This window comes from Salmo salar, chromosome 02 (assembly GCF_965601325.2).
Source record: "Salmo salar chromosome 02, fSalSal1, whole genome shotgun sequence".
NCBI lineage: Eukaryota > Metazoa > Chordata > Actinopteri > Salmoniformes > Salmonidae > Salmo > Salmo salar.
Genome location: NC_138292.1, coordinates 5,523,542 through 5,595,345, shown reverse-complemented (window position 1 = coordinate 5,595,345; position 71,804 = coordinate 5,523,542). Strand labels below are relative to the sequence as shown.

The 71,804-nt window shown below is 44.3% G+C and overlaps 4 protein-coding genes and 1 long non-coding RNA gene across 25 annotated transcripts in view; 1 reads left to right on the top strand and 4 right to left on the bottom strand.

Moving 5' to 3' along the window:
• The window catches only part of LOC106597885 (autotaxin), a 55,498-nt gene extending 53,873 nt beyond the window's left edge, over window positions 1-1,625 (top strand). The window contains exons 23-24 of the mRNA XM_082968538.1: window positions 171-337; window positions 777-1,625. Coding sequence (XP_082824664.1) covers window positions 171-337; window positions 777-947 — 338 coding nt within the window. The 3' untranslated portion in view covers window positions 948-1,625. The remainder of the gene's footprint in view (window positions 1-170; window positions 338-776) is intronic.
• Window positions 1,626-4,048: 2,423 nt separating this feature from the next.
• LOC106573058 (CCN family member 3-like) lies at window positions 4,049-13,426 on the bottom strand. The gene is made up of 5 exons (XM_082959237.1): window positions 13,281-13,426; window positions 12,927-13,155; window positions 12,311-12,565; window positions 11,334-11,554; window positions 4,049-6,533 (listed from the first exon to the last, which is right to left on the bottom strand). The coding sequence occupies exons 1-5, from the start codon at window positions 13,329-13,331 to the stop codon at window positions 6,240-6,242; spliced, it is 1,050 nt and encodes a 349-aa protein (XP_082815363.1). The 5' UTR covers window positions 13,332-13,426; the 3' UTR covers window positions 4,049-6,239.
• Window positions 13,427-40,549: 27,123 nt separating this feature from the next.
• mal2 (mal, T cell differentiation protein 2) lies at window positions 40,550-55,122 on the bottom strand. Its single transcript, NM_001140988.1, is given in 4 exon segments — window positions 40,550-41,209; window positions 47,215-47,403; window positions 52,274-52,444; window positions 54,977-55,122. Coding segments are annotated over 4 exon segments (549 nt in total). The 5' UTR covers window positions 55,094-55,122; the 3' UTR covers window positions 40,550-41,137.
• LOC145859540 (uncharacterized) lies at window positions 41,216-46,672 on the bottom strand. Of its 20 annotated transcripts, none has more exons than XR_014379770.1 (4): window positions 46,049-46,672; window positions 45,175-45,770; window positions 41,958-44,839; window positions 41,216-41,899 (listed from the first exon to the last, which is right to left on the bottom strand). It is a non-coding gene; the product is annotated as an uncharacterized LOC145859540 (long non-coding RNA). The 20 variants fall into 20 exon arrangements; XR_014379765.1 differs by having other exon boundaries at window positions 41,216-42,009; window positions 42,068-44,839; XR_014379787.1 differs by having other exon boundaries at window positions 41,216-42,171; window positions 42,224-44,839.
• A 973-nt stretch (window positions 55,123-56,095) lies between the features above and the next one.
• LOC145850453 (collectin-10) lies at window positions 56,096-71,418 on the bottom strand. 2 transcript variants are annotated; one of them, XM_082959210.1, is made up of 7 exons: window positions 71,274-71,418; window positions 69,151-69,222; window positions 64,721-64,792; window positions 58,483-58,536; window positions 57,904-57,999; window positions 57,348-57,668; window positions 56,096-56,891 (listed from the first exon to the last, which is right to left on the bottom strand). In XM_082959210.1, exons 1-7 carry the CDS (start codon window positions 71,386-71,388, stop codon window positions 56,803-56,805), a joined length of 819 nt encoding a protein of 272 aa, XP_082815336.1. In that variant the 5' UTR covers window positions 71,389-71,418; the 3' UTR covers window positions 56,096-56,802. The 2 variants fall into 2 exon arrangements, with proteins under 2 accessions (XP_082815336.1, XP_082815334.1); XM_082959208.1 differs by having other exon boundaries at window positions 57,358-57,668.
• Window positions 71,419-71,804: the final 386 nt, after the last annotated feature.

Here is a 71,804-nt window from a genome sequence, read left to right as displayed (position 1 = left end):
ATTCAATCGTCACCGTCATAATGTCACTGAACCTCACATTGAGCCTTTATGTGATAGAATGTGTGTTCTCTGTCTGTGGGACTATGCTGTCTCATAGTTACTGACTGTCCTCTGGCTACATACAGTCTACCATGAACAAATATTCAACCTCCTTTGGTGATCTTCACATGTATTTGTCTACAGGTATGGAAGTGGTTCAGGGCCCATCCCAACCCACTACTACTGTGTGATAACCAGTTGTCTGGACTTCACCCAGGCTGAGGATATCTGTTCTGGACCTCTTAGCAGCTCTGCCTTCATCCTACCACACCGCTCAGACAACGACGAGAGCTGCAATGTGAGTCCCTGGTTACGTCCAAAATGGCGCCCTAACACCGATATAGTGTACTACATAGGGCTCTGATCAAAGGTAGTGTATTGTGTAGGGAATAGGGTGCTATTGCCTCACACACACACACAGAGAGAGAAAGAAATTGTGAGAGAGAGAGACAAGAAAAGGGCAACCAGTGAAGAATAAACACCATTGTAAATACAACCCATATTTATGTTGATTTATTTGCACATTGTTACACTGTATATAGACATATGACATTTGAAACGTGTCTATTCCTTTGAAACTTGTAATGTTTACTGTTCATTTCACTTATCTATTTCACTTGCTTTGGCAATGTAAACATATGTTTCCCATGCCAATAAAGCCCATTGAATTGAGATCTCAGAGCATCATGAAATGTGCAGGTAGCTGACGTTGTGTGATGTTGTCTTCGTCCCCCCAGAGCTCTGAGGAGGAGTCTAAGTGGGTGGAGGATCTGATGAAGCTGCACACGGCCCGGGTCCGAGACGTAGAGATCCTCACGGGCCTGGACTTCTACCGCCGGACTAGCCGGAGTTACCCTGAAATCCTCTCACTGAAGACTCACATGCACACGTATGAGAGTGAGATCTAAACCACTGTCTACCTACCCTCTCCTGTCTGTCTACCCTCTCCTGTCTGTCTACCCTCTCCTGTCTGTCTACCCTCTCCTGTCTGCCTACCCTCTCCTGTCTGCCTACCCTCTCCTGTCTGCCTACCCTCTCCTGTCTGCCTACCCTCTCCTGTCTGCCTACCCTCTCCTGTCTGTCTACCCTCTCCTGTCTGTCTACCCTCTCCTGTCTGTCTACCCTCTCCTGTCTGTCTACCCTCTCCTGTCTGTCTACCCTCTCCTGTCTGTCTACCCTCTCCTGTCTGTCTACCCTCTCCTGTGTCCACCACAGCTCCGATGGTCTAGTGTATATTTTTGAATATGTCGTGTTTTGTTTTTTCACGTGTTATTCTAAATGTTTATTCATGGCTGTTCTGTTCCTCTGTAATGTAACACATTTCCTGTCCCTTTCTTTTGATGATTAACAAGCATGAATTGAATTTCCTTATTTGTTGTTACTTGTATTGATAATGTGGTGTGTGTGTGTGTGTGGTGTTTGTGATGAATGTCTTGCTGGTGATGGCTGAGAGTACTGTGTTAATAATAATAAGCTCTGTCTGTACTGTGAACAATATAATGATATCCTTTTAAATATGTACCGGACAGCTGTGTGATCAACTTATTTATGCCTAATGTTTTAATCCAATAAACCTTTTTGTACTACCTCGTCTGTCATCGCGGTGTAACGGGGAAGTTGGCAGCAAGGTCAGAGGTCATTGCTGCTCAGCATTGTAGGTTTGATTTAACGCCAACAAAATGAGTCAATCAATAGAGCCTGTTCCTGTCGTTGGGAGATTTCATTTCAGTAAGAAATGGGTTTAAATGGGTTTAGTGACGGGCTCTAATGTTCCTGTCGTTGGGAGATTTCATTTCAGTAAGAAATGTGTTTAAATGGGTTTAGTGATGGGCTCTAATGTTCCTGTCGTTGGGAGATTTCATTTCAGTAAGAAATGTGTTTAAATGGGTTTAGTGATGGGCTGTAATGTTCCTGTCGTTGGGAGATTTCATTTCAGTAAGAAATGTGTTTAAATGGGTTTAGTGACGGGCTCTAATGTTCCTGTCGTTGGGAGATTTCATTTCAGTAAGAAATGGGTTTAGTGATGGGCTCTAATGTTCCTGTCGTTGGGAGATTTCATTTCAGTAAGAAATGTGTTTAAATGGGTTTAGTGATGGGCTGTAATGTTCCTGTCGTTGGGAGATTTCATTTCAGTAAGAAATGTGTTTAAATGGGTTTAGTGATGGGCTCTAATGTTCCTGTCGTTGGGAGATTTCATTTCAGTAAGAAATGTGTTTAAATGGGTTTAGTGACAGGCTCTAATGTTCCTGTCGTTGGGAGATTTCATTTCAGTAAGAAATGTGTTTAAATGGGTTTAGTGACGGGCTCTAATGTGTCATTACAGAAACCCTGGTTAGAATCCAGGCTTTATGTATTACAACCGGCCGTGATTGTAAATAAGAATTTGCTATTAACTGCCTTGCCTAGTTAAATAAAGGTTACTTTTTTTTAATTTTAATGGCAAGAGATACTGACAGGCTTTTAACTTGTAGTCTACACACTACAGAAATGCCTACCTACAACATTCTTCCAAGGATGAAATCTAGGAAGTGCATCTGGTCTGACTCAAACCTGCTAAGCTCAGTGGACGTACAATAAAGGTTTGAATCGAGGCACATCTGATTACACTGCAAACACCAGTCTGTCTCAACACTACAGTGATGATATACTGTAGTTTTCTCACTAATTTATCTCAGTGCGAGAGACAAGAGAAAATGTATTTTACCAGCTGGCTGCCTGTAAATGACTGGACACCCTGTGTACTGTACGTCCTGAATGGTAATATATTCTCTACATAGGCTGCGTTTACACAGGCAGCTCAATTCTGATATTTTTCCCCCACTATTTGGTCTTTAAAACAATCACATCAGATCTTTTTCAGAGGTGTTCTGATTGATCAAAATTCAGAATTAGGCTGCCTGTGTAAACGCAGCCATGGTGCATACTTTTGACCAGGGCCCATAGGGATTATATAGGGAATAAGACCCGATTTGTCTTTGTTTATGAACGGTCACTCATACTAATGGTCCTGCTACACTATAGCCATTGGGCGTCCAGCATTGCAATCAGCCATTGGGGAAATGCTTCCTTTGAAATGAAAGCTGTTTCACTGCCCGTGTTGCGGGCAATGGCAGCGTCCAATTATTGATGGTTGACGCGCATGTTAATTCTATCTTGTGAATTGAAATAAAGTTAATTTTGGTTGCATTTGGCCTCGGCTATACAACACTGGTTATTTTACTAAGATTTATGAAGTCAAGAAGCGACTACTGTTAGTTAACTAGCTACACTGACTACCTATGTTCACAATGTAAACAAAAGCAACGTGTGTAATTTGAGTATCATTTAGAACAACACTAGCAACAATTTAATGAGTACATGCGGAAAACTGGGCTAACAGCTATTGTACTTACGAATAATAGATGAATATGGTACAGTGCAGTAGGGGAAACTAGAATAAAGACGCTCTTCCCCTCTGCTATTCTCCGCTCCCAAATCAACGTGCTGTGTGTAGCAGGTAGAACGTCACATTGACACGACGCGGACGGCAACGCGACGCTTCTATTGGAGCTGAAGTGTGACGTGCTGTACTTTTCCAGTTAGCGCGACAGACCACCAAGAGAGGACAGTGTGCCGACCAGGGACTCTGCAGTTATGGTCATGGCTAACTTTTACTCTGGATAAGAATAACAATACAGGTCATGGTTCCTTTTTCTTTCCTGCACTTGTTAAATATCCCACAAGGTGTCGCTGTTTGCTGTATCGTGGTTTTATGCACCAGTTCTGGGAGAGTTTTGAGCGTTCAGTAACTTCACTGACTAGTAAAAGAAGCGAGTGTTGGAAGTTAGAACGCACCATAGTCTCTAATAGTCATAAAGCATGTTATGTCGCATTCATTCGACGGGTTGTCACTAAACTATGCATTAACCTTATATGAAAGGTGGTCAATTTAATGTACATCAACTGTTGTCCATCAATCTATCTACACAGTATATCATGATGGTTGGAATAAAGAGAAACAAATCAGAAGTTATAGAAAATATACATATTTAATGTCAAATCATGAGTAAGTACAGTATTATTATAATGACCGAAAAGGCTGGGCAAAACACAACCAGAGTAGACGTACAGACACTATATAGAATTCATATTTACATTTGGTTTATAAAGACATACAGACACAATATAGAATTCATATTTACATTAGGTTTACAAAGACATACAGACACTATATAGAATTCATATTTACATTTGGTTTACAAAGACATACAGACACTATATAGAATTCATATTTACATTTGGTTTACAAAGACATACAGACACTATATAGAATTCATATTTACATTTGGTTTACAAAGACATACAGACACTATATAGAATTCATATTTACATTAGGTTTACAAAGACATACAGACACTGTGTATTTAATACACGCTCGTGCCAACTATACAGTAAAGTATTTACATAACTTGTATCTTTCTACAAGAGACGACTGGATACAAGCCTTTGGAAGAGACCGTAGAGGAGTAGAAAATTAACATCCTGTTTTAGGAGAATCTACATTGCATTGCAGTCAATGACAGTATACCAGAACTGGGTGACATATATATGCCAAAGACTTTGGAGTTGCACTTGACTTAGCTTGCCCTGTACAATGGAACCAATGGAATAGTCTCATAAACTGCCAACTCAACCCACAGCCTGCACACTGGTCAAGTTAAATCATCTCAAGTATTTGACACATGTATTTGACCCAGGTCTGAAGTGTACGGGGCGGGGCTAGAGGTCCAAGAGCGGAGACTTACAGGCTGGCTGTAGAAAGCGGCAGTACATTATGAGAACAACCTTTGACCTGGCTGTCGACATGACTGTTGTGTGGGCCAAGACCAGGTTGACTGGAGAGCCTGGGAGAGGGCAAGAGTCTGCAAACATCTAAAAGGTCAAAGGTCAGTGGAATGAGGGGAATAGAAACACAGGTTTTCACCAGAACAAATACAACAGTGAGCAGGTGTTGCTTTCATGAGACATTTGTTTGTGACGTGCAGCTGGAAAACTGTTGGACGTGCATACATTGCACTTGAAACGATTGTAGGTAGCCTAACCGCTATTTCGGAAATACCTCTGGGACAGTCAGAGGCTGTCTAAAACTGACCCAGGAGCTGTGTATGATCACTGAGACCGTTTGAGTCAGAGGCTGTCTAAAACTGACCCAGGAGCTGTGTATGATCACTGAGGCCGTTTGAGTCAGAGGCTGTCTAAAACTGACCCAGGAGCTGTGTATGATCACTGAGACCGTTTGAGTCAGAGGCTGTCTAAAACTGACCCAGGAGCTGTGTATGATCACTGAGACCGTTTGAGTCAGAGGCTGTCTAAAACTGACCCAGGAGCTGTGTATGATCACTGAGGCCGTTTGAGTCAGAGGCTGTCTAAAACTGACCCAGGAGCTGTGTATGATCACTGAGACCGTTTGCAGTAAGCAGAAAAGGAAAACTCTGTTGTTGTGATACACTAAAGCACAACGTTTCCCGTTATATCAGATGCAGAATGCATGCTCATCCATTCTGTAAAGGTAGCTAAGTGCTGACTGTGAGAATCTCAATTACATACTCCTCGCGTCCTCTTTCCTCTCTCCTCACGCCCTCTCTCCTCGCGCCCTCTCTCCTCGCCTCCTTCTCAAAACCCATTGGAAAAGAATGTCAGAAGGGAGGGACATCTGGCTTTCTCATGAAATGGGTTTTGAGAAGGAGGTGAGGAGAGAGGACGCGATAAGTATGCAATTGAGATTCTGCCTCCTGAGACCAACCATACACCTTCAGGGATATGTTGTCAAGAACATTTAGAGTCATGAACGTGTAGAGTCACCTGACTACAGCGTTGTCCCTGGGACAGTGTTATAACCTGTAACCGCTGTAGACCAGGTCTGATGGCTGATACACAGCATTGTCCCTGGGACAGTGTTATAACCTGTAACCGCTGTAGACCAGGTCTGATGGCTGATACACAGCGTTGTCTCTGGGACAGTGTTATAACCTGTAACCGCTGTAGACCAGGTCTGATGGCTGATACACAGCGTTGTCTCTGGGACAGTGTTATAACCTGTAACCGCTGTAGACCAGGTCTGACGGCTGATACACAGCGTTGTCTCTGGGACAGTGTTATAACCTGTAACCGCTGTAGACCAGGTCTGATGGCTGATACACAGCGTTGTCTCTGGGACAGTGTTATAACCTGTAACCGCTGTAGACCAGGTCTGATGGCTGATACACAGCGTTGTCTCTGGGACAGTGGTAGTGGCAGGCGCAGGTGTTGATGAACATCACGGCTTTCTTGATGGCTTTACCCCGAGCACACTGGAAGTCCACCTGCACTGTCTCGGTGCTGTGGGGGGTGCAGCAGCGCCCGTCCGTACACACACCACAGTACCGGGGCTTGTAGGTCAGGACGCTGGTGCAGTTCTTATAGCTGAACCGGATGGGTTTCACCGCCTTCTTCATCCTCAGGCACTTGCTTCCTCTCTGAGGATTTAGAGGGGGAAATGATTGTCAGTTGGTGAAACACTGAAATACTTCTTTCATGTATTTTGTCAGAGCTCTTGTGAGTTTTGTTAGTCGAAAGATTTGCAATGCATTTAGTCCGAATGGCGAAAAAAAACAACATATTGAACTTGAACTTCTATTCTTGAACTTCTATTCTAGCCTACCTTAGCAACATCCTTCTGCTGAAGCTGATGGGATTAGTACAGTGACAGTGGGTTGAGTAGCCTACCTTAGCAACATCCTTCTGCTGAAGCTGATGGTATTAGTACAGTGACAGTGGGTTGAGTAGCCTACCTTAGCAACATCCTTCTGCTGAAGCTGATGGTATTAGTACAGTGACAGTGGGTTGAGTAGCCTACCTTAGCAACATCCTTCTGCTGAAGCTGATGGTATTAGTACAGTGACAGTGGGTTGAGTAGCCTACCTTAGCAACATCCTTCTGCTGAAGCTGATGGTATTAGTACAGTGACAGTGGGTTGAGTAGCCTACCTTAGCAACATCCTTCTGCTGAAGCTGATGGGATTAGTACAGTGACAGTGGGTTGAGTAGCCTACCTTAGCAACATCCTTCTGCTGAAGCTGATGGTATTAGTACAGTGACAGTGGGTTGAGTAGCCTACCTTAGCAACATCCTTCTGCTGAAGCTGATGGGATTAGTACAGTGACAGTGGGTTGAGTAGCCTACCTTAGCAACATCCTTCTGCTGAAGCTGATGGGATTAGTACAGTGACAGTGGGTTGAGTAGCCTACCTTAGCAACATCCTTCTGCTGAAGCTGATGGTATTAGTACAGTGACAGTGGGTTGAGTAGCCTACCTTAGCAACATCCTTCTGCTGAAGCTGATGGTATTAGTACAGTGACAGTGGGTTGAGTAGCCTACCTTAGCAACATCCTTCTGCTGAAGCTGATGGTATTAGTACAGTGACAGTGGGTTGAGTAGCCTACCTTAGCAACATCCTTCTGCTGAAGCTGATGGGATTAGTACAGTGACAGTGGGTTGAGTAGCCTACCTTAGCAACATCCATCTGCTGAAGCTGATGGTATTAGTACAGTGACAGTGGGTTGAGTAGCCTACCTTAGCAACATCCTTCTGCTGAAGCTGATGGTATTAGTACAGTGACAGTGGGTTGAGTAGCCTACCTTAGCAACATCCTTCTGCTGAAGCTGATGGTATTAGTACAGTGACAGTGGGTTGAGTAGCCTACCTTAGCAACATCCTTCTGCTGAAGCTGATGGTATTAGTACAGTGACAGTGGGTTGAGTAGCCTACCTTAGCAACATCCTTCTGCTGAAGCTGATGGTATTAGTACAGTGACAGTGGGTTGAGTAGCCTACCTTAGCAACATCCTTCTGCTGAAGCTGATGGTATTAGTACAGTGACAGTGGGTTGAGTAGCCTACCTTAGCAACATCCTTCTGCTGAAGCTGATGGTATTAGTACAGTGACAGTGGGTTGAGTAGCCTACCTTAGCAACATCCTTCTGCTGAAGCTGATGGTATTAGTACAGTGACAGTGGGTTGAGTAGCCTACCTTAGCAACATCCTTCTGCTGAAGCTGATGGGATTAGTACAGTGACAGTGGGTTGAGTAGCCTACCTTAGCAACATCCTTCTGCTGAAGCTGATGGGATTAGTACAGTGACAGTGGGTTGAGTAGCCTACCTTAGCAACATCCTTCTGCTGAAGCTGATGGTATTAGTACAGTGACAGTGGGTTGAGTAGCCTACCTTAGCAACATCCTTCTGCTGAAGCTGATGGTATTAGTACAGTGACAGTGGGTTGAGTAGCCTACCTTAGCAACATCCTTCTGCTGAAGCTGATGGTATTAGTACAGTGACAGTGGGTTGAGTAGCCTACCTTAGCAACATCCTTCTGCTGAAGCTGATGGTATTAGTACAGTGACAGTGGGTTGAGTAGCCTACCTTAGCAACATCCTTCTGCTGAAGCTGATGGTATTAGTACAGTGACAGTGGGTTGAGTAGCCTACCTTAGCAACATCCTTCTGCTGAAGCTGATGGTATTAGTACAGTGACAGTGGGTTGAGTAGCCTACCTTAGCAACATCCTTCTGCTGAAGCTGATGGTATTAGTACAGTGACAGTGGGTTGAGTAGCCTACCTTAGCAACATCCTTCTGCTGAAGCTGATGGTATTAGTACAGTGACAGTGGGTTGAGTAGCCTACCTTAGCAACATCCTTCTGCTGAAGCTGATGGGATTAGTACAGTGACAGTGGGTTGAGTAGCCTACCTTAGCAACATCCTTCTGCTGAAGCTGATGGTATTAGTACAGTGACAGTGGGTTGAGTAGCCTACCTTAGCAACATCCTTCTGCTGAAGCTGATGGTATTAGTACAGTGACAGTGGGTTGAGTAGCCTACCTTAGCAACATCCTTCTGCTGAAGCTGATGGTATTAGTACAGTGACAGTGGGTTGAGTAGCCTACCTTAGCAACATCCTTCTGCTGAAGCTGATGGTATTAGTACAGTGACAGTGGGTTGAGTAGCCTACCTTAGCAACATCCTTCTGCTGAAGCTGATGGTATTAGTACAGTGACAGTGGGTTGAGTAGCCTACCTTAGCAACATCCTTCTGCTGAAGCTGATGGTATTAGTACAGTGACAGTGGGTTGAGTAGCCTACCTTAGCAACATCCTTCTGCTGAAGCTGATGGTATTAGTACAGTGACAGTGGGTTGAGTAGCCTACCTTAGCAACATCCTTCTGCTGAAGCTGATGGTATTAGTACAGTGACAGTGGGTTGAGTAGCCTACCTTAGCAACATCCTTCTGCTGAAGCTGATGGGATTAGTACAGTGACAGTGGGTTGAGTAGCCTACCTTAGCAACATCCTTCTGCTGAAGCTGATGGTATTAGTACAGTGACAGTGGGTTGAGTAGCCTACCTTAGCAACATCCTTCTGCTGAAGCTGATGGTATTAGTACAGTGACAGTGGGTTGAGTAGCCTACCTTAGCAACATCCTTCTGCTGAAGCTGATGGTATTAGTACAGTGACAGTGGGTTGAGCAGCCTACCTTAGCAACATCCTTCTGCTGAAGCTGATGGTATTAGTACAGTGACAGTGGGTTGAGTAGCCTACCTTAGCAACATCCTTCTGCTGAAGCTGATGGTATTAGTACAGTGACAGTGGGTTGAGTAGCCTACCTTAGCAACATCCTTCTGCTGAAGCTGATGGGATTAGTACAGTGACAGTGGGTTGAGTAGCCTACCTTAGCAACATCCTTCTGCTGAAGCTGATGGTATTAGTACAGTGACAGTGGGTTGAGTAGCCTACCTTAGCAACATCCTTCTGCTGAAGCTGATGGTATTAGTACAGTGACAGTGGGTTGAGTAGCCTACCTTAGCAACATCCATCTGCTGAAGCTGATGGTATTAGTACAGTGACAGTGGGTTGAGTAGCCTACCTTAGCAACATCCTTCTGCTGAAGCTGATGGTATTAGTACAGTGACAGTGGGTTGAGTAGCCTACCTTAGCGACATCCTTCTGCTGAAGCTGATGGTATTAGTACAGTGACAGTGGGTTGAGTAGCCTACCTTAGCGACATCCTTCTGCTGAAGCTGATGGTATTAGTACAGTGACAGTGGGTTGAGTAGCCTACCTTAGCAACATCCTTCTGCTGAAGCTGATGGTATTAGTACAGTGACAGTGGGTTGAGTAGCCTACCTTAGCAACATCCTTCTGCTGAAGCTGATGGTATTAGTACAGTGACAGTGGGTTGAGTAGCCTACCTTAGCAACATCCTTCTGCTGAAGCTGATGGTATTAGTACAGTGACAGTGGGTTGAGTAGCCTACCTTAGCAACATCCTTCTGCTGAAGCTGATGGGATTAGTACAGTGACAGTGGGTTGAGTAGCCTACCTTAGCAACATCCATCTGCTGAAGCTGATGGTATTAGTACAGTGACAGTGGGTTGAGTAGCCTACCTTAGCAACATCCTTCTGCTGAAGCTGATGGTATTAGTACAGTGACAGTGGGTTGAGTAGTCTACCTTAGCAACATCCTTCTGCTGAAGCTGATGGTATTAGTACAGTGACAGTGGGTTGAGCAGCCTACCTTAGCAACATCCTTCTGCTGAAGCTGATGGTATTAGTACAGTGACAGTGGGTTGAGTAGCCTACCTTAGGAACATCCATCTGCTGAAGCTGATGGTATTAGTACAGTGACAGTGGGTTGAGTAGCCTACCTTAGCAACATCCTTCTGCTGAAGCTGATGGTATTAGTACAGTGACAGTGGGTTGAGTAGCCTACCTTAGCAACATCCTTCTGCTGAAGCTGATGGTATTAGTACAGTGACAGTGGGTTGAGTAGCCTACCTTAGCAACATCCTTCTGCTGAAGCTGATGGTATTAGTACAGTGACAGTGGGTTGAGTAGCCTACCTTAGCAACATCCTTCTGCTGAAGCTGATGGTATTAGTACAGTGACAGTGGGTTGAGTAGCCTACCTTAGCAACATCCTTCTGCTGAAGCTGATGGTATTACTACAGTGACAGTGGGTTGAGTAGCCTACCTTAGCAACATCCTTCTGCTGAAGCTGATGGGATTAGTACAGTGACAGTGGGTTGAGTAGCCTACCTTAGCAACATCCTTCTGCTGAAGCTGATGGTATTAGTACAGTGACAGTGGGTTGAGTAGCCTACCTTAGCAACATCCTTCTGCTGAAGCTGATGGGATTAGTACAGTGACAGTGGGTTGAGTAGCCTACCTTAGCAACATCCTTCTGCTGAAGCTGATGGTATTAGTACAGTGACAGTGGGTTGAGTAGCCTACCTTAGCAACATCCTTCTGCTGCTGCTGCTGTTTGTCGCAGGGCCTGACGATGCACAGACGCGTCTGCTTGACCATCTCACAGCGGGGGTTCTTGTTGGTGACCCGGGTGGAGATGCCCATGCCACAGGTCCGAGAGCAGGCGCCCCACTCCGTAGTCTGCTCTATGCAGTTAGTACTGGGGTCCCACGAGTCAATCCCCACTGTCTCCTCCTGTCTGTAGGCTGTACGGAAGGACAGGGAGGGACACACCGGATGAGACAGATGTTGTGACATGGGAAATACAGATGCACGCTAGATTGATTGATGAACATAAGAATTACTGGGCAAAAGTGCATAAGAGGAGACTTATGTTAGGCTGGTATTGGGATCTGTGTGGTTTGCATAATTGATTCCCCTACATTGGTGTATAATCGGTATACAGGTAATCCAATTCACAGTTCTATCGGAATCAATTTCTTTATGTGCCTAAAGTCCATTAATCACAGATTAAGAACGATCCAAGGTACATCACATTCCAGAGAACACGAAATGGAATGTTTTGGCTACAGAGGTCTACACAGAGGCTTCCTGGGATAAGTCAACTTGCTCTGTGAGTCTCTCTCTGTACTCTGAGGCAATTCGGCATTTCCCTTCACACAGAGCCAGCCAGGTCAACCTAGAGGCATGCAAGAATCTGTCTCTTGACTTTGTGGCTTGCACCAGAGTACCAGTCACGTCAGAAGTAGAGAGAAGTAGAGAGAGAAACTGCGTCCCACATGGAACCCTATGCCCTATGTAGTACACTAGAGAATTATTTGTTATTTAATTGTTATTTTTTACTTATCTATTTTTTTTACTTAACCAACAATGAAGTTTTAAGAAAAATAAGTGTTAAGGGCTTGTAAGTAAGCATCTCACTGTAAGGTCTACCTTCACCTGTTGTATTCAGCGCATGTGACAAATAAAATGTTATTTGAGTTGAGAGACTGAGTTCTTACCAGCCATGGCGAAGCTGCCCAGGGCACTGGCCTCTGGTTGGGGCTCACATACCCACTTCTCACAGCACTCCCCTGGGACCGCCACCTTCCTGGGTAGAGGGCAGTCAGGGCCCGGCAGCATCACATCCAGGTTACAGCGCGGCACGCAGGCGATCTGACCGTCCCTGCAGGTGCACTGGTACTTGCAGCTGGGGAAGAAGGTCTCCCCGTTCTGGTACACTGAACCGTCCAACAGGCAGATGTCTCCCTCGTGAGCTGTGGAAGAGAGGAGGACACAAGAAAAGCACAAATCATTATTTAACATTTTTAATTTCCAATACTCATATCTGGATAAAATCCAAAATGTCAGATGTTTAAGTGTTTGTGTCTTCAAATGAATGTAAATTGTTATCATCATCATCATCATCATCATCATCAATAGCTCTTAGATAGGGGCGGGTCCCCGCTGCCACACTTCGATTACCTTTGACCTTTTTCAAAAGGAGGCGAGAGAGTACAGAGGAGAGATGTACGCAGGAGTTGAGCAAATCCAATTGAGACAAGGCCAGGGAATCTACCCTGCTCTGACACCTACACTAGGACATCACTTGTTCAATATAATTAACAAATGACTCACCGACACAGACACCTGTCCTCTGGTGAACATCGGCCGTGTAGTCGCAGTTCAGACCCCTGTGTGTATCACAGGGATTTATTTCCGAGCACACCTCTCCTTTCTGCCTGGCACAGACCAGACAGCATGCGCAGTCATCCAGAATCAACTGGACCCTGGGGGCGCACATCGGAGGCTCCTGCGGACATAGGCACCTTGTCGGACACACCTGCGCCAAGATCTGGGAGCAAATCTGGGGAAAAAAGGGAAAACTGTGTTCAAATGTGATTTTTCAAAGTTGTTGCTCCTTGCTTTCATATTCTTCACATAATGTAGTTTGGATGAGCCTACTCTGTAACGTTAACTGAATTTATTTACCTGTGTTGAAATGTAGAAAATGAAAAGGGTTCTCTCTGCAAGCTTAGACATCCTGATTCAGTGAAAGGTAGTTTTCTCTTCGTAGAATTTTCCCTCCTTTGTGTCTTGCTGAAGCTCTGTAAATCCCTTTGGCGTGCTTCAGAAGTGTGTGCAGAGCCATTTATAACGGTCCTGTCTACGACGCGGTGACGCGTGAAGGAGGAATGGAGGAGGGGAAGGAGGAGGGATGGAGGAAGGGGATGATGGAGGGATCACCCCCCTGGCCCTGGTAGAGTCTGGGAATTCTGACATCTGATTGGATCAGGATGAGACTCACATTTTCCTGTTAGATCCTGAGTTCTTCGCACACAGAGGAAGGCTACGTTACTAGTATTTAGGACACATAAGCTCATTTGACAGTTTTATTGCTGCTATTCATATCAATAATAAACATTTTTCATGATCATTCAAATGAACCTACTTCAAACTAGTTCCTCTGTTCCCTGATTTTCATTATTGTGCTCATTACATCTCTGGAATTAAAATAGATCTAGTTTGACTGCAGAATTGATATCACACTGGTCGATCTAGTTTGACTGCAGAATTTATATCACACTGGTCGATCTAGTTTGACTGCAGAATTGATATCACACTGGTCGATCTAGTTTGACTGCAGAATTGATATCACACTGGTCGATCTAGTTTGACTGCAGAATTGATATCACACTGGTCGATCTAGTTTGGCTGCAGAATTGATATCACACTGGTCGATCTAGTTTGACTGCAGAATTGATATCACACTGGTCGATCTAGTTTGACTGCAGAATTGATATCACACTGGTCGATCTAGTTTGACTGCAGAATTGATATCACACTGGTCGATCTAGTTTGACTGCAGAATTGATATCACACTGGTCGATCTAGTTTGACTGCAGAATTGATATCACACTGGTCGATCTAGTTTGACTGCAGAATTGATATCACACTGGTCGATCTAGTTTGGCTGCAGAATTGATATCACACTGGTCGATCTAGTTTGACTGCAGAATTGATATCACACTGGTCGATCTAGTTTGACTGCAGAATTGATATCACACTGGTCGATCTAGTTTGACTGCAGAATTGATATCACACTGGTCGATCTAGTTTGGCTGCAGAATTGATATCACACTGGTCGATCTAGTTTGGCTGCAGAATTGATATCACACTGGTCGATCTAGTTTGGCTGCAGAATTGATATCACACTGGTCGATCTAGTTTGACTGCAGAATAGATATCACACTGGTCGATCTAGTTTGGCTGCAGAATTGATATCACACTGGTCGATCTAGTTTGACTGCAGAATTGATATCACACTGGTCGATCTAGTTTGACTGCAGAATTGATATCACACTGGTCGATCTAGTTTGGCTGCAGAATAGATATCACACTGGTCGATCTAGTTTGTCTGCGGAATAGATATCACACTGGTCGATCTAGTTTGGCTGCAGAATAGATATCACACTGCTGGATCTAGTTTGGCTGCAGAATAGATATCACACTGGTCGATCTAGTTTGACTGCAGAATAGATATCACACTGGTCGATCTAGTTTGACTGCAGAATTGATATCACACTGGTCGATCTAGTTTGACTGCAGAATTGATATCACACTGGTCGATCTAGTTTGGCTGCAGAATAGATATCACACTGGTCGATCTAGTTTGTCTGCGGAATAGATATCACACTGGTCGATCTAGTTTGGCTGCAGAATTGATAGCACACTGGTCGATCTAGTTTGGCTGCAGAATTGATATCACACTGGTCGATCTAGTTTGGCTGCAGAATTGATATCACACTGGTCGATCTAGTTTGGCTGCAGAATTGATATCACACTGGTCGATCTAGTTTGGCTGCAGAATTGATATCACACTGGTCGATCTAGTTTGGCTGCAGAATAGATATCACACTGGTCAATCTAGTTTGTCTGCGGAATAGATAAACCAGTAAAGCCCCTCTTCCACGATGGTGGTCCCTTAGATGTCAGTCAGCAGTCAGTGGGCAAGAGGTTTCTCTTTGGAACGTTTGCTGGCTGCATAATTACAAATCTAGGGGGAAACTTAGATGGCTACTCCATCTGGGTTTTATCTAACAAGTTATGGTGTGGTGGGGGCCTCTGCCTGAAGTAGGACAAATGAGGCATCTGGCTGAATCAGCCCACATGTGTGACATCACCACTGTGTTTGCCAGTGTTTTAAAATACCATGTCTGAGTCTCAAACAGCACCCCAGTGTCTTCTAGTGTTGTTAAGCCTGGGCATGTTCTTTAGACGCCCCTCTGTCTGACACATAGACTGTTGGGATTTGTGTCAGGGATTTTGGCCAGTTGGAGATGGGGATTTGGCCAGTTGGAGATGGGGATTTGGTCAGTTGGAGATGGGGATTTGGCCAGTTGGAGATGGGGATTTGGCCAGTTGGAGATGGGGATTTGGCCAGTTGGAGATGGTGACTTGGCCAGTTGGAGATGGGGATTTGGCCAGTTGGAGATGGGGATTTGGCCAGTTGGAGATGGGGATTTGGCCAGTTGGAGATGGGGATTTGGCCAGTTGGAGATGGGGATTTGGCCAGTTGGAGATGGTGATTTGGCCAGTTGGAGATGGGGATTTGGCCAGTTGGAGATGGGGATTTGGCCAGTTGGAGATGGGGATTTGGCCAGTTGGAGATTGGGATTTGGCCAGTTGGAGATGGTGATTTGGCCAGTTGGAGATGGTGATTTGGCCAGTTGGAGATGGTGATTTGGCCAGTTGGAGATGGTGATTTGGCCAGTTGGAGATGGGGATTTGGGCAGTTGGAGATGGTGATTTGGCCAGTTGGAGATGGGGATTTGGCCAGTTGGAGATGGGGATTTGGGCAGTTGGAGATGGGGATTTGGCCAGTTGGAGATGGTGACTTGGCCAGTTGGAGATGGGGATTTGGCCAGTTGGAGATGGGGATTTGGCCAGTTGGAGATGGTGATTTGGCCAGTTGGAGATGGTGACTTGGCCAGTTGTGAAAGTATTGGTCTGTGTAGTGTGGACGTCACTGAGGACCTTGGTAGTGTAATGTAAGACTCAGGGGAGTTCATTAGCAATTCCTGTGTCCCAAATGGCACCCTATTCCCTATATAGTGCACTACTTTTGGAACTATAGGCCCTATGGGCCTTGGTCAAAAAGTAGTGAACTATGTAGCAAATAGGGTGACATTTGGGACACTATGTGTGCCTATAAGTCAGCATGATGAGCGTACTTTGAATGGTGGCTGTGCAGTGTGCTTTGTAGTGGCCGACCAATATGTTTTATGGGGTCTGATTCTGATCTTTGAAGGAACAAAACTTACTGGTAGCGATATACAGGTATCTGCCGACATACTGTTTTACAGTTGGGGAAATGAAAAAGTGAAACATTTTCCACACTGAGTTCTCGGAAATTGCTGTCGAAAAGAGCCAATTGTCCAAGAAATACGCTTCAAAGGTTGATTTCTTCTTTTATGGCAATAATAACAATAATAACAAGAACACATCATGAGAATGACCCAGTGTTCAGACCACCATGAGATTCCCTTTTGTCATCCAATTTAGTGAACAAAATCAAATCAAATCAAAATGTATTTGTCATGTGCGCCGAATACGTCGGTTATCGCTGGAATTATTGATATATATTGATATACACTACACGAACGATCATTTGGGTGAAACGACACATCATTCGGGCTCTAGTGCTTTGTATTCATAATTCAGATATGTCGATATGTAAACTGTTGATTTTCCACGTATCCATTTTGACCCTTTAATACAGGGCTAGATTTGATAGGCTAAGTCACAGCAGCTGCAGATAACACTAAGGTTTGATTCAATTCCTATTTTGGAGTCCAGCTGTGCATTCCACCCATTCTTTCCATGAAACACTGTTTCCATTCTCCATTTATCACCGGTCATAATAATCAATGAAATATCCCGGCTACCTCCCCTACACCTAAAACAATGCATGCTGCATCCAATCCTTCTATCTCTAGGTTACGTCCCAAACGGCACCCTATTCCCTACATAGTGCACATATATATATATATATTATATATATATATATATATGGAATAGGGTGCCATTTGGGACGCAGATCTCCCTATTCATGCTCCCGCCAGAAAGAGCAGCTGCTGGAAAAGCATCTTATTAATGACCTGAGATTCAGAGCAGCTCTCTCTGCTGCTGCCAGTGACATGATTCACTGCTGGTCAAATAGTGTTCGCTCTGGACGTTGAGAAATGTCAGACTTCACAGTTGTGTGCTTGCTGACTGGGTCTGGTGCATTCCTCTGGAGCGAGACCGTGACAACTCTACGTCAAAGCCATCCATACCGGGAGACAAACTTGGAGAAATGTCAAATATTATTGTATTGTAATTGAGAATGTAAATAGAATAGAAAATACATTTTCTAGCCCTCTGTATGTTGATGCCCTGACCTAGTCCGAATTGTATGTTGATGCCCTGACCTAGCCCTCTGTATGTTGAGGCCCTGACCTAGTCCGAATTGTATGTTGATGCCCTGACCTAGCCCTCTGTATGTTGATGCCCTGACCTAGTCCGAATTGTATGTTGATGCCATGAATTAGCAATATGTATGTTGATGCCCTGACCTAGCCCTCTGTATGTTGATGCCCTGACCTAGCCCTCTGTATGTTGATGCCCTGACCTAAGCCCTTCTGTATGTTGATGCCCTGACTAAAGCCCTTCTGTATTTTGATGCCCTGACCTAAGTCCTTCTGTATGTTGATGCCCTGACCTAGTCCTTCTGTATTTTGATGCCCTGACTTAAGCCCTTCTGTATTTTGATGCCCTGACCTAAGTCCTTCTGTATTTTGATGCCCTGACCTAGTCCTCTGTATGTTGATGCCCTGACCTAGTCCTTCTGTATGTTGATGCCCTGACCTAGTCCTTCTGTATGTTGATGCCCTGACCTAAGTCCTTCTGTATGTTGATGCCCTGACCTAAGTCCTTCTGTATGTTGATGCCCTGACCTAGTCCTTCTGTATGTTGATGCCCTGACCTAAGTCCTTCTGTATGTTGATGCCCTGACCTAAGTCCTTCTGTATTTTGATGCCCTGACCTAAGTCCTTCTGTATTTTGATGCCCTGACCTAAGTCCTTCTGTATTTTGATGCCCTGGCCTTTCTGTATTTTTTGTGATGTAATACAGAAAAATGTATTAGCAAAACAACAGAGCGATTATTATTATTTATTTTTTATGTACTCCTTGACTTGGATAATTAACCTTGAATTATTAACAAAATAGCCTAGTGAAATAGATGATGATTTGTTTAGGGTTGCTATCTCAGGCCTATGTATTTAGGTGAGCTACTGTATTTCCTACTGTAATAAGCTACAATTACAGTACCAGAAAAACCCAGAGCCAAATCAGTTTGCTCTCATTATATCAAAACTAGTGGATTTGTGTATCAGTCACATACAACATTATATCCTGTGGTCTCCAGAAATCAAACTCAGTGACAGCCCTTCCAACCAAATCCCTTTTTGAATGTTTGTCTCCCCAATCGCACTCAGGCAAGAAAATAAAGATTATGCATCCGAATTCAGAGCATAATTCGAGAGAGTGTGATAGGAAGTCTAACCTACGCACATAGTGTAACATGTGAAATATTTCTGCCGTCTGCTAAGCACCTCTGAAGGCCCAGCAGACGGACAGGGCAGACAGGGCAGACAGGGAAGACAGGGAAGACAGGGCAGACAGGGCAGACAGGGCAGACAGGGAAGACAGGGCAGACAGGGCAGACAGGGCAGACAGGGAAGACAGGGAAGACAGGGCAGACAGGGCAGACAGGGCAGACAGGGAAGACAGGGCAGACAGGGAAGACAGGGCAGACAGGGCAGACAGGGCAGACAGGGCAGACAGGGCAGACAGGGAAGACAGGGCAGACAGGGCAGACAGGGCAGACAGGGCAGACAGGGAAGACAGGGAAGACAGGGCAGACAGGGCAGACAGGGCAGACAGGGAAGACAGGGCAGACAGGGCAGACAGGGCAGACAGGGAAGACAGGGCAGACAGGGCAGACAGGGAAGACAGGGCAGACAGGGCAGACAGGGCAGACAGGGCAGACAGGGCAGACAGGGCAGACAGGGAAGACAGGGCAGACAGGGAAGACAGGGAAGACAGGGAAGACAGGGCAGACAGGGCAGACAGGGCAGACAGGGAAGACAGGGAAGACAGGGCAGACAGGGCAGACAGGGCAGACAGGGAAGACAGGGCAGACAGGGCAGACAGGGCAGACAGGGAAGACAGGGAAGACAGGGCAGACAGGGCAGACAGGGCAGACAGGGCAGACAGGGAAGACAGGGCAGACAGGGCAGACAGGGCAGACAGGGCAGACAGGGAAGACAGGGCAGACAGGGCAGACAGGGCAGACAGGGCAGACAGGGAAGACAGGGAAGACAGGGCAGACAGGGCAGACAGGGAAGACAGGGCAGACAGGGCAGACAGGGCAGACAGGGAAGACAGGGCAGACAGGGCAGACAGGGCAGACAGGGCAGACAGGGAAGACAGGGAAGACAGGGCAGACAGGGCAGACAGGGCAGACAGGGCAGACAGGGAAGACAGGGAAGACAGGGAAGACAGGGCAGACAGGGCAGACAGGGCAGACAGGGAAGACAGGGCAGACAGGGCAGACAGGGCAGACAGGGCAGACAGGGCAGACAGGGAAGACAGGGCAGACAGGGCAGACAGGGCAGACAGGGAAGACAGGGCAGACAGGGCAGACAGGGAAGACAGGGCAGACAGGGAAGACAGGGAAGGTACTGTGACTAATGGCCATCCAGGCCGTCCACTAGCGCTACATCAGAAATGGCACCCTATTTCCTACATAGTGCACTACTTTTGACCAGGGCCCTATTGTACATAGTGCACTTTATAGGGAATAGGGTGCCATTTTGGACACAGCCTAGGGCTAACCCGGTCCTGTCTGGGAGGTGCTAGTGTTGGAGGCTGTTCTGTACCCTCTCTGCTCTCTGCGAGGGAGATGACATCACATCGATCCAACTGGGCACCCACTGGTTGAATCAACGTTGTTTCCATGTCATTTCAATGAAGTTACATTAAACCGACGTGGAATAGACGTTGAATTGATGTCTGTGCCCAGTGGGATAGGATAGATGGCTGATTTCATAACCCCTCTAGGAGTGTCTGTCTGCATGTCTGTCGGTCTGTATGTCTCTGTTGCCTGTGTGTCACTGTGTGTAAAATGAAACTTTGTGTGTGTGTGTGTGTGTGTGTGTGTGTGTGTGTGTGTGTGTGTGTGTGTGTGTGTGTGTGTGTGTGTGTGTGTGTGTGTGTGTGTGTGTGTGTGTGTGTGTGTGTGTGTTCACTTCCTGCCTTTTGACTACACCAACCAATGTCTGAGAGCTGAACAGACTCCTAACCTATTTCACAGCCTGTATGATGCGATCTGAAAACATGCGTTTCAGAGTTAGTCATAACTGGGATAACGTTATAGTGCTAATGATGTGGGTTTGACAGAACACTGGCCACGGTCTCTGTGACATTTGGGCCTGCTCACTTATTGGCCTGCAAGGCTGAGGTCAATACAACTTCTGAAGCTCAGTGCAGCCTCATTGCCAAACTCGATGGTTTGAATTCTAACAGCAGTTTAATAAGGATAAAGAGGTCAATAGTGCTGTTATTAAAACTGTTTTGCTTCATTCAGCCTCCATTTCCTCATGTTCAATTGACAGTGTTTTCCCAAATCTGAATGGCTTCTGGAGAGGGACCAGTTGATACCTGCTACTCCCTACATGGGACATAGTGGAGCTCCACTGGTTTCTCCAACACAGAACAGATGTAGTTGGAGGAATAATTCAAGGGACAAGTTTGAAAGGAAACACTCAGATCATTGAAGTTTTTGAGGTTCTCAGGACTTCAATACTTCCCATTGCCACTAATCAATCTTTCATCTCACATAGCTACCTGTCAAGGGACTTAAACCCATAACCTTCTGTATGTCAGTCCAACCTCTTGATGTACGTGCTGGTGTTGTACAAGGACTTGTCAATCTTAAAACAGGGCCTGTACAGCCTCTGTTCTGTCATCAGAGTAGTCATCTGGTTCCCAGACACTACTGCTCAAATGCGCGAAGAGTCTGGTGGACCAACACCTTCGTTAGCCAATAGAAAGACCACGAGAAACCTGTGCATAGGCATCGGCTTAATTGGCTTAATCTACCACTCATTTCCAACAACACCTTCCCCCTAACCCTCCCGGCTCTTGTCTTCGATACGTGTCTTGCCTCAGTTTGGAGCTATGCCTTGCAGTTGTGTGATTCGCAAAATATAATGATGACAAATCCAGTGCATTCGGAAAGTATTCAGACCCCTTCACTTTTTACACATCTTGTTACGTTACAGCCTTATTCTAAAATTGATTGAATAAAAACACATTTCTCATCAATCTACACACAATACCCCATAATGAAAAAGGGAATGCAGCGTTGAAGGTCCCCAAGAACACAGTGGCCTCCATCATTCTTAAATGGAAGAAGATTGGAACCACCAAGACTCTTCCTAGAGCTGTCCGCCCGGCCAAACTGAGCAATGGGGGGAGAGGGGCCTTGGTCAGGGAGATGACCAAGAACGCGATGGTTACTTTGACAGACCTCCAGAGCGCTCTGGAGCAGGTTTTCATCAAGGATCTCTCTGTACTTTGCTCCGTTCATCTTTCCCTCGATCCTGACTAGTCTCCCAGTCTTTGCCTCTGAAAAATGGTTTCAGTTCTAACTTAAAGGGATAGTTCACCCAAATTACAAAATGACACATTGGTTTTTTTACCCTGTAAACAGTCTATGTACAAGGTATGACAGGAATCTGACACCACCTCTATACCAGGCGGTGTCCGAGCAAGGACGAGCTCCCTGCCATCCAGGACCTCTATACCAGGCGGTGTCAGAGGAAGTCCGAGCTAACTGCCATCCAGGACCTCTATACCAGGCGGTGTCAGAGGAAGCCTGAGCTCCCTGCCATCCTGGACCTATATACCAGGCGATGTCAGAGGAAGCCTGAGCTCCCTGCCATCCCGGACCTATATACCAGGCGGTGTCAGAGGAAGCCTGAGCTCCCTGCCATCCCGGACCTATATACCAGGCGGTGTCAGAGGAAGGCCTGAACATTTTTCAAAGGCTCCAGCCACCCAAGTCATAGATACTTTAATGTATAGATTCCCCCCCCCCCATCCTTACTCAAATGATAACCAGAAACTCAGTTATTCCATTTCTCATATTATCGGTTTGTGAAGGGTCAAGCTGTCTGCTGTTTTCATGGGAACCATTTGCAAGAAAACCACTTGGAATAGCAGCTGATGGTGCCTGTCAAAGGAAGTAAGTCCAGTTGAATCACTTGAATAATTTGAATGAATAGGTTTATGGTGGAACTGTTTCTCTTGTGAACATATCAGTTATTTCTGATGTTTAACTAACAACTCAGCTTCTAGACTTTTGACATAACCCCAATGGCACTTATCCCTGTTACATTGCCTGCGTCCCAAATCGCACCATATTCCCTATATTGAGCACTACTTTTGACCAGGGCCCATATCGACTCTGGTCAAAAGCAGTGCACTATATAGGGAATAGGGTGCTATTTGGGACATGCAATTGGTTTCCATTATGTGTCCAGTAAGGAATTTTAATCACTGTTGAACCCTTCTGCAAGATACACAATAGACACATCTCAGCTTTTATGGGCCAGCTAAAGTATAGCAGATGTTTCAATAGGGCATGGATATTTTGGACAGTTCTCTGTCCAGTTCATGTCAGGCGATGGTCTGGGTTCACATGAAGTTTAAAGGTCCCAGAAAATAGCTTCTTGTGGTCGAGGCTGATGCCCCCCGTATATCGCCAGGAGGACCACTGAGTGTCTGTACTGTGTGTGTGTGTGTGTGTGTGTGTGTGTGTGTGTGTGTGTGTGTGTGTGTGTGTGTGTGTGTGTGTGTGTGTGTGTGTGTGTGTGTGTGTGTGTGTTTTCTGTGTCTACGTGTGTGACTGTGCCTGTGTGGGTTTGTGTGTGTGTGTGTGTGTGTGTGTGTGTGTGTGTGTGTGTGTGTGTGTGTGTGTGTGTGTGTGTGTGTGTGTGTGTGTGTGTGTGTGTGTGTTCTGTGTCTACGTGTGTGACTGTGCCTGTGTGGGTTTGTGTGTGTGTGTGTGTGTGTGTGTGTGTGTGTGTGTGTGTGTGTGTGTGTGTGTGTGTGTGTGTGTGTGTGTGTGTGTGTGTGTGTGTGTGTGTGTGTGTGTTCTGTGTCTACGTGTGTGACTGTGCCTGTGTGGGTTTGTGTGTGTGTGTGTGTGTGTGTGTGTGTGTGTGTGTGTGTGTGTGTGTGTGTGTGTGTGTGTGTGAGTGTGTGTGTGTGTGTGTGTGTGTGTGTGTGTGTGTGTGTGTGTGTGTGTGTGTGTGTGTGTGTGTGTGTGTGTGTGTGTGTGTGTGTGTGTGTGTGTGTGTGTTCTGTGTCTACGTGTGTGACTGTGCCTGTGTGGATTTGTGTGTGTGTGTGCGCGTGCGCGTGTGAATCCTTTAGTTTTTAGTAATCAAGTTCTCTGCTTTGCGAATTCATTTCAGACAACTATTGGGTTCACATGGAGTTCAAAGGTGGTAGAAAAGAGCTCCTTGTGGAGGATGCTGCTGCCTCCTCACCAAAACCATGGAGCCATACTCAACCATACACAACCTGCCTCTGTTCCTCCTCCCTTCCCCTGGACCTTCAGACGGTGCCCTAGTCAAAAGTAGTGCACTATAAAGGGAATAGGGTTTCATTTGGGACTAGGACTGGGCCAGTCCAGTGGGTGTTTGTGTCTTCAGTCCAGTCCAGTGGGTGGTTGTGTCTTCAGTCCAGTGGGTGGTTGTGTCTTCAGTCCAGTCCAGTGGGTGGTTGTGTCTTCAGTCCAGTGGGTGGTTGTGTCTTCAGTCCAGTGGGTGGTTGTGTCTTCAGTCCAGTCCAGTGGGTGGTGTGTCTTCAGTCCAGTCCAGTGGGTGGTTGTGTCTTCAGTCCAGTCCAGTGGGTGGTTGTGTCTTCAGTCCAGTGGGTGGTGTGTCTTCAGTCTAGTGGGTGGTTGTGTCTTCAGTCCAGTGGGTGGTTGTGTCTTCAGTCCAGTGGGTGGTTGTGTCTTCAGTCCAGTGGGTGGTTGTGTCTTCAGTCCAGTCCAGTGGGTGGTTGTGTCTTCAGTCTAGTGGGTGGTGTGTCTTCAGTCAGGTCCAGTGGGTGGTTGTGTCTTCAGTCTAGTGGGTGGTTGTGTCTTCAGTCCAGTGGGTGGTTGTGTCTTCAGTCCAGTCCAGTGGGTGGTTGTGTCTTCAGTCCAGTGGGTGGTTGTGTCTTCAGTCTAGTGGGTGGTTGTGTCTTCAGTCCAGTCCAGTGGGTGGTTGTGTCTTCAGTCTAGTGGGTGGTTGTGTCTTCAGTCCAGTCCAGTGGGTGGTTGTGTCTTCAGTCTAGTGGGTGGTGTGTCTTCAGTCCAGTGGGTGGTTGTGTCTTCAGTCCAGTGGGTGTTGTGTCTTCAGTCCAGTCCAGTGGGTGGTTGTGTCTTCAGTCCAGTGGGTGGTGTGTCTTCAGTCCAGTCCAGTGGGTGGTTGTGTCTTCAGTCCAGTGGGTGGTTGTGTCTTCAGTCCAGTGGGTGGTTGTGTCTTCAGTCTAGTGGGTGGTTGTGTCTTCAGTCCAGTGGGTGGTTGTGTCTTCAGTCCAGTGGGTGGTTGTGTCTTCAGTCCAGTCCAGTGGGTGGTTGTGTCTTCCGTCTAGTGGGTGGTTGTACAGTAAACAGCTGCTGCTTCCAGTCTTCCATACTTCTTCATACTTTCAACAAGTAGAGAAACATCTCAGTGGAGTCGATCTATAAGCTAGCAGCATCCGGTTGTTGTAAGAGGCTACATTTCTCTGATCTAAGAAGGACAGAGAGATCAACAGAATTGGTCAAAGGCCTATCTAATTGGTTGGCTATCTAACCAGGCTGTAGGCTACGAATAATTGGAATAATCATTGTTTCATTCAGAAATCTTCCCATTTTTAGCTTGTCTGAACAAAATAAAATCCCCAAATGGCACCTGGCACCTATGTAGTGCACTACTTTTAACTAGAGCCCTATGGACCCTATTCCCTATATAGTGCACTATTTTTGACCAGAGCCCTAGCTCCACTATATAGGTAACAGGGTACTATTTGGGACACCGAACACCACGCTGTTTTCTCTCAGCGTGCGACAGGTTTATGGAAAATGGGACAGGCTGTCATGCATTGAAGTTTTGTTTTTAGTAGGGCCTGTGGTGTAGTGTGGTGTTTAACACATGGATGGCTTGCAATTGCCTGAGATTTTCCATGATAACAAAACCAAGATAATTTAGGATTTAAGATTTACAGATTATTATTTTTTGCCACTTGCCTGAGTTTAAAACAAACAGAACAGACCGAGGAAGGAAGGAGGAATAGAATGGACAGAAAAAAAGGAGAGCAGACAAATAATTCTTCCAGAAAAGAAGAATCAAAGAGCAAGCCAGCTTTCAGCTGGGTCTGTTAGGGAGTCAGCCTGCGTCCTCTCACATGCCAGAGCAGCCAGCTCTCAGCTGGGTCTGTTAGGGAGTGGGGCTGTATCTTCTCCCCTACCAGAGCAGCCAGCTCTCAGCTGGGTCTGTTAGGGAGTCAGCCTGCGTCCTCTCACCTACCAGAGCAGCCAGCTCTCAGCTGGGTCTGTTAGGGAGTGGGGCTGTATCTTCTCCCCTACCAGAGCAGCCAGCTCTCAGCTGGGTCTGTTAGGGAGTCAGCCTGCGTCCTCTCACCTACCAGAGCAGCCAGCTCTCAGCTGGGTCTGTTAGGGAGTCAGCCTGCGTCCTCTCCCCTACCAGAGCAGCCAGCTCTCAGCTGGGTCTGTTAGGGAGTCAGCCTGCATCCTCTCCTCTACCAGAGCAGCCAGCTCTCAGCTGGGTCTGTTAGGGAGTCAGCCTGCATCCTCTCCCCTACCAGAGCAGCCAGCTCTCAGCTGGGTCTGTTAGGGAGTCAGGCTGCATCTTCTCCCCTACCAGAGCAGCCAGCTCTCAGCTGGGTCTGTTAGGGAATCAGGCTGCATCCTCTCCCCTACCAGAGCAGCCAGCTCTCAACTGGGTCTGTTAGGGAGTCAGGCTGCATCCTCTCCCCTACCAGAGCAGCCAGCTCTCAGCTGTGTCTGTTAGGGAGTCAGGGTGCATCCCAAATGGCAACTCTATTAGGTCCTGGTTAAAAGTAGTGCACTATAATAGGGAGGGAATAGGATGCCTTTTGGGACGCAGATACTGTATGGATGAGACTTCAAATAGAAGGGGAATTGGCTTATATTGAAAGACCAACAGATGTCTTTGTGAGCCCTTTGTGACTGTTTTCACTGGCTCGCTGCTGATTATTGGAAACCACAGATCTTCTTCATAAAAACATTTGGTTATAGAGAAATGAATTGAACCCAGCTTCATATATTTTTTTTTGACAGTTTATGTGATGATATTTTGTATCTTTGCAGATTTGTATAAGAGACTCGTCTAGATGAAAGAGAATACATGTACCAGCTGTCCCGCCAGTCCACAAACTTTGGTCTTCCATGAAGGATGTTTTCCCTGAGGGAGCTAGTTAACTCACCACAAAGGTGTTTGTCTGCAACCCAATTCCCAAATTGCACCATAATCCCTACATAGTAGACTACTTTTGACCAGAGCCCTTATAGGTCAAAAATAGTGCACTATACAGGGAATAGGGTGCCATTTAGGATGCAGTCAAACACCTCTGTGGTGTGTGTTAGCTAGCTCCCTCAGTGTGTTCTCATTCCCGTTCTTGACTTGTTGACGTCCTAGTTACTTCCATCTGAGGCTTTGCGCCAGTTATTCCTGTTGGGGTTTTAGGCTGTGTGGGGCTTCAGGGCAGTCTCATCCAGCAGTTTGAACTGTGAACAGCAGCCACTTGTTCTCTGAGCTGGCAGAGAGAGAGAGAGAGAGAGAGAGAGAGAGAGACAGAGAGAGACAGAGAGAGAGAGAGAGGAATTGGTGTCTTCTGGTTCCAAGGAGACAGACAGGTGGTTTCCTGGCACTGTGAGGTGAGTTGACTCCTTGAGGAGAAGACTCCCTGCATCCCAAATGGCACCAGGGCCCATAGGTATCTGGTCAAACGTAGTGCACTACATAGGGAATAAATAGGGTGCACTGCCAGTTGGGAGGCTATCCTCTGTGTGGAGACAGATGGCTAAGGCCATGAGTTGTCTTCTCTACAGGTGTCTGCTCTATCCGTATTGATGAAAGGCTTCCATCAGACCACCTCATCTAGGTCAGCTCAGAGGGGATGTGTCGTTAAATAACTACGTGGAACACTTTTTAAATGATAGGATCTTTATGTGGATTGTTGTGTATATGGAGCTGGTTATGATGGGTTTGGTCTCCTTTTAGAGAGGTCTAGAAACTGCTGCTGATGGGAGGAGAAATCTGCAAATCTGATTGATTGATTGATTGATTGATGCAGATACATAATGAGACCGTTAACAATAACCACCTCACACTAAATGAGGTGATGTTTTAGTGGGCGTACTATGTGTTATTGAATCCAACCTGCTGATACTGGAGAAGCGTCTGGATCATTGTGTTTTTATTATGGTTTGTTTTTAGCTGCCTGGAGAAAAAGCAGATCATTCCTATCATTTTTCCATGTATTGGAAGACAGGGTGGAAAAAAGATGACTGTAAACATGACTTTTCCAATGCACCTTTGTAAATGAACTTTGACATGTAATGCTAAATTGCTACTTACTCTTCCATGAAATTCCCTCTGAAGTCTCCAATGAAGTTGGAAGGTTATAGGTCTAGTATTTTTAACTACACAGAGGACATTGTTCTAAAGCAGTGTCCTAAGAACCTGTGTGGTTAGTATAACCCTTTTCATAATGTAATGTCGGACTATTTCTAATTGACGTTTCTATGTGACGCCACCCACCACCCATCCTAAAATCCTTAAACGGGGACCTTCTAAGAAACCAATCCTCAAAGACTGGTCGATTCTTTTCCTTTTTGTCCATTTTTGTATAATAACGGAAGGATCTATAGAATGTGGTATCTTTACAATGGAAGAGTCTATAGAATGTGGTATCTTTACAATGGAAGAGTATAGAATGTGGTATCTTTACAATGGAAGAGTCTATAGAATGTGGTATCTTTACAATGGAAGAGTCTATAGAATGTTGTGTCTTTACAATGGAAGAGTATAGAATGTGGTATCTTTACAATGGAAGAGTCTATAGAATGTGGTATCTTTACAATGGAAGAGTCTATAGAATGTTGTGTCTTTACAATGGAAGAGTCTATAGAATGTTGTATCTTTACAATGGAAGAGTCTATAGAATGTGGTATCTTTACAATGGAAGAGTCTATAGAATGTTGTATCTTTACAATGGAAGAGTCTATAGAATGTGGTATCTTTACAATGGAAGAGTCTATAGAATGTGGTATCTTTACAATGGAGCAAGAGTGGCTACTGAGAGATGTGTGTATCTTTACAATGGAAGAGTCTATAGAATGTTGTATCTTTACAATGGAAGAGTCTAGTGGGACCGGAAGGTGTGGGTATCTTTACAATGGAAGAGTCTATAGAATGTTGGTCACTGGGCTTGTGGGACACATGGAAGAGTCTATAGAATGTGGTCACTGGGGGGGCTTTACAATGGAAGAGTCATAGAATGTGGTATCTTTACAATGGAAGAGTATAGAATGTGGTATCTTTACAATGGAAGAGTCTATAGAATGTGCGGGGTATGGGGCTTTACAATGGAAGAGTCTATAGAATGTTGTATCTTTACAATGGAAGAGTCTATAGAATGTGGTATCTTTACAATGGAAGAGTCTATAGAATGTTGTGTCTTTACAATGGAAGAGTATAGAATGTGGTATCTTTACAATGGAAGAGTCTATAGAATGTGGTATCTTTACAATGGAAGAGTCTATAGAATGTTGTATTTTTACAATGAAAGAGTCTATAGAATGTTGTATCTTTACAATGGAAGAGTCTATAGAATGTGGTATCTTTACAATGGAAGAGTCTATAGAATGTGGTATCTTTACAATGGAAGAGTCTATAGAATGTGGTATCTTTACAATGGAAGAGTCTATAGAATGTGGTATCTTTACAATGGAAGAGTATAGAATGTGGTATCTTTACAATGGAAGAGTCTATAGAATGTGGTATCTTTACAATGGAAGAGTCTATAGAATGTGGTATCTTTACAATGGAAGAGTCTATAGAATGTGGTATCTTTACAATGGAAGAGTCTATAGAATGTGGTATCTTTACAATGGAAGAGTCTATAGAATGTGGTATCTTTACAATGGAAGAGTATAGAATGTGGTATCTTTACAATGGAAGAGTCTATAGAATGTGGTATCTTTACAATATAAGATAGTCTGTAGAATGAGTCTGTAGAATGTGGTATCTGACGTTAGCCTACAGGTCCTGTGAACTAAATTCTACTCTTTGGCTAATGGCTGTACGTTGACTCTTTGGGAATGCTTGGCTCTCTGAGGAGAAGGCCAATAACGCTTACAGCCACTACCTTTATTTGCTGTTTACTCAGCATCCACTAAGTTATGGCAGCAGGGAAGAATGGAGGTGGGGGGAAAAGAGAGGATTTATTGGTCTGTTGTCTGCGCCGGGAAGAGTCTGGTGCCACTGCCTCTATAAATTACCTCAATACAGGGTGGCGTCAAGAATAGCACCCTATTCCCTGTGTAGTGCATAGGGCTCTCATAGGGCCCTGGTCAAAAGTAGTGCACTATATAGGGAATAGGGAGTCATTTGGGACGTAGGCAGAGAACTGCCACTGATGTTTTTGGCCTTGCAGTGGTTCCGGAAGGAAACATACACAGAGCCTGTCTAACAGTGGTCTAGTCTTAACAGACACAGAGTGTGTCTAACAGTGGTCTAGTCTTAACACAGAGCCTGTCTAACAGTGGTCTAGTCTTAACACAGAGCCTGTCTAACAGTGGTCTAGTCTTAACACAGAGCCTGTCTAACAGTGGTCTAGTCTTACATTTACATTTTAGTCATTTAGCAGACACTCTTATCCAGAGTGACTTACAGTAGTGAATGCATACATTTCTTTTTTTTTTTCTCCGTAATGGTCCCCCGTGGGAATCAAACCCATAACCCTGGCGTTGCAAACACCATGCTCTACCAACTGAGCCACACGGGACTGAGACTTCCCTGTAGGGGGATTGGAACAGTACCAATAAGGCAGAAGTCTAGAGGAAGCCAAAATAATCCTCACATACAATGTTGTCAGAGTCATTTCAGGGGCTGGGCCAGACTCAGCATTGAATTGAGTATTGTGCTTTTTTGTGCAAGAGAAACTGAAGCGCTTTTGAGTCATTGGTGGATGAATGTTTGGGAAGGTGGTAATGAAATGTGGAAGTGGCTGAATAGGCCTAATTGAATTTGGGCTTGGTTTCCATGGCTGAGATGTGATTAGTAGCAAGAGAGACATTATTCAAGAGCAGGGAGCAGAGCTACTCTTGAGGAAAAGTGAAATGCAGCAAAAAGAACAGCCCGAGGACAGAGAGAAAAAGAGCAGCCTGAGGACAGAGAGAAAAAGAGCAGCCCGAGGACAGAGAGAAAAAGAGCAGCCTGAGGACAGAGAGAAAAAGAGCAGCCTGAGGACAGAGAGAAAAAGAGCAGCCTGAGGACAGAGAGAAAAAGAGCAGCCCGAGGACAGAGAGAAAAAGAGCAGCCTGAGGAAGAGCAGCCTGAGGACAGAGAGAAAAAGAGCAGCCTGAGGACAGAGAGAAAAAGAGCAGCCCGAGGACAGAGAGAAAAAGAGCAGCCTGAGGACAGAGAGAAAAAGAGCAGCCCGAGGACAGAGAGAAAAAGAGCAGCCCGAGGACAGAGAGAAAAAGAGCAGCCTGAGGACAGAGAGAAAAAGAGCAGCCCGAGGACAGAGAGAAAAAGAGCAGCCCGAGGACAGAGAGAAAAAGAGCAGCCTGAGGACAGAGAGAAAAAGAGCAGCCTGAGGACAGAGAGAAAAAGAGCAGCCCGAGGACAGAGAGAAAAAGAGCAGCCTGAGGACAGAGAGAAAAAGAGCAGCCTGAGGACAGAGAGAAAAAGAGCAGCCTGAGGACAGAGAGAAAAAGAGCAGCCTGAGGACAGAGAGAAAAAGAGCAGCCTGAGGACAGAGAGAAAAAGAGCAGCCTGAGGACAGAGAGAAAAAGAGCAGCCTGAGGACAGAGAGAAAAAGAGCAGCCCGAGGACAGAGAGAAAAAGAGCAGCCTGAGGACAGAGAGAAAAAGAGCAGCCTGAGGACAGAGAGAAAAAGAGCAGCCTGAGGACAGAGAGAAAAAGAGCAGCCTGAGGACAGAGAGAAAAAGAGCAGCCTGAGGACAGAGAGAAAAAGAGCAGCCTGAGGACAGAGAGAAAAAGAGCAAGTGGGGGTTGTGACAGGGCAGTTTCACAGTCATTCTGTCAGCAGCAGCCAAGCACAGCTACTGTAGGGCTCTGCTTTTACTGTTTCACATTCAATTACTGAGTCCGGAAGGCTCATAAAAAGAGTATGGTCTCCCCGATCTTATTCTGTGACCACGTCACCATGGTTACATTGGATTGAGAGAAGTTGATCTTTTCCGAGATGCATTACACATCTGCCATTGTCAACTAGAGACGGTTACATTTGGTTACAGAAAAACATCTCATCAAGTCCCTGAGAACAGTAGGACGTCATCGCTGTGTTCATCTTCTGCACAAAGGACAGTTATGTTACTTTCCCACAACACAGAGCCTGTCTAACAGTGGTCTAGTCTTAACACAGAGCCTGTCTAACAGTGGTCTAGTCTTAACACAGAGCCTGTCTAACAGTGGTATAGTCTTAACAGACACAGAGCCTGTCTAACAGTGGTCTAGTCTTAACACAGAGCCTGTCTAACAGTGGTCTAGTCTTAACACAGAGCCTGTCTAACAGTGGTCTAGTCTTAACACAGAGCCTGTCTAACAGTGGTCTAGTCTTAACACAGAGCCTGTCTAACAGTGGTCTAGTCTTAACAGACACAGAGCCTGTCTAACAGTGGTCTAGTCTTAACACAGAGCCTGTCTAACAGTGGTCTAGTCTTAACACAGAGCCTGTCTAACAGTGGTCTAGTCTTAACACAGAGCCTGTCTAACAGTGGTATAGTCTTAACAGACACAGAGCCTGTCTAACAGTGGTCTAGTCTTAACACAGAGCCTGTCTAACAGTGGTCTAGTCTTAACACAGAGCCTGTCTAACAGTGGTCTAGTCTTAACAGACACAGAGCCTGTCTAACAGTGGTCTAGTCTTAACAGAGCCTGTCTAACAGTGGTCTAGTCTTAACATAGAGCCTGTCTAACAGTGGTCTAGTCTTAACATAGAGCCTGTCTAACAGTGGTCTAGTCTTAACATAGAGCCTGTCTAACAGTGGTCTAGTCTTAACATAGAGCCTGTCTAACAGTGGTCTAGTCTTAACACAGAGCCTGTCTAACAGTGGTCTAGTCTTAACATAGAGCCTGTCTAACAGTGGTCTAGTCTTAACACAGAGCCTGTCTAACAGTGGTCTAGTCTTAACACAGAGCCTGTCTAACAGTGGACTAGTCTTTGCTGTGATGTCATGTGTTGGAATGGGGAGGCTGCCCTCTCCAAAACCAATGTTCAGGATCATTTTGGAGTACAAGTGATCATGTCAAGTCAAGGCTGACTGACTGAGGGGAATACAGAGGCTGCGTACAAAATGACATTCTTTTCACTACCTACCCCAGAGGGTTTCTGCCTGGTCAAAAATAATGCACTAGATGGGGACTAGGTTGCCATTTCAGACATAAACAGAGTGAGTGGACAACGTAAGACTTGAAGGAACATGAAACATGCTGTTTCCATGGTGGAGTGATGTGATGGGTCAGTGGCCAGCTATGTGTCCTCTTCCTGCTGTCCATGAGGTGCCAGGGTTTTTAAGGGACAACACAGACAGACAGTTGAGTGTGTCTACAGATAGACAGTTGAGTGTGTCTACAGTGACGCACTGGTCGCGTCCTAAATGGCACACTATTCCCTATGTAGTGCACTACTTTTGACCAGGGCCCATATATGACGCCCCTATATGCCCTAGTCAAAAGTAATGTACTAGATAGGGACTAGGGTGCCATTTGGGATTCATATATTTCAGTTCCCCATCCAGAGCTTCCGACGACAGTTCCCCGTCCAGTGCTCCTACAGTCCGGAACCAAGAGAGACGGCCTACAGTCCGGAACCGAGAGAGACGGCCTACAGTCCGGAACCGAGAGAGACGGCCTACAGTCCAGAACCGAGAGAGTCGGCCTACAGTCCGGAGCCGGCGCAGCCAGAGTCGGCCGGCGCAGCCAGAGTCGCCCTACAGTCCGGAGCCGGCGCAGCCAGAGTCGCCCTACAGTCCGGAGCCGGCGCAGCCAGAGTCGCCCTACAGTCCGGAGCCGGCGCAGCCAGAGTCGCCCTACAGTCCGGATTCGGCACAACCAGAGTCGCCCTACAGTCCGGACCCGGCGCAGCCAAAGTCGCCCTTCAGTCCGGAGCTCCCAGAGTCGCCCGCCAGTCCGAGGTCTCCAGCGATGCGCATCAACCCGAGGTCTCCAGCGACGCGCCTTAGCCCTGAGCCTTCAGCGGGGGTGGACAGGTTAGGTTGGGGACTAAGGCCGGAGCCTGAGCCACCTCCGTAGTAGGAGGATTGGGGAGGGGGGGATGTAGCACAAGAACCGTCGGTGACGGTGGCCACCCTCCCTTCCCTCCCTTTTGTGTTTTTTATGTTTAGGTGCATCCAGGGTCTGCACCTTTGGGGGGGGGGGGGGGAGGGGGGTACTGTCACGTCCTGACCAGTATAAGGGGTTATTTGTTATTGTAGTTTGGTCAGGACGTGGCAGGGGTGTGTTTGTTTTGTGTTGTCAGGGTTTTTGGGTAGTGTTCTATGTTTTGTATTTCTATGTTCTATTTTCTAGTTATTCTATTTCTATGTTTAGTTTATTGTTTTGACCTTCAATTGGAGGCAGCTGTTCCTCGTTGCCTCTAATTGAAGGTCCTATTTAGTAGGGGTGTTTTTCTATGGGTTTTGTGGGTAGTTGTTTCTTGTTTAGCTGTGTGCCTGACAGGACTGTTTTCGTCGTTCTTTTTGTTCAGTGTTCATTTATTTTAATAAAGAAGAAAATGAGCATTCACATCCCCGCTGCATTTTGGTCTAATCACTACGACGGCCATGACACATTGCCTCCCTCCTACAATGGAATGGCAGGAACTATAACCATTTTTTAAATTCAAACTAACACGTTGTATCGATGTTTCTCTTGAAATTTAAGCTCACATTTACATTTCAAATCCTTCAGTCCTCCACTCAAGATGTCCTCTTGGCAAATGTATTGCATATATTTCAAATTCAATATGTACACTATATATTCAAAAGTATATGGATTCGGCTATTTCAGCCAAACCCGTTGCTGACAGGTGTATAAAATTGAGCACACAGCCATGCAATCTCCATAGACAAACATTGGCAGTAGAATGGCCTTACTGAAGAGCTCAGTGACTTTCAACGTCGCACTGTCATAGGATGCCACCTTTCCAACAAGTAGGCCGCACAAGCTCACTGAACGGAACAGGACAGGACCACCGAGTGCTGAAGCGTGTAACGCGTAAAAATCGTCTGTCCTCGGTTGCAAAACTCACTACCGAGTTCTAAACTGCTTCTGGAAGCAACGTCAGCACAATAATTGTTTGTCGAGAGCTTCATCAAATGGGTTTCCATGGCCGAGCAGCAGCACACAAGCCTAAGATCACCATGCGCAATGCCAGTGATGGGAAATATTAACGCTACAGCAATCAATGACATTCTAGACGATTCTGTGCTTCCAACTTTGTGGCAACAGTTTGGGGAAGGGTCTTTCCTCTTTCAGCATGACAATCCCCCTGTGCATAAAGCGAGGTCCATACAGAAATGGTTTGTTCGAGATCGGTGTGGAAGAACTTGACTGGCCTGCACAGAGCCCTGACCTTAACCCCATCTAACACCTTTGGGATGAATTGGAATGCCGACTGCGAGCCAGGTTTAATCGCCCAAAATCAGTCCCTGACCTCACTAATGCTCTTGTGGCTGAATGGAAGCAAGTCCCCGCAGCAATGTTCCAACATCTAGTGGAAAGCCTTCCCAGAAGAGTGGAGGCTGTTATAGCAGCAAAGGGGGGACCAACTCCATATTAATATGCCCATGATTTTGGAATGAGATGTTCGACGACCAGGTGTCCACATACTTTTGGTCATGTAGTGTATCATCAGGGCTTTCCCTATTATTATTGTATAGCTACATAGTAAGTCGTGTGATTTTGACAATAGACAAATCAGAACCAGTACTTCCACTTCAGGCCTAAACTGCCAAAACACATGTAGAACGGTTCAGAAGACAGACTATAGGATTTTGCTTGCATCTAATGTGGGTCAGCGAAGCCACAGAGGTCAAAAAGGTGGAGGTGTGTTAAAATTGACGACACACTGTCAAAGCCATAGGTTGCACATATCTGAGAGGTTCCTAAGTTTCCTCCCAAGTATGGGGCTGTGTCCCAAATGCTACCCTATTACTCCCTACAGATGGTACTGTATTACTCCCTACAGATGGTATCCTATTACTCCCTACAGATGGTACCCTATTACTCCCTACAGATGGTTCAGTATTACTCCCTACAGATGGTTCTGTATTACTCCCTACAGATGGTACTGTATTACTCCCTACAGATGGTTCCGTTTTACTCCCTACAGATGGTTCTGTATTACTCCCTACAGATGGTTCCGTATTACTCCCTACAGATGGTTCCGTATTACTCCCTACAGATGGTACTGTATTACTCCCTACAGATGGTTCCGTATTACTCCCTACAGATGGTTCCGTATTACTCCCTACAGATGGTTCCGTATTACTCCCTACAGATGGTATCCTATTACTCCCTACAGATGGTACTGTATTACTCCCTACAGATGGTATCCTATTACTCCCTACAGATGGTATCCTATTACTCCCTACAGATGGTTCCGTATTACTCCCTACAGATGGTACCCTATTACTCCCTACAGATGGTTCCGTATTACTCCCTACAGATGGTATCCTATTACTCCCTACAGATGGTATCCTATTACTCCCTACAGATGGTACTGTATTACTCCCTACAGATGGAACTGTATTACTCCCTACAGATGGTTCCGTATTACTCCCTACAGATGGTATCCTATTACTCCCTACAGATGGAACTGTATTACTCCCTACAGATGGTTCCGTATTACTCCCTACAGATGGTTCCGTATTACTCCCTACAGATGGTACTGTATTACTCCCTACAGATGGTATCCTATTACTCCCTACAGATGGTATCCTATTACTCCCTACAGATGGTTCCGTATTACTCCCTACAGATGGTACTGTATTACTCCCTACAGATGGTTCCGTATTACTCCCTACAGATGGTACCCTACTACTCCCTACAGATGGTTCCGTATTACTCCCTACAGATGGTACCATATTACTCCCTACAGATGGTACCATATTACTCCCTACAGATGGTACCATATTACTCCCTACAGATGGTACCATATTACTCCCTACAGATGGTATCCTATTACTCCCTACAGATGGTATCCTATTACTCCCTACAGATGGTATCCTATTACTCCCTACAGATGGTACTGTATTACTCCCTACAGATGGTACCATATTACTCCCTACAGATGGCACTGTATTACTCCCTACAGATGGTTCTGTATTACTCCCTACAGATGGTACCATATTACTCCCTACAGATGGTATCCTATTACTCCCTACAGATGGTACCGTATTACTCCCTACAGATGGTCCCGTGTGGCTCAGTTGGTAGAGCATGGTGTTTGCAACGCCAGGGTTGTGGGTTCGATTCCCACGGGGGACCAGTACGGAGAAAAAAAATTATGAAATGTATGCATTCACTACTGTAAGTCACTCTGGATAAGAGCGTCTGCTAAATGACTAAAATGTAAAAGATGGTACCCTATTACTTCCTACAGATGGTGCTGTATTACTTCTTACAGATGGTGCTGTATTACTCCCTACAGATGATACCCTATTACTCCCTACAGATGATACCCTATTACTCCCTACAGATGGTGCTGTATTACTCCCTACAGATGATACGCTATTACTGTAGTGAGTGCATACCAGATGATACCCTATTACTCCCTACAGATGATACCCTATTACTCCCTACAGATGATACCCTATTACTCCCTACAGATGATACCCTATGATACCCTATTACTCCCTACAGATGATACCCTATTACTCCCTACAGATGATACCCTATTACTCCCTACAGATGATACCCTATTACTCCCTACAGATGGTGCTGTATTACTCCCTACAGATGATACGCTATTACTGTAGTGAGTGCATACATTTTCTTACTTTTTCATACTAGCCCCTTTGGGAATCCAACCCACAACCCTAGCGTTGCAAGTGCCATGCTCTACCAACCAGGGCTCAGGTCAAAAGTAGTGCACTGTATAGGGAATAGGGTGTCATTTAGGACGAACACTAAGATATTTCCCCCATGTGTAGACACATACATCTTCTTCCTCCTTATGGGTACAAGATTATGGGCTAATTTGTCTGATATGGAGCCCAGGAATTTCACTGTAGGCAGCTTAAATAGGGTATTTACTGCATTCACCATCCTCTAGGCTCACCACATAACCACTGGTTGATAGTATTTCCCTTTGTGGTTGGAATAACTGACTCGACTGCACTGTAATTAATGTAGTTAATATTGAATTATATGTCTCTTGCTCCCGAAAGGCGCAGCAGTCTAAGGCAGTGTAAGAGGCGCCAGTGTAAGAGGCGTCACTGAAGTCCCTGGTTCCAATCCAGGCTGTATCACGTCCGGGCTGTGATTGGGAGTCCCATAGGGCTACGCACAATTGGCCCAGCGTCGTCCGGATTTGACCGGGGTAGGCCATCAAGAAAAATTTGTTCCTAACTGACTTGCCTAGTTAAAAAAAAGGTTAAATAAAAAACAAAACATTATAATTATAATTGAATCATGTACACTACCGGTCATAAGTTTGGGAACACTGACTCATTCAAGGGTTTTTATTTATTCATTTATTTATAGTGACGACATCAAAACTATGAAATAACACATATGGAATCATGTAGTAACCAGAATCTTAAAAAAAAAATTGAAATAAATGTTACATTTGAGATTCTTCAAAGTAGCCACCCTTTGCCTTGATGACAGCTTTGCACATTCTTGGCATTCTCTCAACCAGCTTCATGAGGTAGTCACCTGGAATGCATTTCAATTAACAGGTGTGTCTTGTTTAAAGTTAATTTGTGGAATTTCTTTCCTTCTTAATGCGTTTCAGCCAATCAGTTGTGTTGTGACAAGGTAGGGTGGTATACAGAAGATAGCCCTATTTGGTAAAATACCAAGTCCATATTATGGCAAGAACAGCTCAAATAAGCAAAGAGAAATGACAGTCCATCATTACTTTAAGACATGAAAGTCAGTCAATACGGAAAATGTCAACAACTTTGAAAGTTTCTTCAAGTGCAGTCGCAAAAACCATCAAGAGCTATGATGAAACTGGCTCTCGTGAAGGCCGCAACAGGAATGGAAGACCCCAGAGTTACCTCTGCTGCAGACGATAAGTTCATTAGAGTTACCAGCCTTAGACATTGCAGCCCAAATAAATGCTTCAGAGTTCAAGTAACGGACACATCTCAACATCAACTGTTCAGAGGAGACTGCGTGAATCAGGTCTTCATGGTCAAATTGCTGCAAAGAAACCACTACTAAAGGACACCAATAATAAGAAGAGACTTGCTTGGGCCAAGAAACATGAGAAATTGACATTAGAAATTTGTCGTTTGGTCTGGAGTCCAAATTGGAGATTTTTGGTTCCAACTGCTATGTCTTTGTGAGACGCAGAGTGGATGAACGGATGATCTCCACGTGTATTTCCCACCGTGAAGCATGGAGGAGGAGTTATGGTGTGGGGGTACTTTGCTGGTGACATAGTCTGTGATTTATTTAGAGTTCAAAGCACACTTAACCAGCATGGCTACCACAGCATTCTGCAGCGATACGCCATCCCATCTGGTTTGGGCTTAGTGGGACTATAATTTGTTTTTCACCAGGACAATGACCCACCACACCTCCAGGCTGTGTAAGGGCTATTTGACCATGAAGGAGGGTGATGGAGTGCTGCATCAGATGACCTGGCCTCCACAATCACCCGACCTCAACCAAATTGAGATGGTTTGGGATGAGTCGGACTGCACAGCGAAGGAAAAGCAGCCAACAAGTGCTCAGCATATGTGGGAACTCCTTCAAGATTGTTGGAAAAGTATTCCAGGTGAAGCTGGTTGAGAGAATGCCAAGAGTGTGCAACGCTGTCATCAAGGCAAAGGGTGACTATTTGAAGAATCTCAAATATAAAATATATTTTGATTTGTTTAACAATTTTTTGTTTACTAAATGATTCAATATGTGTTATTTAATCGTTTTGATGTCTTCACTATTATTCTACAATGTAGAAAGTATTACAAATAAAAACCCTTGAATGAGTAGGTGTTCTAAAACTTTTGACCGGTAGTGTATGGAGATATTCATCAACTGACACCAAAAACCCTGATGAAGGCTAAAGGCCCGAAGCACGTTCATCAACTGACACCAAAAACCCTGATGAAGGCTAAAGGCCCGAAGCACTTTCATCAACTGACACCAAAAACCCTGATGAACGCTAAAGGCCCGAAGCACTTTCATCAACTGACACCAAAAACCCTGATGAACGCTAAAGGCCCGAAGCACTTTCATCAACTGACACCAAAAACCCTGATGAACGCTATAGGCCCGAAGCACTTTCATCAACTGACACCAAAAACCCTGATGAAGGCTAAAGGCCCGAAGCACTTTCATCAACTGACACTGTCCTCAAAGAGGAATCTCCTCTTCCCTTCAGACTGCTCCTCAGTTCATGCACCTTGGTTGAAGAGAGAGGTAGCGGCAAAGTTCCTTTCCCTTCAACTGACAACAAAGGCATCTGGTCCAACCACCTACAGTAGCCTATTTAACCTCTGGGACATGCACTTGAACTGGCTGGTGAAGTACAAGCAGGGCTGATGAGCCAACAACTCTCCCCACTAAAAACAGTCTTTGTGAGAATAGTTCCCCCTTCTGGTGAAGCCCTGCTAAACTAGCCAAATATAAAAATACAACTTGTATTGACAAGATAACAAAAGTTATTTATTTGTAAAAATGCTTTTCAGAAATCACAAAATATACTCAAAAATGTATTCCAGTAAGTATTCACACAATGTCATTAAGTGATTTATGATATTTTTCCTATGTAGTATGTTTAACATAGTTTTCCATGTTGCTATAGAAAAAGTTAGACATTCTACAAGGGGAAAATATAAAGTCACCTTATTGTTATTTAATCAGTTATAGGTCCCTTCTGATCCAGAGTTTAATTTATTTTACAGGGAATCAAACACTAATAAATAAAATCTACACTATTGATCACACAGTTAAACATGGCCTCAGCAACCAAGCACTAATATGTGAACTACAACATCGGGTAGCTTAGTCATAACGCCTGGTCTGCTGTTATTACATGACAGATACAACAAAGTCTTGATCTCATAGCAACAAATATAAACTTGATGCAAATATCATTATACAGTAGTTCTCTTTAAAAAATAATGTTGTACACATGTAATAAACAGACAACGTGACAATGTCTTGACAGCATGGTAGGAGTTTGAACTGAAAAACGTAAATGGTGCGTTTTCTTTCTTCCGTGTCACATCACATCTGCCACCTCCTGAAGCCCATGAACATGCTGCAGGCGTAGCAGAGTGTCACCACAAAGGCAAATATCTAGAGGAGAACCAGGACAACAACAAAAAGGTTAGGTTAACTCACAGAAAGCCTTGAGCAATGACACCTAATGTAATAGCAGCAGCTATATAGTACAGCAACATCACTGAACCAACTAGTAGTATAGAATCAGGAGAACAATGACCAAACATTAACTCATGGAATGCAAAGGCCTACAGCTCCTTTTACTGAAAAAACATTGACTTAGATTAGGAGTTTACTACAGAGCTTTTGTGTTTGGTCTCCTTGGTAATGAAGTGTTAGGTTCTGAAAATAGCTCTGTGCAGTACAGGAGCTACCAATACAGAAATGGAGGAGGCTGTCAGGACAAAGCACAACATCCGTTCACTCTCAGCAGTAGAACACTGATTCATGTAATACGACCTCACCAAGGCACTAAAAACATCACTGTGTTATAGTAGTAACAGACCTCTGGGTTTATAATACTGGAACAATAATAACATGTTATAGTAGTAACAGACCTCTGGGTTTATAATACTGGAACAATAATAACATGTTATAGTAGTAACAGACCTCTGGGTTTATAATACAGGAACAATAATAACATGTTATAGTAGTAACAGACCTCTGGGTTTATAATACAGGAACAATAATAACATGTTATAGTAGTAACAGACCTCTGGGTTTATAATACAGGAACAATAATAACATGTTATAGTAGTAACAGACCTCTGGGTTTATAATACAGGAACAATAATAACATCACTGTGTTATAGTAGTAACAGACCTCTGGGTTTATAATACAGGAACAATAATAACATGTTATAGCAGTAACAGACCTCTGGGTTTATAATACTGGAACAATAATAACATCACTGTGTTATAGTAGTAACAGACCTCTGGGTTTATAATACAGGAACAATAATAACATGTTATAGTAGTAACAGACCTCTGGGTTTATAATACTGGAACAATAATAACATGTTATAGTAGTAACAGACCTCTGGGTTTATAATACAGGAACAATAATAACATGTTATAGCAGTAACAGACCTCTGGGTTTATAATACAGGAACAATAATAACATGTTATAGTAGTAACAGACCTCTGGGTTTATAATACTGGAACAATAATAACATCACTGTGTTATAGTAGTAACAGACCTCTGGGTTTATAATACAGGAACAATAATAACATCACTGTGTTATAGCAGTAACAGACCTCTGGGTTTATAATACAGGAACAATAATAACATGTTATAGTAGTAACAGACCTCTGGGTTTATAATACAGGAACAATAATAACATGTTATAGTAGTAACAGACCTCTGGGTTTATAATACAGGAACAATAATAACATCACTGTGTTATAGTAGTAACAGACCTCTGGGTTTATAATACAGGAACAATAATAACATCACTGTTATAGTAGTAACAGACCTCTGGGTTTATAATACTGGAACAATAATAACATGTTATAGTAGTAACAGACCTCTGGGTTTATAATACTGGAACAATAATAACATCACTGTGTTATAGTAGTAACAGACCTCTGGGTTTATAATACAGGAACAATAATAACATGTTATAGCAGTAACAGACCTCTGGGTTTATAATACAGGAACAATAATAACATGTTATAGTAGTAACAGACCTCTGGGTTTATAATACAGGAACAATAATAACATGTTATAGTAGTAACAGACCTCTGGGTTTATAATACAGGAACAATAATAACATGTTATAGTAGTAACAGACCTCTGGGTTTATAATACAGGAACAATAATAACATGTTATAGTAGTAACAGACCTCTGGGTTTATAATACTGGAACAATAATAACATGTTATAGTAGTAACAGACCTCTGGGTTTATAATACAGGAACAATAATAACATGTTATAGTAGTAACAGACCTCTGGGTTTATAATACTGGAACAATAATAACATGTTATAGTAGTAACAGACCTCTGGGTTTATAATACAGGAACAATAATAACATCACTGTGTTATAGTAGTAACAGACCTCTGGGTTTATAATACAGGAACAATAATAACATGTTATAGTAGTAACAGACCTCTGGGTTTATAATACAGGAACAATAATAACATCACTGTGTTATAGTAGTAACAGACCTCTGGGTTTATAATACAGGAACAATAATAACATGTTATAGTAGTAACAGACCTCTGGGTTTATAATACAGGAACAATAATAACATGTTATAGTAGTAACAGACCTCTGGGTTTATAATACAGGAACAATAATAACATGTTATAGTAGTAACAGACCTCTGGGTTTATAATACAGGAACAATAATAACATGTTATAGCAGTAACAGACCTCTGGGTTTATAATACCATGTTATAGTAGTAACAGACCTCTGGGTTTATAATACTGGAACAATAATAACATCACTGTGTTATAGTAGTAACAGACCTCTGGGTTTATAATACAGGAACAATAATAACATGTTATAGTAGTAACAGACCTCTGGGTTTATAATACAGGAACAATAATAACATGTTACAGTAGTAACAGACCTCTGGGTTTATAATACAGGAACAATAATAACATGTTATAGCAGTAACAGACCTCTGGGTTTATAATACAGGAACAATAATAACATCACTGTGTTATAGCAGTAACAGACCTCTGGGTTTATAATACTGGAACAATAATAACATCACTGTGTTATAGTAGTAACAGACCTCTGGGTTTATAATACAGGAACAATAATAACATGTTATAGTAGTAACAGACCTCTGGGTTTATAATACAGGAACAATAATAACATGTTATAGTAGTAACAGACCTCTGGGTTTATAATACAGGAACAATAATAACATGTTATAGTAGTAACAGACCTCTGGGTTTATAATACAGGAACAATAATAACATGTTATAGTAGTAACAGACCTCTGGGTTTATAATACAGGAACAATAATAACATGTTATAGTAGTAACAGACCTCTGGGTTTATAATACAGGAACAATAATAACATGTTATAGTAGTAACAGACCTCTGGGTTTATAATACAGGAACAATAATAACATGTTATAGTAGTAACAGACCTCTGGGTTTATAATACAGGAACAATAATAACATCACTGTGTTATAGTAGTAACAGACCTCTGGGTTTATAATACAGGAACAATAATAACATGTTATAGTAGTAACAGACCTCTGGGTTTATAATACAGGAACAATAATAACATGTTATAGTAGTAACAGACCTCTGGGTTTATAATACTGGAACAATAATAACATCACTGTGTTATAGTAGTAACAGACCTCTGGGTTTATAATACAGGAACAATAATAACATGTTATAGCAGTAACAGACCTCTGGGTTTATAATACAGGAACAATAATAACATCACTGTGTTATAGTAGTAACAGACCTCTGGGTTTATAATACAGAAACAATAATAACATGTTATAGCAGTAACAGACCTCTGGGTTTATAATACAGGAACAATAATAACATGTTATAGTAGTAACAGACCTCTGGGTTTATAATACAGGAACAATAATAACATGTTATAGTAGTAACAGACCTCTGGGTTTATAATACTGGAACAATAATAACATCACTGTGTTATAGTAGTAACAGACCTCTGGGTTTATAATACAGGAACAATAATAACATGTTATAGCAGTAACAGACCTCTGGGTTTATAATACAGAAACAATAATAACATGTTATAGTCAGTAACAGGACCTCTGGGTTTATAATACAGAAACAATAATAACATGTTATAGCAGTAACAGACCTCTGGGTTTATAATACTGGAACAATAATAACATCACTGTGTTATAGCAGTAACAGACCTCTGGGTTTATAATACTGGAAGAATAATAACATCACTGTGTTATAGTAGTAACAGACCTCTGGGTTTATAATACTGGAACAATAATAACATCACTGTGTTATAGTAGTAACAGACCTCTGGGTTTATAATACAGGAACAATAATAACATCCGTGTATAGTAGTAACAGACCTCTGGGTTTATAATACAGGAACAATAATAACATGTTATAGTAGTAACAGACCTCTGGGTTTATAATACAGGAACAATAATAACATGTTATAGTAGTAACAGACCTCTGGGTTTATAATACAGGAACAATAATAACATCACTGTGTTATAGTAGTAACAGACCTCTGGGTTTATAATACAGGAACAATAATAACATCACTGTGTTATAGTAGTAACAGACCTCTGGGTTTATAATACAGGAACAATAATAACATGTTATAGTAGTAACAGACCTCTGGGTTTATAATACAGGAACAATAATAACATGTTATAGTAGTAACAGACCTCTGGGTTTATAATACTGGAACAATAATAACATGTTATAGTAGTAACAGACCTCTGGGTTTATAATACAGGAACAATAATAACATCACTGTGTTATAGTAGTAACAGACCTCTGGGTTTATAATACAGGAACAATAATAACATGTTATAGTAGTAACAGACCTCTGGGTTTATAATACAGGAACAATAATAACATCACTGTGTTATAGTAGTAACAGACCTCTGGGTTTATAATACAGGAACAATAATAACATGTTATAGTAGTAACAGACCTCTGGGTTTATAATACTGGAACAATAATAACATCACTGTGTTATAGCAGTAACAGACCTCTGGGTTTATAATACAGGAACAATAATAACATCACTGTGTTATAGCAGTAACAGACCTCTGGGTTTATAATACTGGAACAATAATAACATGTTATAGCAGTAACAGACCTCTGGGTTTATAATACTGGAACAATAATAACATCACTGTGTTATAGTAGTAACAGACCTCTGGGTTTATAATACTGGAACAATAATAACATGCTATAGTAGTAACAGACCTCTGGGTTTATAATACAGGAACAATAATAACATCACTGTGTTATAGTAGTAACAGACCTCTGGGTTTATAATACTGGAACAATAATAACATGTTATAGTAGTAACAGACCTCTGGGTTTATAATACTGGAACAATAATAACATGTTATAGCAGTAACAGACCTCTGGGTTTATAATACAGGAACAATAATAACATGTTATAGTAGTAACAGACCTCTGGGTTTATAATACAGGAACAATAATAACATGTTATAGTAGTAACAGACCTCTGGGTTTATAATACAGGAACAATAATAACATGTTATAGTAGTAACAGACCTCTGGGTTTATAATACAGGAACAATAATAACATGTTATAGTAGTAACAGACCTCTGGGTTTATAATACTGGAACAATAATAACATCACTGTGTTATAGCAGTAACAGACCTCTGGGTTTATAATACAGGAACAATAATAACATGTTATAGTAGTAACAGACCTCTGGGTTTATAATACAGGAACAATAATAACATGTTATAGTAGTAACAGACCTCTGGGTTTATAATACAGGAACAATAATAACATGTTATAGTAGTAACAGACCTCTGGGTTTATAATACAGGAACAATAATAACATCACTGTGTTATAGTCAGTAACAGACCTCTGGGTTTATAATACAGGAACAATAATAACATGTTATAGTAGTAACAGACCTCTGGGTTTATAATACAGGAACAATAATAACATCACTGTGTTATAGTAGTAACAGACCTCTGGGTTTATAATACTGGAAGAATCGATTCCAATAACTGATCGTTTGCTTGTCTGCCTGGAGTGCCAGATGAGTAGGTTGTCATTAGTTACCACAAAGTCATAATTATGGCTAAACCACACCGATTTCTACAATTTATCTTCTTCATCTGATTTAAACCTTATATTAAGATCAAAAAGATCATTTTTCTTTTCATGTATTTTTACGATATAAACAATTTTGACGTTGGTAACTAGTGGCAACCAGATGGGTAGGGTTTGCAGATCTGGAAACTTTCTATTGGTTTATCAACCCAGGCAAACTCAAACAGACACGTACAGTATGAAGAATTTGAATTAAAAGCCTGGTCTGATCAGTGAACCACCATTTGCATTACAGATAGCCTTGACATTTTGTGTTAGTGTACACTGACCGTAGCTGCCACGTTAATACTGTATTGTCTGTTGTCCAGGAAGGTGAGTATATTTCCACTAGGGGCTGTTACACATCCTGGTATGGAGCTGTTGGTGCTACTGATGACCCCTCTGGCTGCCGTAACAGCAGCCTCCAGCACCAAGGCACTGAAGTAGAACAGCAGTGCTGTGAAGTGGTACAGCACATCCTGCAATGAAGATGGAAAGACAGGGTTATAATATGGATTGAGAGTAGTCAGGTCTCGTTGAATGTATTGAGAAAATCACGTGTGATAGGAGGTTACAGTAAGAGACCCGCCACCTCCCAGAGAGATAGGGGGTTACAGTTAGAGACCGGCCACCTCCCAGAGAGATAGGGGGTTACAGTAAGAGACCCGCCACCTCCCAGAGAGATAGGGGGTTACAGTAAGAGACCGGCCGCCTCCCAGAGAGATAGGGGTTACAGTAAGAGACCGGCCGCCTCCCAGAGAGATAGGGGGTTACAGTAAGAGACCGGCCGCCTCCCAGAGAGATAGGGGGTTACAGTAAGAGACCGGCCACCTTCCAGAGAGATAGGGGTTTACAGTAAGAGACCGGCCGCCTCCCAGAGAGATAGGGGTTACAGTAAGAGACCCGCCACCTCCCAGAGAGATAGGGGGTTACAGTAAGAGACCGGCCGCCTCCCAGAGAGATAGGGGGTTACAGTAAGAGACCGGCCGCCTCCCAGAGAGATAGGGGGTTACAGTAAGAGACCGGCCGCCTCCCAGAGAGATAGGGGGTTACAGTAAGAGACCGGCCACCTCCCAGAGAGATAGGGGGTTACAGTAAGAGACCGGCCGCCTCCCAGAGAGATAGGGGGTTACAGTAAGAGACCGGCCGCCTCCCAGATAGATAGGGGGTTACAGTAAGAGACTGGCCACCTCCCAGAGAGATAGGGGGTTACAGTAAGAGACCGGCCACCTCCCAGAGAGATAGGGGTTACAGTAAGAGACCGGCTGCCTCCCAAATAGCACCCTACTATTATATAGTGCACTATCTTTGACCTACGTTTGACCTGAGCCTTATGATTAAGGGTGCAATTTCGTAGGTAGCCACATTCTCCCTTCTGTTGACAATGGGGACTCAGGGCCCACAGACTGGCTATTGTCTGGTGTGAGCTCACCATTCTCTCAGTAGCTGTGTCACAAGCTTTGTTTTCTCATCGTCTATGACACACACACACACACACACACACACACACACACACACACACACACACACACACACACGAGAAGAACTGGAGCCTGGTGGGTCTGAGGATAGGTCCCAAATGGTACTCTATTCCCTATATAGTGCACTACTATCGACCAGGGTCATTTGGGACACAGACTGTGTCAGTACTGTACTGTAGCTAGTAGTGTAGGCAGTACCCTTCAAGTCAACCTCTAGTGCAGTCAGTCATTAGTACTTCATGTTCATTATTAGTTCATGTGTAAGTGTGGCAAAGTCATTTTGGATAAAAGCGTCTGCTAAATGGCAGAAATATAATTAAAATATGAAAGTGTTAATACATGTGGAAAAAGCATTGAGGATACATTAGGCACAGCAGCAGCAGAGCTGGGATCAGGGCCAGCAGCAGCAGAGCTAGGATAGGATAAAGTAATCCTTCTAACCCCCCCCCCCCCCCATAAAAGATTTAGATGCACTATTGTAAAGTGGTTGTTCCACTGGATATCATAAGTTGAATGCACCAATTTGTAAGTCGCTTTGGATAAGAGCGTCTGCTAAATGACTTAAATGTAAATGTAATCAGGGCCAGCAGCAGCAGAGCTGGAATCGGGGCCAGCAGCAGCAGAGCTGGGATCGGGGCCAGCAGCAGCAGAGCTGGGATCGGGGCCAGCAGCAGTAGCAGCAGCAGAGCTGGGATCGGGGCCAGCAGCAGCAGAGCTGGGATCGGGGCCAGCAGCAGCAGAGCTGGGATCGGGGCCAGCAGCAGTAGCAGCAGTAGAGCTGGGATCGGGGACAGAAGCAGTAGAGCTGGGATCGGGGACAGAAGCAGCAGAGCTGGGATCGGGGCCAGCAGTAGCAGAGCTGGGATCAGGGCCAGCAGTAGCAGAGCTGGGATCAGGGCCAGCAGCAGTAGCAGAAGTAGAGCTGGGATCGGGGACAGCAGCAGCAGCAGAGCTGGGATCGGGGACAGCAGCAGCAGAGCTGGGATCGGGGCCAGCAGCAGCAGAGCTGGGATCGGGGCCAGCAGCAGTAGCAGCAGAGCTGGGATTGGGGACAGCAGCAGCAGAGCTGGGATCAGGGCCAGTAGCAATAGCAGCAGAGCTGGGATCAGGGCCAGTAGCGATAGCAGCAGAGCTGGGATCAGGGCCAGCAGCAATAGCAGCAGAGCTGGGATCAGGGCCAGCAGCAATAGCAGCAGAGCTGGGATCGGGGCCAGCAGCAATAGCAGCTGAGCTGGGATCAGGGCCAGCAGCAATAGCAGCTGAGCTGGGATCAGGGCCAGCAGCAATAGCAGCTGAGCTGGGATCAGGGCCCGCAGCAATAGCAGCAGTAGAGCTGGGATCAGGGCCCGCAGCAATAGCAGCAGTAGAGCTGGGATCAGGGCCCGCAGCAATAGCAGCAGTAGAGCTGGGATCAGGGCCCGCAGCAATAGAGCTGGGATCAGGGCCAGTAGGAATAGCAGCAGAGCTGGGATCAGGGCCAGCAGCGATGGCAGCAGAGCTGGGATCAGGGCCAGCAGCGATGGCAGCAGAGCTGGGATCAGGGCCAGCAGCGATGGCAGCAGAGCTGGGATCAGGGCCAGCAGCGATAGCAGCAGAGCTGGGATCAGGGCCAGCAGCGATAGCAGCAGAGCTGGGATCAGGGCCAGCAGCGATAGCAGCAGAGCTGGGATCAGGGCCAGCAGCGATAGCAGCAGAGCTGGGATCAGGGCCAGCAGCGATAGCAGCAGAGCTGGGATCAGGGCCAGCAGCGATGGCAGCAGAGCTGGGATCAGGGCCAGCAGCGATAGCAGCAGAGCTGGGATCAGGGCCAGCAGCGATAGCAGCAGAGCTGGGATCAGGGCCAGCAGCGATAGCAGCAGAGCTGGGATCAGGGCCAGCAGCGATAGCAGCAGAGCTGGGATCAGGGCCAGCAGCGATAGCAGCAGAGCTGGGATCAGGGCCAGTAGGAATAGCAGCAGAGCTGGGATCAGGGCCAGCAGCGATAGCAGCAGAGCTGGGATCAGGGCCAGCAGCGATAGCAGCAGAGCTGGGATCAGGGCCAGCAGCGATAGCAGCAGAGCTGGGATCAGGGCCAGTAGGAATAGCAGCAGAGCTGGGATCAGGGCCAGCAGCGATAGCAGCAGAGCTGGGATCAGGGCCAGTGTGAGGACTGATTGGTACAACACTGACTGGGTCTTTCCGTCTGCCTGCCTAGGACCGTTGTTTTTCAGTAAATTAAATGACAGACGGTTTTACATTATGGCTCACCCAGCACATGCAGTGTGTTCTTGCCGTTATAATGTGCACTAGGCTCCGCCCTGTTACATGGCTTTAAGTTTCTTGACAGACTAGTAGAGCAGCTCTCTGTAATGTTTCAGTGTTTCTGGTCAGTGTTGATACCTGCATGTAGAGGCACGCTCATGACTAAAGTTGTGATGAGATCATACTCAGTAGGTGTGGTGCAGAGTGTTTCAATCTGTGTGTCATTTAACACACACACACACACACACACACACACACACACACACACACACACACACACACACACACACACACACACACACACACACACACACACACACACACACACACACACACACACACACACACACACACACACAACTGTAATTAGGACTATGAAGGAGCAGGATTGTTCTACATCTGTAGTGACATGACACTGAATGGAACATCCTTTCAGGAGTTTAGGGGAACTGCTATGGAGTCAGCAGCATTTCAATGAGGCTCCTGAAGAACATGGTCTCCTGATTATTCTAAAGCTATTGTGTTTGATTTGCAGGGTGATCTCCAAATTCATCAGATTCATATAGCAAATGTCCGATCTGAAGACTACTATTTGTTTATCATTTGAATTGTGTTTAGTGCCGAGGTGGAACTAAACCCTGCACCAACCAGTAGCTCTCCAGGACTGGAGCTGGACAGCCCTGAATTGATAAACCAAACAGACCAGGAAGACTGGAGCTGGACAGCCCTGAAGTGTTAAACCAAACAGACCAGGAAGACTGGAGCTGGACAGCCCTGAAGTGACCAACCAAACAGACCAGGAAGACTGGAGCTGGACAGCCCTGAAGTGATAAACCAAACAGACCAGGAAGACTGGAGCTGGACAGCCCTGAAGTGTTAAACCAAACAGACCAGGAAGACTGGAGTTGGACAGCCCTGAAGTGTTAAACCAAACAGACCAGGAAGACTGGAGCTGGACAGCCCTGAAGTGATAAACCAAACAGACCAGGAAGACTGGAGCTGGACAGCCCTGAAGTGATAAACCAAACAGACCAGGAAGACTGGAGCTGGACAGCCCTGAAGTGTTAAACCAAACAGACCAGGAAGACTGGAGCTGGACAGCCCTGAAGTGTTAAACCAAACAGACCAGGAAGACTGGAGCTGGACAGCCCTGAAGTGTTAAACCAAACAGACCAGGAAGACTGGAGCTGGACAGCCCTGAAGTGACCAACCAAACAGACCAGGAAGACTGGAGTTGGACAGCCCTGAAGTGTTAAACCAAACAGACCAGGAAGACTGGAGTTGGACAGCCCTGAAGTGTTAAACCAAACAGACCAGGAAGACTGGAGCTGGACAGCCCTGAAGTGATAAACCAAACAGACCAGGAAGACTGGAGCTGGACAGCCCTGAAGTGTTAAACCAAACAGACCAGGAAGACTGGAGCTGGACAGCCCTGAAGTGATAAACCAAACAGACCAGGAAGACTCTACCTCTGATAAAGATGTCATGTGACGTCAGAATACCTGTGTATATCTGACAGTAAGAAGATCTGTATCTCTGCTGGTTTTTCAGTGCTCCCAACCTGTTTACCAAAAATGTGTTGTTTTTTGTGACCTGTTCCTTGGGTAATCCTCGTCACTACACTCACCATCAGGTTCCAGTCAGTGTTGATTCTGTCAGCCAAGCCCAGGAGGAAGAGGAGGAGGTACACGCTGGAACAGAAGAACGTGCTGACAGAGACAAACATCACCCAGCCCTGTAGCAGGGGCACGGGCACGTTGGAGGAGGCCACCAGGATCCATACTAACCCTCCAAATATCTGGAAGAACAGAATAGAGAAGATTTGTTAGACAAGTCATCATACGTGAGACTGATTGATATTTGTGACATAATAAATGCTTTAAGAATAACAAGACTGTTTGGCCAGACTGTGAGATCTGATCATGACATGAATGACAGTTTATTTAAAATGCATCCTAGGCCTGACACAGGGTACGATTTCCATTTGTGAAAAGTAGCAGGCTGTTATTGAACTGAATACAGATTATTTATAGGCCTAAAAGGAGCAGGCTGTTATTAAACTGAATACAGATTATTTATAGGCCTAAAAGGAGCAGGCTGTTATTAAACTGAATACAGATTATTTATAGGCCTAAAAGGAGCAGGCTGTTATTAAACTGAATACAGATTATTTATAGGCCTAAAAGGAGCAGGCTGTTATTGAACTGAATACAGATTATTTATAGGCCTAAAAGGAGCAGGCTGTTATTGAACTGAATACAGATTATTTATAGGCCTAAAAGGAGCAGGCTGTTATTAAACTGAATACAGATTATTTATAGGCCTAAAAGGAGCAGGCTGTTATTAAACTGAATACAGATTATTTATAGGCCTAAAAGGAGCAGGCTGTTATTGAACTGAACACAGTATTTATAGGCCTAAAAGAAGCAGGCTGTTATTAAACTGAATACAGATTATTTATAGGCCTAAAAGGAGCAGGCTGTTATTAAACTGAATACAGATTATTTATAGGCCTAAAAGGAGCAGGCTGTTATTAAACTGAATACAGATTATTTATAGGCCTAAAAGGAGCAGGCTGTTATTGAACTGAATACAGATTATTTATAGGCCTAAAAGGAGCAGGCTGTTATTGAACTGAATACAGATTATTTATAGGCCTAAAAGGAGCAGGCTGTTATTGAACTGAACACAGTATTTATAGGCCTAAAAGGAGCAGGCTGTTATTAAACTGAATACAGATTATTTATAGGCCTAAAAGGAGCAGGCTGTTATTAAACTGAATACAGATTATTTATAGGCCTAAAAGGAGCAGGCTGTTATTGAACTGAACACAGTATTTATAGGCCTAAAAGGAGCAGGCTGTTATTAAACTGAATACAGATTATTTATAGGCCTAAAAGGAGCAGGCTGTTATTAAACTGAATACAGATTATTTATAGGCCTAAAAGGAGCAGGCTGTTATTAAACTGAATACAGATTATTTATAGGCCTAAAAGGAGCAGGCTGTTATTAAACTGAATACAGATTATTTATAGGCCTAAAAGGAGCAGGCTGTTATTGAACTGAATACAGATTATTTATAGGCCTAAAAGGAGCAGGCTGTTATTGAACTGAATACAGATTATTTATAGGCCTAAAAGGAGCAGGCTGCTATTAAACTGAATACAGATTATTTATAGGCCTAAAAGGAGCAGGCTGTTATTAAACTGAATACAGATTATTTATAGGCCTAAAAGGAGCAGGCTGTTATTAAACTGAATACAGATTATTTATAGGCCTAAAAGGAGCAGGCTGTTATTGAACTGAATACAGATTATTTATAGGCCTAAAAGGAGCAGGCTGCTATTGAACTGAATACAGATTATTTATAGGCCTAAAAGGAGCAGGCTGTTATTGAACTGAATACAGATTATTTATAGGCCTAAAAGGAGCAGGCTGTTATTAAACTGAATACAGATTATTTATAGGCCTAAAAGGAGCAGGCTGTTATTAAACTGAACACAGTATTTATAGGCCTAAAAGGAGCAGGCTGTTATTAAACTGAATACAGATTATTTATAGGCCTAAAAGGAGCAGGCTGTTATTGAACTGAATACAGATTATTTATAGGCCTAAAAGGAGCAGGCTGTTATTAAACTGAATACAGATTATTTATAGGCCTAAAAGGAGCAGGCTGTTATTGAACTGAATACAGATTATTTATAGGCCTAAAAGGAGCAGGCTGTTATTAAACTGAATACAGATTATTTATAGGCCTAAAAGGAGCAGGCTGTTATTGAACTGAATACAGATTATTTATAGGCCTAAAAGGAGCAGGCTGTTATTAAACTGAATACAGATTATTTATAGGCCTAAAAGGAGCAGGCTGTTATTGAACTGAATACAGATTATTTATAGGCCTAGTAGCACACTGCTATACTATTTAGCTGGAGAACAGTTGTATCTATTTTATCGTTCACTTCACAATGACAAAATGTACAGTATGCTCTGCTCCTATCACTACTACACTATCGGATTGTACAATAGGGAGTTGCCTATATGCCGTTAGTAAAACACAGCCGAAGTACAGTAATGACTGAACTCCCATTACTATGACGCTACCTGCCTGGCTACTCTGATAGCGGCATACGTAACTTCCTGTGCGATGAAAAAGCAAATCCTAAAACTCTAATGAACAAAATAAACTAAACAGGATTAAGAGACTATCGATTAGACTGCAGTTTCTCCAATTAGGCCCACTTCAAACAAGGGTGTAACCAGAATCTATCTGACCACCGATTATGTTTTTGCTTACAAAACTCGTAGTCAGAAATAGAGATGCGACACTCACAATTTCCAAGCAGATCAGAGCACCGGAGTACGTCCTCAATATTTGAAGTCCCAATGGCAAAGATATCGTCGGCTCTGGGAATGCTGTCGCCGCAGGATTCGTCGCAGGCTCCGACATCCTTCCCGTCTTGTATCTCGACAAAGGACACCAACTCAGGCAAATTCTTCTGCAGTCATGTGTCCCTAACTGGTCGAACAGGTGCACGGCTCCTCCCTTCACTTTATCCAACTCTACCCGCCCGCAGAGTGGAGACAGTCGCAGTTACCGCAATACCACACCTCGATCTCTCTGTCGCGACTCGCTAAAGATGAATCTGCTACGAATTGAACGTGCCTGAGAAAATGAGCGAGAGGTTCTACTATAGAATCCCTTTCCAGAAAAAAAGACGATACAAACAGGCAGACTAGATGCAGTGATGCCGATTAACTTCCACAGATGTTGATAGGCCACTCTAAAGTCAATATTAGTCTACCTGCAGAGGGAGAACATTCCAAGGTGAGAGGAGTCTGAGAAAGGAGAAAGGGAAAGCGGCGCTGTGATTTATCTGCAAGCTGAAACACCTTCATGGTTTAGGTAAATAATTGCACAACTTAAAGTTGTTTACTCAATAACCATGACCCACAGAGAAGCGTCTCCAAATAGCACCACACTCCCTACGTAGTGCACTACGTTTATGGTGCCATTTGGGACGTACACATAGCCTACACCTGCAAGCCTCTGAATTGAACAGAGCAGGAGTCCTGTCTGTAACTTATCTATATTGTCAGAGAGAGTGAGAACAGTATTATGAGAGAATGATTGTTATTTTATATAGGGGCAGTAACAGGCTAGAAAAGCCCCACCAGGTTAATGTTTACCTGGAATATGTGGATAAACTCAGCTCCTGTTGACATAACCCCAAGCTGCACATGCTGTTAACAATGTTAGACAGAGTCGGTCCAATGAAGGACTCATCTATTTCACTGGCTGTACTGTATTCCTAAAGTTACTGGTGCAATGAATGTTTAGCTTTTTGGTCCTTCTCCAGGTTTCTTCCTTTCTTCTAGGGAGTTTTTCCTTGCCGCTGTGCTGCTGCTCACTACCTGTTCTGATCTGAATAAATGGACAATCAAAATGAGGTGGTTGATTTGTATGGTGTTTATTACACAAAGGGAAAGGTTTCATATCCCAAAAACAAAAGGTTTAAGTGTCAAAAGGGATACCAATTTAAAAAAAACAAAAAAAAACATTTTCTCCCCAATGTCGATCTGGTCTCATCACTGCAACTCCCCAACGGGCTCGGGAGGCGAAGGTCAAGTCACGCGTCCTCCGAAACATGACCCGCCAAACCGAGCTTCTTATTAACACCCGCCCGCTTAACTCAGAGGTCAGTCGCACCAATGTGTCGGAGGAAACACTGTTCAACTGACTACCATGGTCAGTCTACAGGCACCCGGCCCACCACAAGGAGTCACTAGAGCGCCATGAGCCAAGTATAGCCCCCCTGGCCAAACTCTCCCCTAACCTGGACGACGCTGGGCCAATTGTGCACCGCCCGATGGGACTCCCGATCACAGCCGGTTGTGATACAGCCCGGGATCGAACCCAGGTCTGTAGTGACACCTCTAGCACTGCGATGCAGTGCCTTAGACCGCTGCGCCACTCGAGAGGCCCCATGGATACCAACTTTTATCTCTCATTAATATCAATAGGCTAGGTTACATCAATGCCATTTGTCTAGTTACTATAAGGCTACATGTTTATCTATAGGTTAAAGTACTACTGGTTTCTGTCTTAGTATAAAGGTCTAATGTCCACATCAACAACCTTCGACCGACTTGATGACATCACAGCACGGCGGCGAGACCTCTCCTGCTCTTCTTGAACTCGCACACGTAGTACATGGTGATGTCACACTCCACCTGGTTCCAGGTACCTGTGGGTGATTACAATCAGGAGGACTAGTCCAAATGGAAGTGTTGATGGTGGCGTCCCCCCTTGCTCAGACGCTGCCGACGCATTCCAGGTCTCACAACACCTGGATAGGTATTTATTAAGTATCGGCTGACTACATTCATTATGTCACAGCAATCTGGTTCCAGACGGCACGGTCGATGACGTGGCACGCAACCATTGGCTGATACATGCAACGTCTGAGCAGGGGAGCACAGCCGATATCTTGACTCCGAAATGGTACTAAGTCCAAATGTATTTATTGGTTGTGTCTAAAGTGGCACCCTATACCCTAGCTTGACGCACTACGTTTGACCAGAGTAGTGTACACTATCGGGCAGAGAATAGAGTGCCATTTCAGAAGTTGCCCATTGATATCTAGAATTAGAATTAGGACTAGTCTATCGTAGTGAGTACATGTTAAAATGTCTTGCCATACCCGTGCTGACCATCTTCACACAGCTGGTGTTGGAAGGGGCCCCTGATGGCTCCTCTAGGCCCCAGGCCGTATAGTTCCTCACTGGGGTCAGGTCTGCGTAAACAGGCCCTCCCCCCTTCAGCCCAGCCTGCAGCCCGATGAAGACCTGGGTAAGGCCAGCCTGGGTGACGTAGTCTGCTATCAGGGTGTTGGTGTCTGTTGTTTTGGGCATGGCGAGCATACCGCCCCTCAGCTTACAGTTTATCAGAGCCTCTCGGTACTTTCTGGCCTCTTTCACAATCAGGTAAAATTTCTCCTCTGTTTCCTTGATGCCTAAAATGACTGAATATGACATATGAGATGTAATAAGTTGGAGTCTAAACTCCTTATTCATTCAATTCAATATAAGTAAAAACTCCTTATTCAATCCAAGTCAAAACAATATTTTTGTTGTGTTGTGGAATGCCAGTTTGATTTACGTTGTGCTACACATTGGCTGAGATTTTCTTATTTTAGTTCAATTGTTTTCTAATGATCTGACCTGAAATGATGATTTAAGCAGAATACAACGACTTACCATTTTTCACAAACTTGACTGCATTCTTCAGCTTTCTGACATTGATGTCCATCTGTCCAACTACCTTCCTGTACCTCCCGCAGTCACATGTTGTTCCTGTCAGACATGCATGTAGTCAGGTATGGCATGTGTCTTACAATAAACATCATTCTCTTTCAGGAAATCTCTTTTTGTAACCAGCCCAGTCCAGAATGTGAAGACACGACATTGTATGATAGTGACTTGGAGGTACTATCTCCAGTGGTTTGGAAACATACAGTACCAGTCAAAAGTTTGGACAAACCTACTCATTCAAGTGTTTTTCTTTTGTTTTTACTATTTTCTACATTGTAGAAATCAAAACTATGAAATAACACATATGGAATCATGTAGTAACCAAAAAAAAACGAATCAAGATAGATTTCAGATTCTTCAAAGTAGCCACCTTTTGCCTCTTTGACAGCTTTGCACACTCTTGGCATTCTCTCAACCAGCTTCACCTGGAATGCTTTTCCAACAGTTTTGAAGGAGTTCCCACATATCCAGTGGTTTGGAAACATACATGAACAAAGAACGAGGATAAATAATGAACTAGCTCACCTGCTTTCCCTTTCAGTCCAGAAGGTCCATCAACTCCTGCTTCTCCTGCGTCCCCTAGAATTAACACGTACAGTTACACTACATATAAGGGTCAGCAGCATAGTCCAGGGAGGATAGAGACCAGCCATATACATTTTGCTGAGTAGATGTCTGCTTCAGGATGAAAACTATTTGCACTGCTAAGATATCACCACTAGACAGCAGCACTTCACAGTGCTTCACTTCATAGAGCAGAGATGTGGCAGGAGGGGGATTCAACCTCTCCCTACAGTAGATGCTGCTCTACCTCCTAACTGACAGGAGGGGGATTCAACCTCTCTCTACAGTAGATGTTTTACCTCCTAACTGACAGGAGGGGGATTCAACCTCTCTCTACAGTAGATGCTGCTCTACCTCCTAACTGACAGGAGGGGGATTCAACCTCTCTCTACAGTAGATGCTGCTCTACCTCCTAACTGACAGGAGGGGGATTCAACCTCTCTCTACAGTAGATGTTTTACCTCTTAACTGACACGAGGGGGATTCAACCACTCTCTACAGTAGATGCTGCTCTACCTCCTAACTGACAGGAGGGGGGTTCAACCTCTCCCTACAGTAGATGTTTTACCTCCTAACTGACAGGAGGGGGATTCAACCTCTCTCTACAGTAGATGCTGCTCTACCTCCTAACTGACAGGAGGGGGATTCAACCTCTCTCAACAGTAGATGTTTTACCTCCTAACTGACAGGAGGGGGATTCAACCTCTCTCTACAGTAGATGTTTTACCTCCTAACTGACTGGAGGGGGATTCAACCTCTCTCTACAGTAGGTGTTTTACCTCCTAACTGACAGGAGGGGGATTCAACCTCTCTCTACAGTAGATGTTTTACCTCCTAACTGACAGGAGGGGGATTCAACCTCTCTACAGTAGATGCTGCTCTACCTCCTAACTGACAGCAGGGGGATTCAACCTCTCTACAGTAGATGCTGCTCTACCTCCTAACTGACAGGAGGGGGATTCAACCTCTCTCTACAGTAGGTGTTTTACCTCCTAACTGACAGGAGGGGGATTCACCTCTCTACAGTAGATGCTGCTCTACCTCCTAACTGACAGGAGGGGGATTCAACCTCTCTCTACAGTAGATGCTGCTCTACCTCCTAACTGACAGGAGGGGGATTCAACCTCTCTACAGTAGATGCTGCTCTACCTCCTAACTGACAGGAGGGGGATTCAACCTCTCTCTACAGTAGATGTTTTACCTCCTAACTGACAGGAGGGGGATTCAACCTCTCTACAGTAGATGCTGCTCTACCTCCTAACTGACAGGAGGGGGATTCAACCTCTCTCTACAGTAGATGCTGCTCTACCTCCTAACTGACAGGAGGGGGATTCAACCTCCCTACAGTAGATGTTTTACTTCCTAACTGACAGGAGGGGATTCAACCTCTCCCTACAGTAGATGCTGCTCTACCTCCTAACTGACAGGAGGGGGATTCAACCTCTCTACAGTAGATGTTTTACCTCCTAACTGACAGGAGGGGGATTCAACCTCTCCCTACAGTAGATGTTTTACCTCCTAACTGACAGGAGGGGGATTCAACCTCTCTCTACAGTAGATGCTGCTCTACCTCCTAACTGACAGGAGGGGGATTCAACCTCTCTCTACAGTAGATGTTTTACCTCCTAACTGACAGGAGGGGGATTCAACCTCTCCCTACAGTAGATGTTTTACCTCCTAACTGACTGGAGGGGGATTCAACCTCTCTCTACAGTAGATGTTTTACCTCCTAACTGACAGGAGGGGGATTCAACCTCTCTCTACAGTAGATGCTGCTCTACCTCCTAACTGACAGGAGGGGGATTCAACCTCTCCCTACAGTAGATGTTTTACCTCCTAACTGAGAGGAGGGGGATTCAACCTCTCTCTACAGTAGATGCTGCTCTACCTCCTAACTGACAGGAGGGGGATTCAACCTCTCTACAGTAGATGCTGCTCTACCTCCTAACTGACAGGAGGGGGATTCAACCTCTCTACAGTAGATGCTGCTCTACCTCCTAACTGACAGGAGGGGGATTCAACCTCTCTCTACAGTAGATGCTGCTCTACCTCCTAACTGACAGGAGTGGGATTCAACCTCTCTCTACAGTAGATGTTTTACCTCCTAACTGACAGGAGGGGGATTCAACCTCTCTACAGTAGATGCTGCTCTACCTCCTAACTGACAGCAGGGGGATTCAACCTCTCTACAGTAGATGCTGCTCTACCTCCTAACTGACAGGAGGGGGATTCAACCTCTCTCTACAGTAGGTGTTTTACCTCCTAACTGACAGGAGGGGGATTCACCTCTCTACAGTAGATGTTTTACCTCCTAACTGACAGGAGGGGGATTCAACCTCTCTCTACAGTAGATGCTGCTCTACCTCCTAACTGACAGGAGGGGGATTCAACCTCTCTACAGTAGATGCTGCTCTACCTCCTAACTGACAGGAGGGGGATTCAACCTCTCTACAGTAGATGTTTTACCTCCTAACTGACAGGAGGGGGATTCAACCTCTCTCTACAGTAGATGCTGCTCTACCTCCTAACTGACAGGAGGGGGATTCAACCTCTCTACAGTAGATGTTTTACCTCCTAACTGACAGGAGGGGGATTCAACCTCTCCCTACAGTAGATGTTTTACCTCCTAACTAACAGGAGGGGGATTCAACCTCTCTCTACAGTAGATGCTGCTCTACCTCCTAACTGACAGGAGGGGGATTCAACCTCTCCCTACAGTAGATGTTTTACCTCCTAACTGACAGGAGGGGGATTCAACCTCTCTCTACAGTAGATGCTGCTCTACCTCCTAACTGACAGGAGGGGGATTCAACCTCTCTACAGTAGATGTTTTACCTCCTAACTGACAGGAAGGTGAATCAACTCCTCCTACACTAGGTGCTTAACCCCCTAACTGGCAGTTTACAAATTAGGGGAAGTAAGTAGATTACCAACACAACACAGGTTGTTTTTATGACAGTTAGACTACCGGAGGGCAATAATGTGTAGGTGACACATTATTGTGTCACAAAATAGCTCAAGGATCTGAGATTTTCACTGAGATTGATTTGAAGGCTTTTCTCTTGACTTGATACAGCTTCATGAAATACCCTATATTTTCCACAGTTACCTGGAAGAATAGTACCAGCATAATGTTTTTATATAACCCAAATATGGATATTTTTAGATTATTGTTAGGCCTTAACCTACTAAGTTGAGGTCTGGATTTCTGTAGGTCTGTCAAAGCATTACAGACAGGATTGACCAGACTCTTTCTGTAGGTCTGTCAAAGCATTACAGACAGGATTGACCAGACTCTTTCTGTAGGTCTGTCAAAGCATTACAGACAGGATTGACCAGACTCTTTCTGTAGGTCTGTCAAAGCATTACAGACAGGATTGACCAGACTCTTTCTGTAGGTCTGTCAAAGCATTACAGACAGGATTGACCAGACTCTTTCTGTAGGGCTGTCAAAGCATTACAGACAGGATTGACCAGACTCTTTCTGTAGGTCTGTCAAAGCATTACAGACAGGATTGACCAGACTCTTTCTGTAGGTCTGTCAAAGCATTACAGACAGGATTGACCAGACTCTTTCTGTAGGTCTGTCAAAGCATTACAGACAGGATTGACCAGACTCTTTCTGTAGGTCTGTCAAAGCATTACAGACAGGATTGACCAGACTCTTTCTGTAGGTCTGTCAAAGCATTACAGACAGGATTGACCAGACTCTTTCTGTAGGTCTGTCAAAGCATTACAGACAGGATTGACCAGACTCTTTCTGTAGGTCTGTCAAAGCATTACAGACAGGATTGACCAGACTCTTTCTGTAGGGCTGTCAAAGCATTACAGACAGGATTGACCAGACTCTTTCTGTAGGTCTGTCAAAGCATTACAGACAGGATTGACCAGACTCTTTCTGTAGGTCTGTCAAAGCATTACAGACAGGATTGACCAGACTCTTTCTGTAGGTCTGTCAAAGCATTACAGACAGGATTGACCAGACTCTTTCTGTAGGTCTGTCAAAGCATTACAGACAGGATTGACCAGACTCTTTCTGTAGGTCTGTCAAAGCATTACAGACAGGATTGACCAGACTCTTTCTGTAGGGCTGTCAAAGCATTACAGACAGGATTGACCAGACTCTTGATGAGGCCTTGAGGTTTACGTACATGTTACTTCAGAGAGGGGCTGCATCACAAATGACACCTTATTCCCTGTATAGTGCACTACTGTTGACCAGGCTCTGGTAGAAAGTAGTGCACTGTTGTTAACCAGGCTCTGATAGAAAGTAGTGCACTACTGTTAACCAGGCTCTGATAGAAAGTAGTGCACTACTGTTGACCAGGCTCTGGTAGAAAGTAGTGCACTACTGTTGACCAGGCTCTGGTAGAAAGTAGTGCACTACTGTTGACCAGGCTCTGGTAGAAAGTAGTGCACTACTGTTGACCAGGCTCTGGTAGAAAGTAGTGCACTACTGTTGACCAGGCTCTGATAGAAAGTAGTGCACTACTGTTGACCAGGCTCTGGTAGAAAGTAGTGCACTACTGTTGACCAGCCTCAGGTAGAAAGTAGTGAACTACTGTTGACCAGGCTCTGGTAGAAAGTAGTGCACTACTGTTGACCAGGCTCTGGTAGAAAGTAGTGCACTACTGTTGACTAGGCTCTGGTAGAAAGTAGTGCACTACTGTGGACCAGGCTCTGGTAGAAAGTAGTGCACTACTGTTGACCAGGCTCTGGTAGAAAGTAGTGCACTACTGTTGACCAGGCTCTGGTAGAAAGTAGTGCACTACTGTGGACCAGGCTCTGGTAGAAAGTAGTGCACTATATAGGGAATAGAAGGCATTTGGGATGTACAAAGGGATTCAAGGAGGACATAATGGTTTAGCTCTCAGTAAACATGTTCCTGAGTCCCTTCCAAGCTGATCACATTGACGACCGTGGAAAGTAATTCTCTACTAGCAGACCTGAGTTGAAATACTATCTGATACTAATACTAAATACTATTAACAGTACCATCACATTATTGGTCAATAACACACAAGGTCCAACAGAACTCTGACTTCTGATTTAACCCCTCAGAAAGACACACGTACACACACACACACACACACACACACACACACACACACACACACACACACACACACACACACACACACACACACACACACACACACACACACACGTACACACACACACACACACACATACCGTTTCTTTTGAGAGGTAGGGTGGAGGGGTGCCACACTGGGCACCTGGGGAGCTGTTGTTGTGGGGGGGTTACGTGCCTTGCTCAAGGGCACAACGGCATCTAGGAAAATCTTTTATCTGTGCTTGATTGAGCTGGCCTGGCTAAATAGACCGATAGAATAGTCCCAACACTGTAACCCCTGTCCGTCTGATACTACAGGCAGGCCAGGCTAGAGCACTGTAACCCCTGTCCGTCTGATACTACAGGCAGGCCAGGCTAGAGCACTGTAACCCCTGTCCGTCTGATACTACAGGCAGGCCAGGCTAGAGCACTGTAACCCCTGTCCGTCTGATACTACAGGCAGGCCAGGCTAGAGCACTGTAACCCCTGTCCGTCTGATACTACAGGCAGGCCAGGCTAGAGCACTGTAACCCCTGTCCGTCTGATACTACAGGCAGGCCAGGCTAGAGCACTGTAACCCCTGTCCGTCTGATACTACAGGCAGGCCAGGCTAGAGCACTGTAACCCCTGTCCGTCTGATACTACAGGCAGGCCAGGCTAGAGCACTGTAACCCCTGTCCGTCTGATACTACACGCAGGCCAGGCTAGAGCAAATGATCAAAGAATGGAAAGATTTCAAATAGTATTTGAACCCAGGTCTGTCTAATAGATGCATCAACAACCCGAGTTGAAGGGTTCAATGGGAAGAGAGGCTGAATACATTGGATAAAAACTAAACAAGTAGCTGTTTATGTAAAACAAACTTGATGAAGGTCTCTCCCAGGTAGTTTGGGTCTGGCAGTGTGTCTCTGTGGCTACGGCCTAAATGGCACCCTATTCCCTGTATAGTGCACTATTTTTGACCAGCCCTATGGGTAGTAGTGCACTACTTTTGACCAGTCCTATGGCTGAATAGGGTGCCAGTAGAGACACGGCCTCTGTATCATTGGCCTGAGAAGCAGCCAGAACAGTTTTCTTCTCCATAAGCAGAATGTTTCTCAGTCAGTCTGATTACTAAGTGATTACCTTTGTCTCCAGCAGGACCCATCTTTCCCATCCTGCCCACCTCTCCTTTATCTCCGAGCTCCCCTGTCAAACCTGAAAGAGAGGGCAGGAGAAGACTGGTGAACTGCCAGACCAAAGAAAATTGTAAATAGGTAGAGAGTTTTTTTGGTCTGTTTCTTTACTGCTGTTTTCTTGTGTTTTTTATGGCAGTTAGGCTACTGATGGAATTTAAAGCGAGAAACTAAAGGCCAGAGAGAGAGAGAGGGGAGAGAGAGGGGGAGAGAGAAAGATGGGAGGAGAGATAGAGAAGGTGGAGGGAGAGAGAGAGAGTGAGAGAGAGAAAGAAAGGGGGAGAGAGGGGGAGAGTGAGAGGGGGGAGAGGGTGGAGAACGAGAAAGAGGGGGAGATGAAGAGGGGGTAGAGAGAGAGAGAGGGGGAGAGTGAGAGGGGGGAGAGGGTGGAGAACGAGAAAGAGGGGGAGATGAAGAGGGGGGAGAGAGAGACCCAACCAAATCATGAGAAAACAAAAAGTTAATTACTTGACACATTGGAAAAAAACAGTGCAAACTGGAATGCTATTTGGCCCTAAACAGAGAGAACACAGTGGCAGAATACTTGACCACTGTGACTGACCCAAACTTAAGGAAAGCTTTGACTATGTACAGACTCGGTGATCATAGCCTTGCTATTGAAACAGGCCGCCGTAGACAGACCTGGCTCTCAAGAGAAGACAGGCTATGTGCACACTGCCCACAAAATGAGGTGGAAACTGAGCTGCACTTCCTAACCTCCTGCCAAATGTATGACCATGTTAGAGACACATTGTTCCCTCAGAATACACAGATCCACAAAGAATTCGAAAGCAAACCCAATTTTGATAAACTCCCATATCTATTGGGTGAAATACCACAGTGTGCCTCACAGCAGCAAGATGTGTGACCTGTTGCCACAAGAAAAGGGCAACCAGTGAAGAACAAACACCATTGTAAATACAACCCATATTTATGTTTATTTATTTTCCCTTTTGTACTTTAAATATTTGCACATCATTACAACACTGTATATAGACATAATATGACATTTGAAATGTCTTTATTCTTTTGGAACTTCTATGAGTGTAATGTTTACTGTTAATTGTATTGTTAATTTCACTTTTGTTTATTATCTACTTCACTTGCTTTGGCAATGTTAACATATATTCCCGATGCCAATAAAGCCCCTTGAATTGAGAGAGACGGATTGGGAAATCTGCTTTTTATGCCGGAGCCGTTCTGCCAGGACCCAAATGAGTATTTCCTCAGGAAATATTCAGCTGCAAATGGACAGTAGTTGAAATAATAACTGATGCAGGACTCTCTTCCCAAAAGCCTGTACCACACATTATCCATCTAGCATCAGGCAATATTGTTTTTCACAATCTAATTCAGCCATGTCCATTTTGGTTCAATTGGAATTGTTTTGTATCTTCACAGATTGTGTAAAGCGTTTTTTTTTATCCAGGTTGTGAGATCTCATGGTGTTTTTCCAAATTAGGCCTACTGTTGGGTTTTGTTCAGCCTGGCATATTGTAGCGACCCGCACAGACAGTTGTGGGTTATGTGTTAGGCTATTAGTGGGTTGTGTCGTACTTACCAGTGTTCGCGGGGTCATGCCAATCAACCTGCTATCTGCCAATCACGGGAATGCCTGGAATGTTCGGATACCGGGCAGCCTGGTGGTTGGCGGAGTGGCGTGAAGGGGGGTTGGGCAGGGGGATGGAGCATTGGATGTTAAAACCGGGTTTAGCCATTGTTCTCTCTCTTACGTCTGGGCTTCACAAGAGAAGGTCACGGTTGGTTTGTAGTGTACCTTTCATTTATTTGGCGTGGGCTACGGCCAAACAGTAGCCTGTGTTAAGTTGTGTTAATAAACCGTCCATTCGTTAACTCCATCCTCTGTCTGGACAATTGTTCCTTCATGATCTAGTCAGGTCATTACAATATGTACAGCTCAAGTATTTTAGTCATCATAATTTTTCAGGGCAATAATTTCAGCATAATTTCAGCAGCCTGAATTTTTTTTAAGGAAAGATCCTAACACACGGAAACATTTCTCAACATGGAACATCATCATTATGGTGTCTGCTTTCATATTCTAGCAGGTGGGACATTTAAAATGACAGGCTGAACGTGAAGAGATTGTTTGATTTAGTCAGTAACAGTCTTTATAAAAGTGGATGCTGATTGGACGAGCAGCGTTCCAAGCCGTGTTGTATCGGCGGTCAGACACCGTTATGCCTGATAACTCTTCCACCTCCGTAAGACTGGCATGGTCGTGTTGCTGTCCGAATCATCTCTTGTATTTATCCCAACTCGCACATGATTTCCCCTTGCTTCCAGCCTAGCATTTAGTTTGGTACAGCGGGGGATAATATAAGCCTCGCTGTCTGCCTGTCAGGCCTCGGAAACATTGTTCAACTTTTGAGTTTAGATCTCTGTAGTAGCATACAGTGAACGGTGCCCAGACGAGACTCGACAACTTTTTCTGAGCCAGTCGATATCACCCATCAACGTCATTATCGTGGACATATCCAAGTAAATGCCAATAGAAAAACAAGCTCAAACAAACGGAAATGCAGTTTGTGTACTGTCATTCAAGGTTCAATGTTTTGACGTGACTGAGTTAGCTGAAGTTGGCTAGCTGTCTAGCAAGTGACAAGAACTTTATAGCCTGCATAGCAACCATTTTATTTACAACGGATGACCAGGCCTTTTGCATAGCAACTATGCAAAAATCATTTACAACTGACATGACCAAAATAACTAACAACCAGATTATTGACTTATCCAAATAACGTTTTTAATGAAAATATGTAAGCATTGTTATTTTAAATATGTTGGTAAGAGTTTTATAAAAGCAATAAGGCACACAAGGTAGTGGTTTATCGCATCGAGCCGAACAATACCATTTACCTGCTGTGACAGTAGTCATTATATAGCACTGCCTCTTGCACCTTATTGCTTAATTATCCACTACTTATACAGGTCTGATTATTGACATTTTCTCACTGATATTGCCCGTTTAACTGGTCAAAAGTACTGTATTATTTAAGGAAAATATGGTGCCATTTGTGATGCATTTTAGTTTAGTGACCCTTTCATGCAATGTAAAATTAAAGGCAATTACCCTTTGGCTTCAGTCAATCTTAGCTTAGTCAACGACAGTAGTATGTGTAGTGGATGTTTTAAACTCACTTTGATGGTTAGTAACCCTCTTTAAGCCCCATTTAGATATGAAAGTAACTCTAACATCTCTTAGTAAATTACCTGTAAAGGAAACTTTGATCAAGCTGTGTATTTACTGGAATGTCATGTAATGGATTTATAAAGCATTACGTTATGGTGAACATACATCATATCCAACCTAACAACAAACATACAGGAAACCAACATTGTTAGTTTTGTTATACACTGTGGGTGAAGTTGAAAAAACAAGTCAACAAGTTTTATTTGTTCTTTCTTTTTTTTGGAAATGACTCCAACGGTCCTGGCTGGCATTTGTCTCTGTCTGTTGGTCCGATTATAGAGGTGTGTGTTTGTGAAAGAGGCCAACCAGCCAGAAGTTAAGTTAGCACCTGGCCCTGCCTCCCTGCCTCCTACTTCCACCTCCCACAGAACATATATGGTGCTCTCGCCGACCGCTGGCCGCCATCCTGCAGCAGCAGCAATTAACACGTCTGCTCTGATGTGACTTCCTTCAAGGAAAAGCAGAGAGTCAGGCTCAGGGAGGCTGGCTGGTCTGGCCCAGGCTACTCCACTGTAACTCAGCTCACTGCCGGTGCCAATTAGACCTCACTCACGTCAGAGTCAGACACATTGCTGCTCTGAATCTAGAACGACTGGGGGGATAGCTAGTCTGTTCTGCTTCTGAATCTAGAAAGACTGGGGGGATAGCTAGTCTGTTCTGCTTCTGAATCTAGAAAGACTGGGGGGATAGCTAGTCTGTTCTGCTTCTGAATCTAGAAAGACTGGGGGGATAGCTAGTCTGTTCTGCTTTTGAGTCTAGAGTATTGAGTGCTTATATAGGCATTTACCTTCAACTGAGGGGGTTTACATACCTTTATCTCTGGGGACTGACTGCGTGGGCAGGGTAGAAACATATTTTATAAATAGTAAAGTACAGATACCCTCAAAACTACATAAGTAATACTTTAAAGTATTTTTACTTAAGTACTATACACCACTACGCGTGGGAATATACAAAACACCTCAGCTCACTTAGATGTTAACAAACTCTGTTTAGATACTCTGTTTAAAACCATCAAGACAACAATTTAAAAACAATTAAAAAAGGATCAGTAGAACTTTCCGGAGAGTTGAATCAACTCTCTGGCTTTTATACCACTTCCTTTTAATTCCTCAATGATTCATGTATTTTAATATTAAACCAATAAAAAATATATAAGGAGGAACCTAGTAGTCCTGGTGGGCCGGTCTTTCCCAGCCGTCCCTGGTCTCCCTGGTCTCCTCCTTCACCCAGGTCTCCTGTTAGGAGAGGAAGAAAAGTTCAGAGGAGATTCAGCAACTCTTGGAGGCCAATGGAAGTAAATAAAAACGCTTCTTTATTGTTGCACGTAAAACCAATGTGTTTCGGCTTTTGGCCTTCAGAGTTTTTTTTTTACATAAATAAAATAAACTTTGATGCTTTTATACATTTCAAAATGGCCTCCTATGAACTCAGAGCCCAATCACAATGAGGGGAAGAAAAAGCATATAACCCATTTTATGACAATGCAATAAATATGTCAAGCAAACTACAGAGAGAAGAGACCGACAGTAGAGACAGAGGTTTGTTCAGTGGACTGAAAGGGTCTCATTTGACCTGAGAAAACCTGACTCAGTAGTGCCTTGGCTTTTCTGTGCCTGGTTTACAGGTTCACTGACTTCAAGACAAAACGTAGCCGTTCTTTCTCAGTCCATATAGACAGTACTGTTTGGGATGGGTCTTATCTAAATAAACTCCTCTATTGTGGAGCAGCTGTTTCAATACAGACAGTCAGCCAGACAGTCATAGTGGCCACTTCTCTGGCGCTAGCAATAGCACCCAAAACAAAGTGAAACATTTCCTTGTGTATAAATTACTCATGACATACAGTAAATACTCCTCCTAAAATCCCCAAATAAGTATTACCTCTACTGTCTAAGGGTGTTAGTTCTAGTCCAACATACAGAGCCAACACCGTGTTAATACTGCACAACACTACAACAGTAGCAGCCTCCCATACCAGCCATGTCTTAAGGCTGTTGCCCCAATAAAGGAGATGGAAGTGACTGTACTGTTTCAACACATGGCTATTGTTTAATACCAGCAGGGTTTCTGTAGGAAACAAGCTACTGTTGTAGTAAAACAAATAACACATTGTTTACTTGTAACATCATGGTTTCTGTAGGAAACAAGCTACTGTTGTAGTAAAACAACAGCAACCGAGGCATGCTATCTCCATTAACCAGGCTGTATCACAACCAGCCGTGATTGGGAGTCCCATACCAGGCTGTATCACAACCAGCCGTGATTGGGAGTCCCATACCAGGCTGTATCACAACCAGCCGTGATTGGGAGTCCCATACCAGGCTGTATCACAACCAGCCGTGATTGGGAGTCCCATAGGGCGGCGCACAATTGGCCCAGCGTCGTCCGGGTTTGGCCGGGGTAGGCCGTCATTGTAAATAAGAATGTGTTCTTAACTGACTTGCCTAGTTAAATAAAGGTTAAATAAAACATTTAAAAATAAAAATTAACCACCTGGTTTAACATGGTGCAGACAGATCATGCTATCTCCATTAACCGCCTGGTTTAACATGGTGCAGACAGATCATGCTATCTCCATTAACCACCTGGTTTAACATGGTGCAGACAGATCACGCTATCTCCATTAACCACCTGGTTTAACATGGTGCAGACAGATCACGCTATCTCCATTAACCGCCTGGTTTAACATGGTGCAGACAGATCACGCTATCTCCATTAACCGCCTGGTTTAACATGGTGCAGACAGATCATGCTATCTCCATTAACAGCCTGGTTTAACATGGTGCAGACAGATCATGCTGTCTCCATTAACCACCTGGTTTAACATGGTGCAGACAGATCACGCTATCTCCATTAACCACCTGGTTTAACATGGTGCAGACAGATCACGCTATCTCCATTAACCACCTGGTTTAACATGGTGCAGACAGATCACGCTATCTCCATTAACCGCCTGGTTTAACATGGTGCAGACAGATCACGCTATCTCCATTAACCGCCTGGTTTAACATGGTGCAGACAGATCATGCTATCTCCATTAACCGCCTGGTTTAACATGGTGCAGACAGACTTTAGATCATCATTTGTTTGCTTTAAATTTAAAATGATTTGAATTTGCATAACATATCAATTAAATGGCAAATGGCAATATCTATGATGAGGTTTACAAGATGTTTTTCGAACCAAGCTCTTACATAACATCAGACAGATTACTGTACTGTAGAGAAACACCAGATAGTTCTAAAATCCTTTAGAAAGCCTGCAGATGGAAGATTGAAAACATCACCTTTAGATCCTGGTAGAATAGTGTTGGAACAGACTTCAACCGCATTAAGAGAATCAAAGATAGTTGAAAGAACAGAGAGCACCAGTAGCCTCCTGCTGAAGTAGTGATGTTTCATGTCCTTTAGTTTGAGGATTCAATACAGCACAAGGACCATACAGTATGTTTTAGACGCAGAGCTGGGTTCTATCTTTGTTTACCAAACGTTATCACTTCACTGTCATGCTGTCAGACAACATTATCCAGGCTAGGTAATTAGCCAGGGTAGGTAGGGGACACATGTTTTCTCACTCTTGTATCTGGAATTTGAGTGAACAAATTAGTGACTATCTTTGCAATGTTGTATTTGCCCCAGGATTATATTATATCAATGTATTATTACTACTGTTATTGATTTGTAAGTCGCTCTGGATAAGAGCGTCTGCTAAATGACTTAAATGTAACTGTAAATGTTAAATGATTGTGTTTTAGTTTATGTAGTGTCCATTAGGAGTGTCTCTGACAGTATATAGTTTATGTAGTGTCTCTGACAGT

Coding starts and splice junctions, on each gene's coding strand:
- LOC106573058 (XM_082959237.1), bottom strand. CDS start 13,331: ATGTCTAAGCTTGCAGAGAGAACCCTTTTCATTTTCTACATTTCAACA. Junction 12,566..12,926: donor GAGGACAGGTGTCTGTGTCG/GTGAGTCATTTG, acceptor TCTCTTCCACAG/CTCACGAGGGAGACATCTGC. Junction 6,534..11,333: donor AGCAGAAGGATGTTGCTAAG/GTAGGCTACTCA, acceptor CTAAATCCTCAG/AGAGGAAGCAAGTGCCTGAG.
- LOC145850453 (XM_082959208.1), bottom strand. CDS start 71,388: ATGAAACATCACTACTTCAGCAGGAGGCTACTGGTGCTCTCTGTTCTT. Junction 58,000..58,482: donor TGGACTGAAAGGGAAAGCAG/GTGAGCTAGTTC, acceptor CATGTCTGACAG/GAACAACATGTGACTGCGGG. Junction 56,892..57,357: donor ACACCAGCTGTGTGAAGATG/GTCAGCACGGGT, acceptor AATCACCCACAG/GTACCTGGAACCAGGTGGAG.